Raw genomic sequence first — 72,089 nt, forward strand, 5'->3', positions numbered from 1 at the left:
TTTGTAATTAAGAGATAGAAACATACATCTCATACCATACTCTCATATATCTCAAAACTAAGGTTTTTTAAGTAAAAATATAACCAAGTTACATTTACCTAAAAGGATTAAATAGTAAAATAAAATTGTACTTAGTTCCTATAGGTATTCTATTTGTACAAGCTTTGTGAATACGGGCCATTCTTTACAAACCCAGACCACAGGAGTGCATTAGTACAGAAAGCGTACCTTGCGGCTGCTAAAGCGGTGCTTTCGTATTTAAAACTATTATTTCACTGAATTTACTTTTTAACCGACTTCAAAAAAAGGAGGAGGTTACTCAATTCGACCGTATATATATTTTTTTTTTTTTTATGTATGTTCGGAGATAACTTCTTCGTTTATGAACCGATTTTGATAATTCTTTTTTTGTTGGAAAGGAGATATTCATAGTTTGGTACCACGATAAGGAAACCAGGATCTGATGATGGGATCCCAGAGAAATCGAGGGAAACTTTCAAAAATCGTAAAGGTGACTAGTAAATTTAATCATGTTTTCATTAAGTACTATAAAGCACTACTATTTAATAAAGGTCTGGAGTCGATCTGATGATGGAGAAGAAAGATAGTCGAGGGAACTCTTCAACAATTTATAGCAATTACCTGCTTTTTGAACTTAATTCGTTTCTATTGATGAGAACTTTGCACCTGTATGAGTTATAAGTGCCATTACAGTCTGATGATGGAGACAAAATATAGTCGAGGGAACTCTTTAACGATTTATAGCAATTACCTGCTGTTTGAACTTAATTTGTTTCTATTAATGAGAACTTTGCATATGTATGAGCTATAAGTGCCATTTCAGTCTGATGATGGAGACGAAAGATAGTCGAGGGAACTCTTCAACGACTTATACCAATTACCTGCTGTTTGAACTTAATTCGTTTCTATTGATGAGAACTTTGCACATATATGAGTTACAAGTGCCATTACAGTCTGATGATGAAGACGAAAGATAGTCGAGGGAACTTTTCAACGATTTATAGCAATTACCTGCTGTGTGATCATCTGTGTCGCAGGACCAGGTTTGATGATGGAACCCATAAACACTCGAGGGAATTTCTCAACAATTTACAGCAGTTACCTTTTGCTGTTTGACGACCGCTTTGATATAATGGTGCATGTGCCGTGTCGGCGGCGCCTAAACACCGACGGTCGCGGGTTCTATTCCCGCTCGGAGAGGATATTTATGTTTATACAAATATTTATTTTCGGTCTAGTTGTTAATCTTTATGGTTCTTCCAACCTAGCCTCAGAGAACACGCTAGGCTGTCAGTCCCGCTTGTTATTACGTACACCTGATAGCGAACTTTACTCATAGTATGTCGACGCGTTAGCGCAGCGGTCACGGCACCAGCTGTTGCGCTGGCGTTAGTGGGTTCAATCTCCGCGCACGACAGACATTTGTATTGGCCATATAGATGTTTGTCATTGTCTGGGTGTTTGTGCTTGTGTATTGTGTATGTTTCCGGACCCCCGACACAAGAGAAAAAGCATCCTTGTTAGGTCTACCCATCACTAAAAATTGTAAAATAAAATAATTTTTAACAAAAAAAAAAAACCGACTTCAAACAGGAAACTAAAAAGTGAAAAATAAATTTACTTAGTACAAAGTAATTCGTATTTTAATTTAGTTAATCAGAAATGATTAAATAAATATTTTATAGTTTGAAGTTGGTGCCAAGTAAATACTACAACAACCTGGCTACAATAACAAATACAAACAACACACACACAACAAACAAGTACAAAAAATATTATTAGATATGTCAAAACAATAACAGAATAATAACAGTATTCAACCTAGTAATCAATGAAACAAATTATGAAAGAAAACTGAATACATCTTACGAGTAGATACTAGAGTAGTTATTGTTTTACTTGGCACCGACTTCAAAATTATAAAATATTTATTTAATCATTTCTGATTAACTAAATTAAAATACGAATTACTTTGTACTAAGTAAATTTATTTTTCACTTTTTAGTTTCCTGTTTGAAGTCGGTTTTTTTTTTGTTAAAAATTATTTTTTACTTGTATTTTTAGCCGATATAAAAGAAGGATGAGGTTCACAATTTAAGTGTATTTTTTTTGTGCATGTTACCTCAAATGTTTTTATAGGGGTTACTGTACATTTTTACCGTAATTATCTGTAAATATTTAGTTCTTAAGTTTTTCATAATTGTAATTATGTATAAAAAAACAACTTCGCAAAGTATCCGAAACGTTAGGAATGTAAAAAACTTGATAAGCCGCAAAAAAATTCGATAAAGTTATCAACAATTTGTATAATATTAAAAATTTAGAAAAAAATTATGGCAAATTCATGTTTGTAATATATATAATACTAGCTGACCCCGCAAACGTTGTTTTGCCATAACACAAAATTTCAAATATTTTTCACAATTTGATCGCAGCACCAACTGTCGGGACAAACTGAAATTAAAATAGAATAATATTTAATATTTGTTGTTGCGATGGTAGCGCAGTCTACCGGATCCAATGTAAAACATTCCAAAATTAACAACTACTTATAAATGAAAAATTAGTTAAATGAACATCGAATCCCCTTGAACTTACACAAAAAAATCATCAAAATCCGCCCAGCCGTCTAGGAGGAGTTTAGTGACATACACACGCACACAAGAAATATATAATTATATATAAGATTTAGAAAAAAGTTATGGCACATTCATGTTTGTAAGATTCAGTTCTCGCCCCTTTTAAACGCGATCGCTGAATCACTACGCGATGCGTCAGGAGAGAGAATATTCATCATCACCATCATCATCATCATCATCATCATCATCATCATCATCGTGGTAAAAAGCTCGTGATGCTACGATATTTTTAACGTTGAAAGCAAGTGTGTAACATTATTACTGGATAAAAATTTAAAACAAATAAAACATGAAAAGCCTCACCTACAACTTAGTTTGCTCACTTCAGCCTATTGCAGTCCACTGCTGGAGACATAGACCTCATAGATACATAGATGTATCAAGATACATAGACTGATGATAAACTCATTATACTTCATTGCGTCGCGCAGTCGGGTAAATTAAACTAGCCTTCCGTTGAAAAAGCAACATCAAAATATGTCAACGCATTTGATTTTTAATGAAACATACATATATACATGCATTCATACATACATACTATACTGATAAACTCATTACCTCCGCGTCTGTCGTCGATTATTTGCGTCGCGCAGTCGGGTACATAGCCCTCGCTTTCCGATATGAAAAATAAAGATCCTTACATGATATCTGTCTGTTATTCAATCGTGATGCCGACGTCAGTTTTCTATTTAAACTTCCACATCGAGTGACGAGGTCGAGACGACAGCCTCCGTCTCGAGATGTTGACGTGAATTATAAATGGCCTGATTGTAACTGAGACTTCGTGACGTATTGATCACTTTATCGTCAATATAAGTAATATTAAAAAATTGTGTAATATAACTTGTATGAAAGGTAATGTGTAATATTGCGTTTGCTCACAAAAAAAAAAAAAACGATTTCGAGTTAAAACAATAGTCAATCAAATATGTATTATAATTAATGACTCGAAAATTCCTCTTCACTTCTCGCTCATATTTGAATATGGTCTACAAGATAAGTTCCAGCTTTCGAATAAAAAGTAATCATAACACACGTGACAAAATGCAGTCAAATCAAGAGCTCTCTTTTTTTAATTCGGTTAAAAAACAAGGATTTACTTTGTTCAGTTGATGTCACTTAGTGGGATGTTAAAGTATCTGACAATAAAAATATTTTCATTCATTTAATTTTCAATTGAAAAAAAACCTATTAATTACAATCATCAGTCATCTGTTATGTATATGAACCGGAAACAGCTTGTCATGATCGAAGACCGAAAATAAATTTCCTTTCGAGTGCGAAGTGATCCAGTATTTTTATTATTATAATTTAAAATAATTTTATTTTTTTATATATTATTCAGATAAATACTATAGGCCGTATTATAGTTTAATAAATCTTTACCGAGTGTACAATAAGAGCTGTATTCAATAAACTACGAGTGATGTAAGAACAGCTATCGCAAACTTTGTGTCAATTATGTAGCCCACATGCTTATCCGCCTAAAATGATGGTAAGAAGGCTTCAGACGCTCCCGCAAGGGCTTAGTGGAGAACATGAGAAAGGTAATTTTAGATCCGTTTTGTTTTTATCCCACTCCAAATAAGGGAGGACATTTCAAATCGATTGTATTATTTATAGTTACCTCTTAGCTTCTCTACTGTGTGAACCGATTTTGATGATTCTTTATTGCAACACAGGAACAGAACACTACTTGAGGGCATTAGTTGGATGTGATTTTGTGTAAGGTTGAGGTACTTACTACCAGGTACTACCAGATATATCCGACTGTACTCTACCACAATGAAATTCCTTAATGTGCAAATATTTTTTGGTGTACTTTTTTGGAACTGGGTGCATGTTTTTGTATTTCTCCCCACCGTGCCCGTGCACGTTAAGCTGTCGGCCCCGGTGTCCTGATAGCGATCGTTACTCACGTTAGAGTGATTATCTGCGGGACCAGAATGGCATGAAACATATTAGGGTTTAAATCTTTATAGAGAGAGGGGAATAAATAATTATACAACTCACCAGTAAATAAGAACAACATTTTAAGCTTAATCTCTTCTCCCAAAGAAAATACATTTCATTTTCGTATCGAAAGTGTACAGTATCATAGTATTAGCGACTATAGAACACCCTCTAAGAGTTTTAAATCATTTTCGAGTTCTGCGTAATTGACTTTCTCAAACGTAGTCTGACTTTGATTTTCTTCTCATTTATATTTTATTGATGTTTATAATTAACGTTTGTTGCTTAGTTAACAGCTAATTGATAAAATCGTTGCAATATATTTTATGTGAATATTTATTTATATACAGACTCACTTCCCTTGTGTTTTAGTTGAAATTTTATTGGCTTGACGTTTTGTTATTAATTTAGCGTCACCGCATCCATAGGCCACTACTAGCACATGACTCTCGTTCGTCATGTACTATTTTACTTATCCGCGCGGGTTTTTTTTTCATGATAGCGGCACCTAAGACCAGCAGTCCTAAGACAGTCTAGAAAACTTACAACATGATTCGGTTTGTTTTCTGTTCTTATTTTTTCTTATTCATGTCAATGCTCTTTTTACTTGACGACTTTTTTACTAAATCATACTTATCCAATTACACTGAAGTCTGCTGCTGCTGTAAAGTTAAAATATGCACAAATATTGAACTATTACAAAGTATCAACCTCTGTTTCGTCGAGAAACTGACATCACATAATGACAGACATCGGCTTCTTAACAACAGATCCTCAGGTATAGCTTTCAACATTTGAGTACGTAACCCTGAAAAGATGACAATCCAATTTGATATCCATATCCCGCCTCTCCGATACGCCTCAAAAGCTTACTCACAATATTATATCGGATTTAGTTTCGCCAAAAAGCCGAATCGAGCTCGCGACAAACATTCGAAGGCATTTCAAGTGTTTTATTCGTTTAAATAAATGCTTCGATATAGACTCCATTTTGTCTGAGAAGGTTCTGGAGAACAGGCGTTATTGATACATTATATAACATATTGTTTAGATTAATACATTGTTTGTAATATTGATACATTATTTATATTGTTTAAGCTGTGTTGCTACGGCATTAAAGAATATATTCACCACCTCTCTTCCCGTGGGTGTCGTAAGAGGTCACTAAGGGATAACACAGTTCTAATGCAATAATTGTGTTTTCTCGCAAGCAACCAAAAACCGACTTTAATTACATCGACCAGTAGTAATACAACTTAAATAGACGAAAAAATAGTCTCTACCAGAAAAGAAGAACCTGTTTTTTTTTGAAGTCGGGTAAAATAGATAAAGAACACCATAAACGGTAATAGGATAGAAAAAAACAAAGTAAAAAAAATAATATTATTGGTAGATATAAATGAAGTAAAACTATTCTGTAAGTTATATTACTTGTTTTAAGGTCACTGGAAGGCAATTTCCTGAGCCTCGATACTAAGTTAGCCGGGACTTCAACACGCGACGAGTTTGTAAGTCGGTACTTAGGAATTCAAAAGTAACTTGTTTATGAGTACTTGAATGTTCGGATATGTGCGCTGTGTGTGTAAGGTATCACCACCGAGAGCTATCGCTATATAGACCAACGCAACGTAATTTGTGCGCTATGTAAACAAATAAAGTATACATACAATATACATAGTCGCAGTGGCGTAGCGTGTATTGTATGGAAAAAGAGGACATCAAAAACTAAAGGTCAGCTGAAAATTCTGAATATAAATTATTATTTTGTAATCTGTTGGGTATTATTTGTTAATTAAATCAATTTCTTATTAGTCGATTTAGTTTCCGTAGAAACATTTTTTACAAAATGCCACGTCCTATTGATGCGTGGACTCGATTAACTAACTCGAGTTAAGCTTAGCTCGATTCAGACTTGAATTAGAATTGTGACAGACAATCGGTACTTCAGAGCGTATTTTTTTCTAAAAATTATTGTTTTAAAAAATATCAGTAAATGATAATTGTACAAAATTGGTACCTTGGACTTTTTTGTCATATAGACCGACTTTACCCGACTTGTTAACCGACTTCCAAAAAAAGTTGGAGGATTTCGGTATCTCTTTTTTTTTAATCGAAAGATATTGCATGTCATAAATAATCAATTCAATAGTAATAAATTTAATTGAAATCTGACAAGTATAAGTCGAGTTATATCTAATATATGTTGCGTATTTACTTGACTATTTTTTTCGTCGACCTACGTTGTATTATATTTTCGCATGTCTTTCTAATTTATCAAAATAATATTAATATTAATTAGTAACTGAGACTTACCTTTTTTGTATATGATGGACCAAACACTAAATAAAGTATTAAACAAACACACGTATTTTCTTACTATAAAATAAACTTTGTAGAACGAAGTTTCTAACACTGTAGTAACCGGCGTCTCGTCTAACTTATTTTCAATTACGTTAAATTGATAGTTTGGAGTTAATTTCGCGCTTATTCAGTGTTGGCATAAAAAGTTCCACAGATCTACTATCGCCCCACAAAAATTGCTAAAAGTTGTATCGACTTGGTACCCTAATATTAAGCGTTAAAAATATTTCTTAATTTTATCCCGATTCACCCCTTGATCCCTATTCACCCCATTTTACGGTACCGCATAACTTTTCACTGGGTTTACCGATTTCGATGATTCTTACATCATCGTTATAAATATTTATAGTCCGCAGACTTACAATAACCTGCGGTTGAGGAAGATAACATAGCGGTCGTTCTCTCCCTGTCTGCATTGTCACGTTCCAATGTATATATTGCTATGCTAACTGACCTTTAAAATTTGGTTTTATATGTTAACACTAAATCAGTTAAAGTTTCATATAAAAATTGTATCTTTAAAAAAAACGGGTGAGCTTTAGCGCACACGACTGAAGTATAACTTCTTTAGTTACGCAGCTACAGACCTACAGTAATTTAAGAAATGTAACTCTCTCTTTTTATCTTCACTAACTTCTGTCTCCCTCTCAACTTCCGTTCGCCTCACCCGATCACACCAGCTTACTCCCCAAGTCGACCGTGAGTAAAGAACTTTTTAACCGATTTCCAAAAAAGGAGGAGGTTCTCTATTCGACTGTATTTTTTTTTATGTATGTTACATCAGAACTTTTGACCGGGTGGACCGATTTCGACAATTTTTTTTTTAATCGAAAGGTGGTGTGTGTCATTTGGTCCCATTTAAATTTATTTGAGATCTAACAACTACTTTTCTATCTTTCTAACTATCTACTGGATGTACCGATTTTGATAATTCTTTTTTTGTTGAAAAGGGGATATCCCTAGTTTGGTACTATGATAAGGAAACCAGGATCTGATAATGGGATCCCAGATAAATCGAGGGAAACTCTTGAAAATCCGCAATAACTTTTTACTGGGTGTACCGATTTTAATAATTTTTAATTTAACGAAAGTTGATGTTTGTCATGTAGTCACATATAAATTTTATCGAGATCTGATAACTACTTTTTGAGTAATCTTTGATAACGCGTAGTTACTTGACTAATTTTTCGTCTACCTACGTTGTATTACTTGTCGATGTAATATAATATAATATAATATAATATATGTATTTTATTGTATTATTGTATTTATTTATAATATTACAAATTGTTTTAGTATTTTCTTATTAACAGAATTTGAACATTGTCTGTAACCGTTATAAATAATGAATGTGTATAATTAGACTAAGATAGCACAGGTTGAAACCTTAGTGGTTTTTTGTTGCTATTTTTTTTAATATTTCGTGTATTACTACTTTTATAAACGATAATTAAAAAAAAAATTGAAGTCGGTTTTTTTTCGTTTGCGAGCAAACACAATTATGTTGATTGTCAGTCTGTAGTGAAATTGAAAAATGTAAAAAAGGTTTATTTTCATATATTTTTTGTTTTTTTTTACTATAAATTTTTAATTAAGTATGGTCGAATTGCGACCTCTGGGCGACCACTAGTTACTATAATATGTGTAAATACAGTGTAAGTTGTAATTTGCTTAAGTAACAGCTGTTGAAATTATTAGGAAAGGAAACACTTTTATTGCTTTTATTTTCAGAAAATTAATTTTTTAGGTTTTAATATTTTCTGCAATAAGTAAATAACTTATTAATAAATATTTTCTTACGCAATAATTTTGCTTTAGGTTAAGTAAGTACGCGCGTACTTTAATTCAATTAAGACTGATTTGAAGATTGGTCTTATAAAGTGCTTCTTTAGATAATAGACTTTACTGTTCTTAATGTAAGAAAAGAAATAAACATTTTGTAAAAGAGAAGTTTGTTGGTTTTTAAAAGTATTTTATCTATTAGTATGTAAACTACACAGTTTCTAAGTTGTGATTTTATTCATTGTTGAAAGTAGTATGGAAGTAAGAAAACGCTTAAAGTGATTTTATTGATAACATCCGTTACAATTTTACAGTTTCGTATAATTGAACTTTAATTAAATATTTTCTTACTCAATAACTTTGTTTTATATATCTCTGCCTTATATCTAATTATAACATTTCACTAAGGAAAACCGCAATAACTAGGACAGTTGCACATATGGTTGGAAGAAACTATAGGGCACCACATAGTTTCTGCTACACAAAAGTATGCAGTATGTCGGTTTACTAACAAAATCTACAATAAGTAGTGTAGTTATTGCAGTTATGATTAGGAATGCTATATCAAAACAATTCATAAGTCCTTATGATAAATACATTATTGCGTTTTTAATGTGTATATAAACTTATGTACAAATATAATACATACAATTAAACATTATTTTATATTCTGTCTTTTGGTAAAAGTTTCAAACCAATAGCTTTTATAGTTACGAAGATACACGCAAAACAAAAATTAAATCTTTAACCGCGAATATCTCGAAAGTAGTCAAAACCTAGTTATTGCACTATTCGCTAGGACGGCAGAACTCTTTCGGTTACACATTGCATAATATTGTTTAAAATTATCTCAGAAGTGCATACTTGGATTGAAGTTTATTATATTGCGTCGATTAACGTTTTTGAAAATGAGCGGACATAAAAGATCGCAAGTGTGGACAGTTTTTAATGAATACGAAAGTGACAAGACAAAGGTAAAGTGTACATTGTGTGGTTCAATACTCAAAGCAGTGTTCTTAAAATTGTTAGTTTAATTTATTATTGGAACGAAGTTCCTTACGGCAGGCTTGACATTTGGCTGGGCGACCGAACTGAAAAAAATGTGATACTAAAACCGTAAGAAAAATATATAACGGAAGTGACGTAATATGTCACACGACAGTATAATATGACGTTTGTAAAACTAAAATATTACTAGTAAACTTTTTTTTTAATTATTTATGTAATTTTATATTGTCGACAAAAATAAATAAAGACATGTTAATATCTAGGATTTTATTTTTGTGTTACCCACACATTAGGTTAAAATGTTTAAAGACATGTTTTTTTTATTTCACTTAATAGTTTGAATTATTATTATTATTATTATTATTATTTTCTTTGGTTTATTTTATTTTACATTTTTGTTATTTTCTAAAATACTAAATTTCCTAAATACTTTTATGTACTTAGTTAAAAACTAATCAAAAAAGATTCAAAAAAAATCAAGAGCTAGAAAATAGGTATATTTATATATACCTATTTTCTAGCAAAATTCAACATTTTTTTTCAAATTGTGTTGCTTATATACTATCCGAAGGAACTTCGTTCCTACCTGGTGTCCCATGACACCACATAATTTTTGTTCTAAGATTAACGAAATATTTGTTTTATATTTTAGTTTTGAGAACATAATTATCATTTATTTAGTTTTCTAATTATCATTTTGAGTACCAATTTTATTTAAAAACTAGTTAAATGTAAAATAGTACCTTTTGGGGTAATTTTTTTATATGATTTATATTTTGTTCTTAAGACACTAAGGTTGTCATTTTTTTATGCTTATCATTTTATTTTAATTACAATATAAAACGTTTAATGGAACTGAAAATTTGCATCAATGATTGGTTTCCTTAAAGAACATTCGCTTTGATTTTAAGTTTTGATTTGTTTATTTTTGACGTGACAACATCTAATAAATCGATGAACGACAACTGCATGCACGAAAAAGGATTCATTGTCCCGTTACCCTCATTGTACACTTGCGCCGTATCTCTCTTCCACTCGATTGGCCTGTGCATCCGAGGAGATGTTTTGTTATGACGTTGTCACGTTAAACTATCGTCCTTAACCAACTTTACAGACAACCAATTTTTTTTGAATTCATATTATTTTATAATATTTGATTTTCAATCTAAGAAATTGTAAATACGAAGCTTATTATGTTATTTTTAGAATATGAAAATAGCCTAGATTTTTTAACTATAGAAGAAATCGATATTTCGCATAAAGCGATTAGTTATTTTTATTAGATCTCCTAAAGAAAGATTGATGTTATAACTATAATTATAACTATAATTCGTAATATTAGTATTAATTATTAATAATTATGTTTAGAATTGGAATGGGATGGGTTCATAAATCGAACCCACTTTCAAAAATTCACCAATACATTTAGTAAGCGTTTTCTGCTAATGGGGATGAGCTAAGGAGAACATTTTCAGCTTATATACTTGTACGTGAACAAGTCGTCAGCGCGATTTAAAAGTGCACAGTGACATCTATCGGCGAGGAAGCAGGAGATAAAAACATAAATTGTGAATATTTTTTATGCTTGTATTTTTATTTTATTTTTGATATTCAATTTTGAACGGGAACGACGATTTTACGAAATTCAAATTGTGCAACTCCATTGAAATAAAGAAAGGTTTTCTTTATACCTATATAGTTCTTCTTCACCTTTTATTTATTTATTTTTCTTTGGTGTTTTTTTTAATTTATTTATTTATTTTTCTTCTTAATGAATACTTCTTGCACGTTTGCCTCGCTTATGAAACACTTACTCATGACCATGGGTTGACTGGAAGAAATTTCTTTCAGAGATAAGCCCACCTTTGCCATAAACCTTACTATTATTTTCTATATGTATTTTTGAGTGCAATAAAGTATATAGTTGCTTATGAGATTTTAAATATTTATTCTTGTTGTTTATATTTTTTTATTATAAATCAAATCAACCTCAACTGTCATTTATTGATATTGTTGCACTTTTGATGATTCTCTGTATTCCTTATTTGTTTTATTTTTTGTTATTATTTTTTTTTAATCACTGTTTGATGTAATGTATTATTAAAAAATATTTTATCGCCCTAAGGACTTGAGAAATTTTTAAATTATTAAATTAGCCCAACAGTAAATTCTTTTTAATCTAGAATAATTTTATTTTTTTAATAACATGACGTTATAAAAATTTGTTAATTGTGTTGTAAAATATTATTTAAAGGTGACTAATTGTAACAGTATGTAATACTATTTAATATTAATTACCCGAGCGTCAGTATTGTAAGTGCCGTGCCCATTTGTAATTGCGGGTACACGAATATTTTAATTTTTTCGCAGAAAGTGATTAAACATAATAATAATAATAACTGTGCAACATTAAAAGAAACAAAAAAATAATTACATTTATTTTTATTAAAATCGTTTCATGACAAATCGATGAATAATTCGACTGTCCCTACGTATAATATCGAAATTAAAAAAAGGCACTTTACATTTTTTACGCTGAATGATTTGTTAAGTATCGATATTGAGTATAAGCTCATGAAAAATGTGATTTTATGTGTATTTTATAGCATTTTCTCCTTTTTCTTTGAAAATATACATAAAAAGTAGTTTTTTCATGCAATAAAAAAAATAGAAATTTTTTAGTTTCGATACTGTACGTAGGGACAGTCGAATTATTTACGAATGTCTCAACTTACTAGACATAATTTATGAGTTTAAAAAATTATTTAAAATTTGGTTTAATACCCGGTCGTTCATCAAAATATTTTAAGACGAGCGCAAAATTCCCAAACCGTTAACCAAGAATTTAATTGGAAACGGGGCAATGAAGATAGAACAGTCAAGCTATGTGGCCCCTTATTTGTTTATTTATTTATTTATTTAATAAAAACCACCAACAGGATTTTCACTACAGCCTAATACTGTCCACTGCTGGACATAGGCCTCCACATATTCGAGCCAAAAATGGCGTGAACTCGTGTGTTTTGCCCATAGTCACTACGCTGGGCAGGCGGGTTGGTTACCGCAGGGCTGGCTTTGTCGCACCGAAGACGCTGCTGCCCGTCTTCGGCCTGTGTATTTCAAAGGCAGCAGTTGGATGGTTATCCCGCCACCGGTCGGCTTTGAACCTAAGAGATTCATATTTCCAATTTATTAGATTGAAAATAAAATATTATAAAATGATATGAATAAGAAAGTTGTGGTCAAGAACAGATTTAGTAAACATAATCCATTTAATATAAAAATAATTTAATATGTTAACTATTGTTCTGTATGAACTAGTTCTTTGATAAATATCGATCTTTCTTTAGGAGATTGAATGAAAATAACTACTCGCTTTATGCAAAATATATATATACTTATACCTTCCGTATTACTATATATATACTGCTGTGACTTGAGAATTGAGAAGCCTTCTCCTTTTTTGAAGCTGTTTTTTTTTATGTCACTAGGTCGGCAAACAAGCGTACGGCTCACCTAATGGTAAGAGATTACTGAAGCTTATAGACACCTGCAACACCAGAAGCATCGCAAGCGCTTTGCCGACCCAATCCCCAATCCCCCAGGAGCTCTGGTCACCTTACTCACCAACAGAAACACAATACTGCTTGAAAACAGTATTATTTAGCTGTGATCTTCTGTAAGGTCGAGGTCGTACCCCAGTCGGGCTGCTCCATATTTTGAGCAGGAAATTCCTGCTGTGCAAAAATATCCGTTACAGAGGGTAAAAAGAAGAATTAAGTTACGACCATACTGATACTTTATCACAAAACAAGCGGGTAAACGCAAAAACTTAACAAACAACTCAAAAACCGCGACCACGCGCGTGACATTTAATATTTTAAATTTTTTACTATATTATAAATTTTAAATTTTGACTATAAATTTAATCTGCCATATAAAATATGAATCTACAGTTAATATTAACTTAGTTTGCTTCAAATTAAGGAGTATATAAACCAAACTAGACAGTACACAATTCACAAAACAACACACAAAAACGCGGACAAGACTATTTCCAACACCCAAAGACAACTAAATACCGGGAATATAAAAATCCGTCGGGCACCGCTGTTACGGGGTATTTTGAAGAGATTTTAGAGATTACTCAGACTACAAAAAAGAGTTTAATTAAATAAAAATAAAAAATTTAAATTAATTTATTACAAAGAGTCACGCTAAGGCAAATTAATGAATTATACTAAAGAGACAAAAAAGAAATATTAAATAATGATTTTTCATATTTATGAACAAACTAGATACTTTAATGTAGGTATAAAAAACCCTTTTTATTTATAGAGTTGCACAGTTGTTCATATTTCGTAAAATTGTCTATTAAACATTAATAAAAACAAATTAATTAATATTCTCAAAATGTCACTGTTCCTGTTCAAAATTAATGATCAAAAATAAAAATATAAGAAAAAAAATTTACAATCGATTTCCGATGATTTCGTCGATAATAATAACAAACAAAATGTAGGATTTTCAATTGAAGTGGAGAAATAAGCTACCATATCTGTCTACCGTGTTTTAAATATTAATAGCTTTTTTCAATCTATTAATATTAAACATATTAAAATTTTCATATTTTTTTTTAATTGGAACAAAATTCCTTACGGCAGGCTTGACATTTGGCTGGGCGAGCAAACTGAAAAAAATGTGATACTAAAACCGTCAGAAAAATATGTAACGGAAGTGACGTAATATCAGTCACACGACTGAATAATATGACGTTTGAACTTCGTTCTTATCTGGTCCACGACACGCCACGGTTTTTTACATAGCTTTTGACTGGGTGGACCGATTTTGATTATTCTTTTTTAATCAAAAGGTGGTGCTCGTCATGTCATCGTTACAGCCTATACAGTCCACTGCTGGACATAGGCCTTCACAAGTTTACGCCAAAAACAACGTGAACTCATGTGTTTTGCCCATAGTCACCACGCTGGGCAGGCGGGTTGGTGACCGCAGGGCTGGCTTGGTCGCACCGAAGACGCTGCTGCCCATCTTCGGCCTGTGTATTTCAAAGCCAGCAGTTGGATGGTTATCCCGCCACCGGTCGGCTTTTTAAGTTCCAAGGTGGTAGCGGAACTGTGTTATCCCTTAGTCGCCTCTTACGACACCCACGAGAAGAGAGGGGGTGGCTATATTCTTTAGTACCGTAGCCACACAGTCGTCATGTGGTCTCAATAAATTTAAATTGAAATCTAACAAGCAATTTTTGAGTTATATCTAATAATGCGTATTTACTTGACTATTTTTTCATCGAATTACGTTGTATTATAAGTCATAACTTTTTACTGGGTGCACCGAATTTAATGTTTATTGTATAAATTAATCTACATATATACAGCTTCCTCCTCTCAAAAGCTTCTATTTGTTTCCTGAAGTCTTCAATGCCTTGATAGTCAATGCCTCACATCCGTATAGAAGTATGGGCGTATTAAAGTTACTTCGAGCTATTTCAATGCGAGTCTTAATTTCCTGATCGCTGTTCCAGTTTTCGTTAAGCCACGTACCCAAGTATTTATATTTGCGCTCTCTTTCCAGTTTTTGGCCACCTACTGTTACGTCAAAGTCGACATTATTGTTCTTGGATATGACCATGACTTTTTTCTTTGAAATGTTCATCTAAAGGCCGGCTTTTGCACTACACTCATTCACTCTGCGACTAGTCTTTGAATGTCTACAGATGACGCGATAAGGACTGTATCGTCGGCATAATCATAAATCAATCAATCATAATTATCGTCTAATGCTGTTAATGATCTAACCTATTACGATAACTCCGCAGTGTAGGTCCTCATCTAATAAATAATTACATACATATAAAAAACATTAACAAATAATTATTTACTAAAAATAATATATAAATATCATACAAATAAATGATATTAACGATATGTAGAAAGAAAATGTTTTTTAACACGTCGTTTAAAAATATCAATCGACTCTGCTCGGCGAATGTCTCGCGGGAGAGCATTCCACAGTTTTACAGCCTTAACACAAAAAGATTCGCTATAACATTGACTGTGCGATATAGGATGTTTAAGTCTGTTGTCACCCCGAGAACGAAGGCTTAACGAACTAGGCACGTCCGAGCTAAGAAAAGTAAAACATTTTTTTAGGTATGGGGGAGTAGTGGGATGGAAAAGGATAGAGAAGAGAAAAGATAGAAGGTGTAAGTTGCGGCGTTCTCTTATTTTAAGCCAGTTAAGCTGTGCTCGATAATCTGAGATACGATCGTACTTTCTTAAACCAAATATGAATCTGATGATCATGTTTTGAAGGCGTTCAAGTTTATTAAGGAGAGTTTTAGACAGGTCAGAATAATAGACATCAGCGTAATCAAGAATAGGGAAAAGAAGTGTGTGGGCAAGTGATATCGTTGTATTGATGGGCGAGAAGTTTTTCCACTTTCTCAATGTGCCGATTGCAGCATATATTTTACGACTGATTTCAGCAACTTGAGGTATCCAAGAAAGTGTTCTAGATATATTTATATTTTAGATACTGCTTTTAAAATCTAATTTCGAGCCACCAAAACAGACAGGAGGAAGACAGGAAACATTCACTTTGGATATCTGTATAGAATTACCTGTTATGGAAATTTGCAACTTATTAGGATTTATCGACAGTCCATACGATTTATACCAAGAACATATAACTGCAAGTTTCTGGTTAACACGACCAATCGCTGTAGCCATATCGTCAACAGGAGTTGTCAGATAGATCTGCAAGTCATCAGCATATAAATGAAAAGGAAGAGAAAGGATATAAGTTAAAGAATTAATAAATATGGAGAACAGAAGAGGGAAAGAACACCACCCTGAGGTACTCCAGCTCTGAGACGGCTGCATGAAGAGAGCTTGTCAATGGTTCGAATGCTTTGTACGCGATAAAGACAGGAACGGAACCAATTAACTGCATCTAGTGAGAAAGAAGGACTGTGAAGAATGAAAGCTTGTTTTCGTAAAATAAGAGGTTGCTTGCAGGCGAATAAAATCAATCTAATAGCTAGTTGATAATAAAGATGGTTGTATAATTGTGTGCATGTAGGTACCTGGCAATGCCTGGTACGAGTCCTACCTGGTATGGATATTGGTATATGTACAAATATTTGGTGTCGATCTGGTTGTCTGCTCTTGTGGGCCTTCTTTCGTGTCTCGGAAAGCACGTTAAGTCGACGTTTCCGGCTGCTATTATTGACACCTAACAGCGATCGTTGCTCATAATCGAGAATGCATTCACTAACCCGCAGTGTGGCGCGTGATTCAGTTTTAGCCCTTCTCCTATACAGGTTGTTGTGTTTGCTCGCAAACGAAAAAAAAACCGACTTCAATCACATCGACAAGTAGTACAACGTAAGTAGACGAAAAAATAGTCTTAGTAAATACGCGTCATCAAAGATTACTCAACAAGTTCTCATTATATCTCAACCAAATTTAAACGGGACCACAAGACAAGCATCAGCTTTTGATTAAAACAAGAATTATCAAAATCTCTTCCCATTGAAAAAACATGTACATACATATATGGCATATTCGTATGTTAGTTATGGCAGGTGACCTCAGCCGTAGTAGTTAAGTGCTGTGACCGTTGCACTAATGCGGCGTCAAAAATTTGTAGTTATCCAATCAGTGAAACGATATATGCGATAATAATTATAATATTCAATAATTGTTATAATTATTCTAACGTGAATGGAATCTCTAAAGCAAGTAGTGATAACCTGTCAACCACAGTTTTATTCTCAAGAGGAAAGCTTCGCCACGGAGCTACGATAAGTCAATTAAACTTATAAGGAACTCCGCTGTCACAACAATATTTGTATTTTACTTTAACTATTAGTTTTATGGAAAAAAGATTTTCTAAGGAAGAAATAGGATCCAATTAGTTGAACATGAGAATTAATATAAGGCATTCCTGATTTTTATTTCTAGTTGACTTCGAAATATTAAGATGATTATATTTACTGATTCAACCCATTCTCGCGGAAGAGAGTACCTATTGTAATGAATTTCTCTTCTAGAGATCAAAATTAAAATCAAAATCAGAAATTATTTTATTTAAATAGTCTTCAAAAGCACTTCTGTAATGTCATTTTACAAATTTAAGTTGTATTTGAATTAAATAAATAATTATATCCTGCTCAAATTCTCGAGCAGCCCGACTGCAGAAGTACCTCGACTTTACAGAAGATCACAGCTAACTAGTACTGTTTTCAAGCAGTATTGTGTTCCTGTTGTGAGCAAAAAGCATAAAATAATTACATAAAAATAAAACAAAATAAATAAAAATATTATGTTAGACGAATAGGATCTACTATTAAATTGTATCAAAGGGCTAGACAACGCCTTCAAGCATGTCTTTGACGAATGAAATAAAAATATTCCTTTCTATTTACGTTTCAAACGAAACTAAAAACAAGTAAAAGATTTATTTATCCAGTAATCCAATTCTCGGACCTTTCGCGAACGTGTTCCCTTTGAAATATTTCGATCGAGAATATTGAGATGCTTTGAACAAGTTGGCGACTTGTAGGATGACCAAAACGGACTTATTGAATATGATGCTTTGGTATCTTTATACACACAAATACATTTAAAGTGTTTATTAAAATAAGATAATACATAAAGCGTATTATTCGATGTAGGATTATATCATTACATAGTATGAAACAAAGTCGCTTCCCGCTGTCTGTATGCTTAGATCTTTAAAACTACGCAGTGGGTTTTGATTTCTTTAGTAAATAGAGTGATTTCAGAGGAATGTCTATATGTATAATAAACGCATAATATAAAAGAGAAACACTGATAGTTTTTGCAACCGTGCGAAGCCGGGGCGGGTCGCTAGTAAATGATAAAGATGTGTGGACTTAGTGACGCTGTATTTCATACAAGATATTACTAATTTTGTACTAAAACACAGTTTACCTATATATTATTTTCTGACTGTATGACGCCGCGTTAGCGCAACGGTCACAGCGGTCACAGTCGGTAGCCTAGGCAAAACTAGTTTGTCCTGAAATCGGGTTTGGCCGGTAACATATATATCAAAAGCAAACTATGTAGCTGTATCAATCTGCTATTGCCTGTACCAAAAGCATTAATTTTCTTATCTTAGGAACGGAGGACCGTATCGAATACAAAAGATATTTTATTTTATTTATTCACTAAGAACTAGCACTTTCAACTGTTTTAAAGTCATGTTTCAAATCAGTTTGAGACAAATTATTGTCATTCAGCTTTAGACTTCGGACCTCAAAGGCAGCAATTATAATTTCAAAAGGGAAAATTCAGGCTCTCACAGATCCGACGATTTTTGGTCCCCGGAATTCAATATTGAAACGTTACTGAAATTCGTTAGTATCAGCATCAGGAAGGAATCAATCTCGGAAGTTTCACAAATTTTACGTTCTGTTCTGTTGAGAATGTGTTCTAGTAATTTAATCTTATTGACTAAAAACAACACCCAAAATCCACGACTGTATACAAGTACCTACATGCCAATTAATTTCTGAACGAGCTCAGAAATAATTGGCATGTAGGTACTTGTATACAGTCGCTAAATTATTACCGTTTTCCTTGCAATTTCTTCATTATTTTCACTTTTTAACCGACTTCCAAAAAGGAGGAGGTTCTCAATTCGACTGTATTTTTTTATGTGACTTCAGAACTTTTGACTGGGTGGACCGATTTCGACAAAAACATTTTTAATCGAAAGGTGGTGTGTGTGATTTGATCCCATTTAAATTTATTTGAGATCTAACAACTACTTTTCGAGTTATACCTAAAAATGCGTTTTTACTTGACGCTTTTTTCGTCGACCTACGTTGTCACACATCATTTTTTGCTGGGTGTACCGTAACCAGTAAAAAGTTATGCGGATTTTCGAGGGTTTCCCTCGATTTCTCTGGGAACCTATCATCAGATCCTGGTTCCTTTATCATGGTACCAAACTTAGGATATCTCCTTTCCAACAAAAAAAGAATTATCAAAATCGGTTCATAAACGACGAAGTTATCCCCGAACATACATTAAAACATATATTCATTAGCTAGCTAACTTCACGTTGCTAACTTCTCCGTAAACTAGCTAAGTTCAGTGTCAGTTTTTTGTGATGGTGTGCGCGCGCATCGTAACAACTTACTCTCATCATTTTTCCCTTACACCCCAGAAGAAGTATGACTTAAAAAATTGCAATGGTTTCAAATATACATTTTTGAGATGAACTCAAAAACTGCTCGTTATATCTTGATGAAATTTAAATGGGACAACATGAATTGCACCAGCTTTCAAATACAAAACATTGATTGCCATTTCTTTATATACGCAAATATAGATATTTAACTTGTAATTAATATGTCTTTCACACTTATCGTTGCGGTTACGTCCGAAACGAGATGTTTAATTTTATTTTCTAACTTGGACCCATTCTGCTGTTTTCGTAACAAAAGCTGGCTTCGATTACTATTTTATTTTTAGTTTTTTTTTTTCATTTCAATTTTTATTGCTTGTTTATTTTCTGTCATTTCAATGCTTTAAAGCTGTAAATCCGTACATGTGAAATTGTATTTACACAAAAAAAGAGAATAAAATTCTCTTCAAGTCAAATGATTAAAATCTACTAAACTTTAGGAAGTGTATATTTAAGACGCAAGACTGACAAGTAGACAAGTCTTCAAAACAGTTTGACATCTATAGCGTGATGCAAATAAAAATAAAATAATAAAATGAGGTTTCACTGTCGTGACCTTGACCGCACCGAACATTCTCGTTCGTTGAGAATACATTCTATTTGTCATTGTCGAAAGTATTTTCGCTGTCTTGGCGCTCAAAAAATTCAAACCAAAAACAAAAATTACTGTATTCAAGTAGGCTTCAAAATACTTTTGGATCATCATTTTACAAATTAGTTTTATATTAGTTACACATAAAGCGTTCACGAGCCTTTGAAATAATAAAATATAATTTCCTATAATATTTACAACTAATTTTTATAAATAATAATTATAAAAGCGACAGCCGAAGGTTGCAAAAAAAAACAGTTTAATTAAAAAATTAATTTATTATTACAAAACTATAATTAATTATACGTGACAATTGTTCAGTGTGAAAAACAAGAGCGACTTAAAATTAAAGAAGCATGGTTCAGTCGGGGCATCGGGTTGTGTGGCATTCTTCGTGTTGGGTCGTCTTCACACGGCGCGATGCCCAGCCCCGGCTAACGAATCGAGTCGTGGGAATGTTTCGAAGCAAACTCTGGTCAGCAAATCCTGGCGTAGAGCGTTTCGTAACATACTCATTCATCGATGCTACGCGAAATACATCATATACTTAAAGTCAAACTTTACTGTCGAGTAATCTTATACTTTAGAAGATGGGTCCATAAATATTATTTACTGATAACCTTCAATAATATTATTGTGATGATTCAACACGGGAAACACATCGGGAAATTGAAAACAATTCCCAAATAGTGCAAAAATATTACTTTTTAAATAGAAAAAATGTGTCATTGGGTATCATTCAACAACTATTGTAGGTGCAAGAGCTTGTGATGGATAGGTTTAGGGATAGATGGTCGTTTATTACTTTCCCACTAAAATGCTACTAATTTACTGGCTAAACTTGGAATATACATATTTATCCGCTACAATACATACGCTGTATTATAAATACATCACCAACAATACTTGGCACGCTGACAATTGCGACTAGCGCTAATTCGCTGAGCGAGCAAACAACTTTTCAACAATGTAAAAGATCTTTCAATTGCCATTTAGTGCCGTCCGCGGACAATTTTATTGTTACTAAATAATGTTATTGCCGTATTAATCTGATATGGCATATCTTGGAAACCTCCCACAGCTGGGCAAAGGCTTAGTCTTTATTTTTTATATATATAAAATGAGAAGGGTAAATATGCAGATTAAGAGAGTTATGGATGCTATTTCAAAACTTGGGAAAAGTTGCTATCTTCCATTTTTGGAAACATTCAATCCATCCGCAGTCTAGACATTTGCGGAAAAATGATTATGCAGCCCAATAATTAAATACAAATCGTGCATTCAGGTGGCCTGAATTAATTAGTGTTTTGTGGCGATGATTTGTGAATAACTTCTCCACTTAACAGTAACGGTCTCTGTCAAGCGTTTATGATCACGGGCGGGGTCCGATTTGGTGGGTAACACATAGATGAAAAATATCTCGGTGTTTCTGTCGGTGGTCTCGATCAGTTGCTAGTGATCGACGTGTTTCTGGCCCCCGACACAAGTGAAAATCCTACAGGAGGCCATTGCGTACATAGCGTATATTTAAATGTTTTTGTATTTCAATTTACGTAACGACCATATTATCTGTTACTGTACTTTTGATATGTCTCCCGCAATATTCTTATTTCATTTTTTCCTCGTACTGAAGTATTCTCATAAATAAGATATGCTTAGAAACCAGTCATATTATGTAATAAATTTATTAGAATCGCGATATTTTGTACCAGTACTGGCACGGCGCCAGTTAGTCGTTTCTTAAAGATCTTCTTAGTTCCATATTTTATCCGTGCTTATCTACCAGAAACTAATTGTTATCTTCGAGAAGTTTACTCCATTCGTAAGTTTTAACATTAAGATCAACTATTTTCAATCTTTATAACAAATTACAGAGGTGGCAAACAAGCGCATGTTTCACCTGATGATAAGCGCATACCTACAGACCCCAGCAACATCAAGAGCATCCCAAGTGCATTACTGACCTATTCCCGAACTCTCCAGAAGTTCTGGCAACGTTACTCGTCACAGGAATACAACATTACATGAGATCAGTACCTACTATAAAACCTCTTTTGTTAAAAAATACTATTTATAAAACGCCTACTGTCTTGTATTTTCTGTCTGTTTATAGGTATTTTGGCTTCAAATCACGTCCAAAAGATATATACATGTAAATGTATGTATACAGCAATTCATTCATACAGCTCATTTCATACTGTATACCTTTAAGTCAAAATGTATAAACGTGAACGAAGTTACAAACATAGCAGCTTGTGTTACTTTATGATTAGATATTGTGAAATCACTCCAGCAGTAGAAGCAGCAGATCTTTGAAAGACGGAAAACATTAAGTAAAGAACCACTAAAACCGCTCGTAAATCTCTAACTAACTGCGTCGATCGAGTTCACTCTGTAGCTCCGGTGGCGATAAAACCGAGGGATATTTTATCTGACAGTGTTATATTACTATGAAGGAATACAAAAATGCCGACATAGCTTCGTGTAGACTTTAGTTCTAGGTAAAAAAATATAAATATAACTTCCAAGGAATTATTTTAATGCCCTGCCCTGCCCTGCGGTCACCAACCCGCCTGCCTGCAGTTTATCCTGCAGCGATCCTGAAACTGTTACGTGACAACTTGCAAATAAAACCAAAAGTCCAGAAGGATTTTCAAGGAGGGTTATAAAATATTTGATTTGCGAGCGCAATCTTCTCTCGCCCTCTCAGTATGCGCTTCGAGTGATATTTTTATGATAACAAACTGCAATTCCATCTGTCTTCTAAATTGTCTTGGATATCGAGAAGGGATATTAAGTGTGTTTGGGGTTACATTTCAGTTTTAAGTTATCTAAAGTTATACTCCCTATATCATGCAATACTCATATTATAATTGTAAAAGTAACTTTGTCAAAATATTACTCAATAAATACACTGGTTACTTTTCAACCGACTTCCAAAAAAGGAGAAGGTTCTCAATTCCACTATATATTGAAGTGAAACTTCTTGAGGCGCATGAGGGTGAAATTTTAGAGAACTGCAACGCGTTACGCGTCACTCTTTAAGCGTCCATACCACGTTGAAAATACACCGGTTCTCGTCCGATCAGTGCGATCGCCGAAGTTAAGCAACCTTGGGCGCGGTCAGTACTTGGATGGGTGACCGCCTAGGAACACCGCGTGACGTTGGCCCTTGGTTTTTTTTTCATTAGCTTTTTTTCAATTAGTTTGCCAAAGAAGTTTCACTTCTCACATGTGTACTTTGTACGCACGCATTTTTCTTTAAAGTACCGGTACGTTACCTCAGAACTTTTCACTATGTGTACCAAGTTTGATGATTTTATTTAAGCAAAAGGTATTGCATATCTGCAAATCAAAAGAGTTCAGTAAAAAGAAATAAAATTATTATTATTTGAAATATAAATAATCAGCACAGTAGACGCTGTTCTAAGCGACTCGAGGCCTTGATCCTGCGTCTCGTCTTCGAAATAAATTTAGTCGTTGTAGACAATATTTTGTTAGTCTTAGTATAACTAACTTTGTTTTTATTTCTTTCCTAAGCAAATACTAGTATTTATTCGGTCCTCTTTTAGCAATTTCTTAGAGAAACAGTTGTGATTCGTGAATGAAGAAGCGTTGTGTTTTTAGTTAATGTTTATTTAGTTTAATAAATAGTTTCAAGAAATTTGTAAAAGAAATTGCTGAGCTCGCTTTCACGCGCTTTCATTTGAGCATTTGAGGAAAAATTAGCATACAGCCTTCATCAGTAAATGGGCCAAATGGGCCATAAAATAACTTGTCAATTCTAACTAGTAAGGATTAAGTTCTGATACTTCTCCGACATGGGGAAAGTGACCTACGTCCAACAGTGGGATATTACAGATCAGGCTGAAGCGTCTAACTAGTATTTTCTGAGATTAGCGCGTTTAAACAAACAAACTTTACAGGTTTATAATATTAGTATAGATAATAAGAAACAGTCAAATTTGATCAACAGCCACATTGAGGATTGAGTGTATACCATGGTTCAGTCTAACATAATTCTCGTACATCTACTAACATTGAGAAAAAAAATAAGGTCGGCTTTGCCAGGGCTTCTAAGTGAATATGAGTAAAAACATGTTATGTATACGCGTCCTGAATACAAAACAGAACGTGATTTAACACGTACAAAAATATTGTTGTATACTTTGACTTGGAGACAGTTTTAGAAGTGAAACTTCTTTAGACTGGCCGTGACTTGACACTCGATGAGTCGACAATGCGTCACGATAAATGAACAAACAGATAAATGTACAGGAGCGAGTGAGATAGAAGACATTACTGGTCAAAACGCGTAAGCAACGCGTTTTGTGTGGCGCTTACGATCTTTGTCACTAGACTGTAACCATCGTCGATGGAACGAATCGCAACCTACCCTCCACACACACACTTTTGTTTCATTAAACATCTGCTTAAGTATTGTTTTAGAAGTTTCTATTTTAAAGAAGTGTGGAGCTCAAATGAAAAATTTATGTAGAATAATATGAATGGTCTGCGGAGACATGTTTCAATGCTCCATAGTTCAGTACGCTTGTTTGTCACCTTTGAAGTACCAAAAAAAAAAAAGAAACGAAAGCAAAAATGTTTTCCAACGTTACCTAGCATGGAAAATACATTGAAGTAAACAACGTTGTTAATATTTACCTAAAACTTCCCACAAGTGGTAGTAAACAAGCCAGTATGATACGCTCATCTACTTACATTATGGAGTAGCGGTGAGGCGACGTCAGTTCACGAGGCGAGTGACTCGCTCTGATAAACAGAGAGATGATTTATTACAAATTATGAGCGACCTCCTTCAAAACAAACCATTATTTAGCCTTCTTCATCTCGTGAAAGGATTATTAAGACTTAAGACGCCTTAAGTGAAAACCTTTTACCCTCAACAAAGGATTTTATGTAAATGACAGTATCGAGTATACCTTTAGGCTTTACGAAAGGTTTAATTATTTATACACATACTAGCTGTGCCCGCCGCGACTTCGTCCGCGTGGTATTTAAAAAAAATTGTTCAGTTTGCTTGCTATTTTACTCCTTATTATATCACCTATCTGCCAGTGGAAGTCCCGTTAAAATCGGTCAAGCCGTTTCAGAGATTAGTCGGAACAAACAGACAGATAGACAGAAAGACAAAAATTGTAAAAAATGTTATTTTTGTATATGTACCGTATATACTTACATAATATGAATTTATTTAAAAGCGGTTATTTTAATATTACAAACAGACACTCCAATTTCATTTATTTGTATAGATTTCTGGCAAGTAATTCGATTTCACCAAAAGATGTTTTGGGAACTTTTTACATCCCAACATGCTGAAAATTCAACTTCTTTTTGTGATAATTTTAAACGAAAGTTAAAATCTTTAGAATTTATATTTTCACTTCCACAACATTCCCGACTTCTAAATACTTTGTTAGATAGGATTGTGAAGATGTTTTTAGTACGATGTCATTTACCCTTTTCTTTATTGAGAAGAAATGTGTATTTCTTTTCACCCAACTGGTTTATCTATTGTATAAAATTCTCGTGTCACAAAGTTAGTTACAATACTCCTCCGAAACGGCTGGACCGATTTTTATGAAATTTTGTGTGCATATCGGGTAGGTCTGAGAATCGGCCAACATATATTTTTTATAATCTTAAGTTATAAGGGGGAATTAGGGGGTTAGTGCATGCTGTGTGGTTACGGCATCAAAGAATATAGCAACCCCCTATCCTTCCGTGGGTGTCGTAAGGGATAACACAGTTCCACTACCACCTTGGAACTTAAAGGCGACCGATGGTGGGATCACATGTTTATACTCGCTTATAAACGCGGCATACACAGAAAAAAAAGTTTATCACTAAATCCAAACATTACCAAGAAAATTTGTAATATTTCGCCGCTTTTTAAAGACCCGAAAATATCCCCATTTTATTTATTTATTTGTTTTGAAACACCAACGAAAAGTACACTACATTTACATAAATTAATGATAAAAAACGTTTAAAGACACTTCCCAGTAATAGGCGAATACAACTACATATTTAGAAAACGCGACCTGAACTAAACAAAACGAAAGGAAATTGATTAATATTAGAATTGAACAATGTGTAAATAATAACGCCATGCGGATACACACTGTGTAAGTAATGTACAGTCGCAAACACACGCCGTGACATTTACTTCGAGGTAACCGCGTTAGCTCTGACGTGACGCTCAACAACTCACCGGAGCCCGCCCGCTAATATGAATACACCGCGTTTGCCTTCCTCAAGTTCGTATGTAAATTCCGTTTGTCACAACATTCGCATTAATTCTCTTATTCGTGTTTTAGTTCCGTGTGGATTGTGGACTCACGAGTTGTTTGTTGTTGTTGTGTCAGATTTCAGTTATATTAGTGAATATGTTAAAGTAATGCTAGTTTTATTAAATTTGATATTATATAATGTTACGGGTCGTCTGTAAGTTACGAGATGGAGTTATAGAATTTAATGATCTTTAAGACTAAGCCCATCTCTATCCGATATCACGTGTATTTTTCCAACACGCTGTTCCATAGTAACTAGTAACGATTACTGTCAAGTATAAATGATAACTACTGGAACGGTAGGGAGAGTCACAAGAACAAACACGTAGACTGGAAACAAATATTGATACAAATGTACATACATCCCAATCGGGAATAGCGACACGCGACCGCTTGTGTTTAGACCCTCCTTTAGCTGTGACCCTCCCTGTGCTGTGCCTTGGTATAATTCCTGTTACTAAGGTAAATAAAGAGGACAACCTCATAACCATAGGACCTTGATACTATATACACACTAAGCGCCTTGTTTCAATTAATATTTAAGAGATGCTTAACGAAATAACATAATAACTTACTACGTCCCCGATCCTCTGTTGCAAATTTCGTGATATTTGCTAAAGCCCCTCTTCATTATGAGCCTTACGTATTATATAAACGCTATCTACATATATAATTAATACACCTATAATCGTTATTGATGAATTTTTCCTATTAAATTCATTCCATATATAATTAAATCGGGCTTGTTATAAGTTTTATGTAATTATTTGCTCGTATCATTTAACCTTATTTTTATTGAGTAGGGATCAACACACATTGATCATAGACTATACACACATTCAGCCTGCAACATCCCACTGCAGCTCATGGGCCCTTTTCTCCGTGTATCATTGTCATGGTCTTGTTTTACGTGACCACATTAATCTAAAATAATTTTAAAGATTCATCACTCATCATCATCATTGCAGCCTATCGTAGTCAACTGCTGAACGTTGGTCCTAACTGAGGTAGGGCACAGCAGGAATTTCCTGCTCAAAATATGGAGCAGCCCGACTGGGGTAGTACCTCGACCTTACAGAAGACCACAGCAAAATAATGTGCAGCTAGTAATGATCACAGCTAAATGGTGTGTTTTCAAGCAGTATTGTGTTCCTGTTGGTGAGTAAGGTGACCAGAGCTCCTGGGTAGGTTGGGGATTAAGTCGGCAACGCGCTTGCGATGGTTCTGGTGTTGCAGGCATCTATAGGCTGCGGTAATCTCTTACCATCAGGTGAGCGTATGCTTGTTTGTCGACCTAGTGATATAAAAAAAGGTCTCCACGTGTTCGCGTCAAAAATGGCGTGAACTCATGTATGTTGCCCATAGTCACCACGCTAGGCAGGTGCTTTGGTGACCGCAGCACTGGCTTTATCGCACCGAAGACGCTGCTGCCCGTCTTCGGTCTGTGTATTTGAAAGGTATTTGTTAGGTGGTAATCCCGCCATCGGTCGGCTTTTGAAGTTCCAAGGTGGTAGTAGAACTGTGTTATCCCTTAGTCGCCTCTTACGACACCCACGGGAATAGAGGGGGTGGCTTTATTCTTTACTGCCGTATCCCCACAGCAAAGAGTAACTCCTAACAAATATTTATTTTATTAACGCAGGTCATCACAGGAGGAGAGAAACAAAACTTAAAATATAAAACTTTTCAAATCACCATTCAAATGAAACCTCCACGGCCTAACTTACTATATTAAATATATTATGATAATATATGAAAATACTCTAATAAATACAGAAGCTAATAAAACTTATTTCATTAATATCGGTAGTTCAATAAGAAAACTAATTAGATTTCACGTCAGCGTAGCGCGACGTTTTCATTACAAATAAAGACGCCATCTTGTGATTGGAATTTGATACGACGTTCTAGAATGTTCATAACGTTTTTATCGAATTACTCGATATTTGTTTTCGTACGCGCTTGTACTTACTTGTCCTGTTCATTTGATTTTTTTTCAGCCTATAAACTCCTTGACACATATAAATTCTCTCTGTGACATATCCTCGTGAGGCCCAATCTAAATTTATGTACCTATAGGCTACAGCCCAAAACACTAAAATTAATTAATAGTAGTTGGGGCCCAAGACTTCATCTCTCCTCCACAGACGCCTGTCACTGTTAATGCAACGATTTTCGTTATATTTTTATACGACTAGGTCGGCAAACAAGCGTACGGTCCCACCTGTTTTAGCGCATGACCTTGGGCACAGAACACTGTAACTTTTTTTATTTAAAGAAATAAAATAAAATAGATATTCTGATTATTATGTTTATTGTATGTTAAGGATTAAGAGAATTTGTATTTTTCGAAAATTACAGCCGTACAGGTCAAGTTTGAAATATAATCCCATTGAGAGCCATCATAAGTTCGGGGACCCTGGGCATGGGCTCCGAGTGCTCTTATGACAGAGATGGAACTGCATAAGATCATTGTATACCAGTCGTGGGTAGCCCGGTCGGCTAATAATATAATAGACAGTAATAATATAGATGGACACGCCTGTAATGGGCATACACACTGTCTTAAATATTTTTTGATTTAATACTTTTAATTTAAAACTTCAGTACGCTTCCTTGAGAGGGCGAATGAAACTCAAAATGTGTAACTAACGTAGTCAGTGGGTTCATCCAGTTATGATACGCCGTCATTTTCGCAGTATAAGTTTTATTACCGAATATTTTTAATCGAAGTTAAATGGTAAAGTCAGTTTAAGCCGATGGTAAATACATCTATCTGTTCATGACCCCTGACAACTTAATGCATCGCTCCACCGCGTCTATCGGAACACGTCGATATTGAGCCTCGGACGTCAATTTATTAAAATCCACCAAGTCAATTTGGACCCGAAAAATAGGTAATAAAAAATTGTATTTTAATTTTAATAAACACAAAAGTATCGGATTATCCAGTGCTTGTAACTTGATACGGTTTTTTTTATACATCAAGGTCGGCAAACAAGCGTACGGCTCACCTAGCGGTAAGCGATTCCTGTATCTTATAGACGCCTGCAATACCAGAAGCATCGCAAGTCCGTTACTGACCCTACCTCCAATCCCCCCAGGAGCTCTGACCTAACCTTAGATTATTCTTTGATAAATATATAGTTAAAAAAATATGTTCAAAATTGTATAACAATTATATGTTGACAAGCATTAATTCCGCCGATAAACTGTCACGCAGTTTTGCGGATTATAAAATTGTACAGTATTTGGTTAAATAAAGAATTTATTATTTATTTATTTACTTACTCGCTACAGAAACGCGACATTACCTGAAATCAGTGTTATTTAGCTGTGATCTGTAAGGTCGACGTACTTCCCCAGTTGGGGTGCTCCAGATTTTGAGCAGGATATGTCCAGCTCTACCCTACCTTAGTTATTCAGGTTTTCATTGAATTAAACACTTACTATAAAACCCTTGTTTTTCTTTCAATATACGTTTAGTTGAGAATCGACTTTGTAGTATTATTTCATCTCCCGACGCCGCACATTCAAGATTGTTATTTACAGTACAATTATCTAATATATAAAGTTCTCGTGTCGCGGTGTTTGTAGTTAAACTCCTCCGAAACGGCTTGACCGATTCTCATGAAACATTGAGTGCATATTGGGTAGGTCTGAGAATCGAACAACATCTATTTTTCATACCCCTAAATGTTAAGGGTAGTCCACCCCTAATTTTTTTTTAATTTCTAGATAAATTATTTCTTTTTTATTTTATTATGATTTGGCATTGAAAAATAAATATAACCCTTAATTTTCACCCTTCTACCACCAATCCCTATTTTTAAATAGCGTTTAGCGGCAAGACAACGTTTGCCGAGTCAGCTAGTAACAAATAAAACTTTGAATTTCATCATATCAGTCATATCAGTCAGGCCAAGCATACACATTGGTAATGTCAGTCTGTTTCGGTAGTCGCGTTTACAGAGCCTCTTCATTACCAAAAAAAAAATGATAATTATTGTTTGTCAATTTCAATATAATTAGCTGAGATTCGATTCAGCCTCTAACATGCCACTGCTGGGCATAGGCCTCTTTCTCTGTGTAGGAGAAGGGTCGGAGCTTAATCCACCACGCTGCTACACTGCGGGTTGGCGGGTATATTCCCTACTATGAAAGATCGATATCAATATTTATCTATAACAACCGGGACCGACAGCCGGTGAGCACGTTTACCTGTCGGTCCCGGTTACTATCATGTACAGGTTAGCGGTAAGTTTGAAGAGGTACAATAGCTTTTTTTACACATTCTTCGAAGATGTACAGCGAAGGCAGTGGTAGTATTCTCAACGATTTAAATAATGATTTGCCACTGTCTAAATATCCGGCACCGTACAAAGGTATTATACTATTTTTTGGATTTTAAAAGCTCGATCAGCGTCTACAGAACTACTCCAGAAGATTAGGCCATATCTAAGATTTGACGCCACATATCCATGATATGCCAATAGCCCTATCTCATCAGTTGCTACTTAATATGTGCGCTTCAAAACAGACAAAACTAGCCATTATTGCAAAATTTAAGGATATGTTCTTTCCAGTTACAATACTTATCCAAAGTTATACCTAAAAATACAAAGGAATCCACGTTCTCAATGGGCAAGTTATTGTTGTTAATGTCAATTTTCGACACTATTAGTTGTTTGTTTAGTAATTTCGTTGTCAAAATAAGTTAAAAAAAATAGCAAATATTATTAAAAAAAAATTCTTCACGAACTTTTTGTATAGTTTTGAAATTTTGCTACAGCTAATTTGGACTCTCTACAACGATCCGGTATGGTCTAGTGGCTAGGATACCTGGCTCTCACCCAGGAGGCTCGGGTTCGATTCCCGGTACCGGAATGCTTTTTTTAGTCATATTTTTTTGTATAGAGTTTTGAAATCTTACGGAAGATCCGAGTTGAGTAGAAAGTGAGCTGTACCCTGCGCGCATTATACACTTTTATTTTATTAATTTTTTATTTTTTGCTCGTATTTTTGTTTTTTTTTTACCAGTTTACAAGTTTTAATTTGTTAAAATTTTAAGAGTATACATATTTATAATTAAAAATTTAAGTAAGAATTATTTACAGTTAGTTACGGTACAAATCATGTGTGCGTGGAATGCTGGCAGCATTTCCCCGTTGAATCGCTACGCCGATTCTGTGGGCAAAAATGCACCAGCCCTCTTGTCACCAGTGGAGGCGATAAGACGAAGAGTTGAATCTTTGAATAATATTTATTTTATAATTTTATTGCTACTTCAAGGCCAAGTGTTTCGACTGCAAAGAGAAAAAAGATGTAACTAGTGACGAATATTTGTAGTGTAGTTATTTTAGCCTTTAAAATGTTACAATCAAATTTTTTGTGGTTTTAGGAATATCGTTTCATATAAGATGCAAACGAAAGAGTACAGACGGGACGGGATCTCGAAACGATCGGCGTGTAATAATTGTGTTTGCTCGCAAACGAAAAAAAAAACCGACTTCAATTACATCGACAAGTAATACAACGTAGATCGACGAAAAAATAGTCAAGAAACTACGCGTTATCAAAGATTACTCAAAAAGTAGTTATCAGATCTAGATAAAATTTATATGTGACCACATGATAAATATCAGCTTTCGATCAAATTAAAAATTATCAAAATCGGTACACCCAGTAAAAAGTTATTGCGGACTTTTGAGAGTTTCCCTCGATTTCTCTGGGATCCCATCATCAGATCCTGGTTTCCTTATCATGGTATCAAACTAGGAATATCTCCTTTCCAACAAAAAAAGAATTATCAAAATCGGTACATCCAGTAGAAAGTTATGCGGTATAATACAACGTAGGTCGACGAAAAAAGCGTCAAGTAAAAACGCATTATTAGATATAACTCGAAAAGTAGTTGTTAGATCTCAAATAAATTTAAATGGAACCAATTGGCACACACCACCTTTCGATTAACACAAAATTTGTCGAAATCGGTCTAGCCGCTCAAAAGTTCTGATGTAACATACATAAAAAATAATAATAATAATACAGTCGAATTGAGAACCTCCTCCTTTTTTGGAAGTCGGTTAAAAAATTCGTCAGCGACGATCACGTTCGAGTCACGCAGCGTTATATTTTTATAGTTTTACTAATTTAAGCAACAATTATTTTATCGGTTAAAAATCATAAATCGAATTACTTATAAGAATAATGTTTTTAAAAATAGTAATGGCCTATTGAAAAATAATTAAAAATATATTCCGGTACCGGGAATCGAACCCGAGCCTCCTGGGTGAAAGCCAGGTATCCTAGCCACTAGACCATACCGGATTAACATTTACGGTCCAAATAGGCTAAATGATTAACAAGAATTCAAGAATCGATGTAAAACAACAATATCAAATTATTCATAACATCTTATTTTTTATTTTATTTTTTACTGAATAAATATTGTATGACATTGCTTTTTCATGTTTTGCTACGATTTACAAAATTTCGGTACAAAATAAAATAGTGTTCTTACATTAATATATAATTATCTACTAGCTGACCCCGCAAACGTTGTTTTGCCATATATTTTATTAATCTTCTCAACCGAAAAGTGTGATCGAGAGAGGCGAACGGAGCAAGAGAGAGGCGTGCGAGTACACATTTTCTTTCTGTCTTACTCTCAGAGATACTTACTATAGCCAGTTACGTTTCGTATATCTAAGACACTGCCTATTGCTAAAGAAGTTTTACTTCAGCGTATGTTCTAAACTGGTGGCTCGTTTTTTTCTTCTTATCTTCTTTTAAATAATTTTATTAGGTAAGTCCGCCTTTGTACACAAAAATATACACATTCTGTATATATTAGGTGTTAGTTGATCGTAAGTGCGTTGCCGACCCTACTCCGGAGCTCTGACTACCTTACTGGCCACAGGGACAATACACTAATTGGGAACAGTAATATTGAGCTGCGATCTTCTGTAAAATTTCCTTAGTCAGACTGCTCTAGATTTTGAAAGTAAATTTCATGCTAAATCCTACCTCAATGAGATATCATTGATATGTCTTGTTAGTTAGTCGCTAATAAAAATAATCAGGCACTTAGGCTATTATAATTTAGATATACTTTACACAACAAACTATTTAACAGTTAAAATATTTTAACCTTACCCTTTCCCTTCCTTTGTTAAAGCCTGTTACTAACCGCGCTATTTACTTCAAAGGGATTTTCGTCAAAATATACTCTGTAACAACGTACCTACTCTTAAGGATCAGATTGCGTAAATTACCCGAATTCATCTTGTAAGCTTAGTTTCGACAAAAACAATTCTATTATCTAAGGGAAATATAATTGACAATCAGCTAAAACGGTCTTAAGGATGAGTAAGCCTTGATTTGTAATTATTTTAGTATAAGCAAGTGACATTATTTTGACCATTTTGTAAACGTCTGTATTATAATAACATCGTGGTGAAGCTAATTCCGTACAATAAGTAGATCGTCATTTCAGCCTATCACAGTCCACTGCTGGACATAGGCCTCCACAAGTTCGCGCCAAAAATGGCATGAACTGATGTGTTTTATCCATAGTCACCACGCTGGGTAGGCGGGTTGGTGACCGCAGTACTTGGCTTTGTCGCACCGAAGACGCTGCTGCCCGTCTTCGGCTTGTGTATTTCAAAGCCAGCAGTTGGATGGTTATCCCGCCATCGGTCGGTTTTTGACGTTCCAAGGTGGTAGCGGAACCGTGTTATCCCTTAGTCGCCTCTTCACCCACGGGAAGAGAGGGTGTGGCTATATTCTTTATGGCCGTAGCCACACAGCAACAGTAAATAGATATATATTACAAAAAAATAACTTTATTTTTCGAAAATAAACTGGAGAATCGTTATAATGTGAAATTCGATGAAACGAAAAATGCGTGAAGATAAAAAAAGAATCACATAAATGTACAGGAGAGAGTGAGATAGAATACATTACTGCTCAAAACACGTTTTGTGTGGCACTACGACCGTGTTCACGAGACCGTGATCGTCATCGACAGAACAAATCGTAACGGCCTTCCTACGATTTTTCTGAACCTTAACTTCTGCCGTGTGCGCATTGCGCATCATCATCATCATTTCAGCCGATCACAGTCCACCGCTGGACATAGGCATACCAGGAGTGGAACTTCTTTTGCAAACTAATTTTTAAGTCTCATTTATAATTATAAAAATCTAAAGCTTTAGATTTCTGTTCCAGAGCCATCAACGAATACGTTGCCGTTCATCCGGAAGAATGTTACCCTCATGCGCCTAAAGAAGTTTCACTTCAACAATCAAAAAAAAACCAATCAAGCATATGGCGTACGGATTAATATTCTGTATTGGCCATACAGGTGTTTGCCGAAGTCTGAGCGTCTGTGCCTGTATAATGTGTGTGGTTCCGGACGCCCGACACAGGACTAAATCCTAGTGAGGGCCGTTGAGTGAAAAACCTCTTCACCTAGAACTCATATTATATTATTATTTACTTTATACTCCAGTATTAACTTTGGGAATTCGGAAATTTGGAATTACAGTTTTATTATTCGTAGTCATGTTTATACGTTACTGTTTTTGTAGTCGAAAATGTTACGGACACATATATCGCAAGCCTACCTTTTCAATTATTGAACATCGGCGATGTTTAATAATTGAAAAGGCTGCAGAGTGAACAAACCAGAATATTTCCTCGTTCGAATGGACATCGTCGTACGAAAGAGATACAGTTTTGAATCATTTATTCGATAGCAGCTGTGCTTGCGGCCTTGCACTTTCATTTGCTCTTTGATTGCCCTCCGGGACGACCGCATTCGATTGAGTATCTCGTTTTACTTGGAAACCTTTGCGTTTTCTGCTATATGATATATCATATATATCATTATATTACTAAACGGAATATTACCGTGATTTATGGTACAAGGAAACTAAATGCCTTAATTTAATTAAAAACTCTGCAAAAGTCAAACTGCACGGTAAACGTCTTTTTTGATTTTTTTTTTAATTTAAATATAGAAGACTTTTTTGTTTAAATTTATATTTGAATAGGGTACATAAGAATGTTGGGCTTAGTTTCTAATCGATTTCAAAAATATAGTAGGTACGTTCTCATTTGTACTGTATTTTGTATGTGTGTTATCTCGTAACTTTTCAAAACAAAAAAATGTTACAAAGTATGGTAAGAATAGTAGATTAGTAGCCAAGGGCTGTAAGGCATCAATTGCAGCCCGAGATATTTAGGCGCACGAGCGCAGCGAGGGCGCCTATAGTTCAAGGGTGCAATTGATGCTTACGTCCGAGCTAACTATTGTGCTTTACATTTGATGATGATGATGATGATGATGATGATGATGATGATGATGGTGATGATGATGACGATGACGATGATGATGATGATACTTTGTTTGATGTTAATTATTTAAAAGACACGCAATAACTATTTTAATACAAATTATTTTATTTTACGTCAGTTATAAAATAGATAACAGATCTCCTCAATTGTTCTGTGAACCTCTCCAAATTTTTACAATTTTCAGAGTTGGTATTGTATATATTAAGTTGAGAGTGATTTATAAATTTACCTGTAAATAAAGTTCCTGCAAACAGGTGCGATTATGAGGTAAGTAGAAAACCGACATTACAAGATTAAAACATTTTATTTGTTGAAATTTATAGTGAAATGAGAACTATTTTCAAATTTTAAGGATTCGATATTTAACATTGATGACTATTATACTCACACGAAGACTAGGCTGAATAGCAAAGCGACCTCTTTGATCATTGGGCTGAATGCATGATGTCTATTGCCAGTAAGATGGTTAGATGTACGCGAACTTTTTGAAAGAAAGAAGTGTTTTTTTTAATTACCTACCGCCCTAGGGCTTTTCTAGCTACATTATTACTCTAGAGCGCTAATTAGTCACCTACAAGCCCCATTTGGAAGTAATAAGAACCTACTTACCGAACATGAGAGACGTAAAACAATATTGTTTGAGGGAGTGCAGCTATATAATAATTTACCAAAATATCATCTTCGAGATTCGGATAGCATGAATATTTTTGAATCAAAATGAAAAGAACACGTATATACAATGTAATTGTAAATATTTCGATTAGACGCTCCAGAGGAAAAAATTGTTACATCCTATCGTATATTGATTGTATCTCATTATAAGTGAACGTTGTTTTTATGAGAAAAAAATTCATTAAACCTAAAAGCACTCGATGTACCGATTTTCATGACTCTTATTTTATTCAAAAGGGTGGTGCTTGTCATGTGGTCCCATTTAAATTTCAACGAGAACTGATAAGTACTTTTTGAGCTATCTCTAGTAATGAGTTCTTATTTGATTATTATATCAATTATTATCGTAATTACGATTCCAGTGTCTTTCTGTTTAGTAAAAAACTGATTCATGTTACTACGTGAGCAGAAAATTTGGTTCAAGGCCAAATAAATGTCTTACGATGATGTAAAATAAATTCCCTCCTATAAATTAAATTCTAGATATTTCTCGAATCTCTTGAAACAGATGCGAACAAAGTGTCACGTGTTTGTCTTCGTTCGCGAGCTGCAATTTTGTTCATTAATTTTATCCGCCTTAAGCCCTGCTGAGATTGTTTTCTTACAAATAGCTGGGCGGCTGTTTCAATGAAATTTTGATTAAATTAAAAATTTAGGTATTGTAATTATATTTTAAATATTGAATGTGTTCCTCAGAATTTTGAAAAAACTTATTTTGAAAAACTTTTGACTGGATGGAACGACTTCGATGATTTTTTTTTAATCGAAAGGTGGCGCGTATCATTTAAATTTAATTGTGATCTAACAAGTTCCATCCATCCAACTGCTGGCTTTGAAATACACAGGCCGAAGACGGGCAGCAGCGTCTTCGGTGCGACAAAGCCAGCCCTGCGGTCACCAACCCGCCTGCCCAGCGTGGTGACTATGGGCAACACACATGAGTTCACGCATTTTTGGCGCGAACTTGTTGAGGCCTATGTCCAGCAGTGGATTGTATAGGCAGTAATGATGATGATAATGATGAATAGTAATGTTAGTAGTCTGAGGACTCGAATAAGAATGGATGTAGCGCGACCGTCAGACAGACACCGCGCCAAAGATGGAAGCATCGTTCTTTTATCGTAAAATAAAACGACATATGAACACTTCAATGATGTGTTACAAACGAATAGTACAGTGTAGACCAGTGCTTTTAGACTTTGAAAATGGTAAAAAATGAAAAAAATTATATTAGGCCGTTGGGAAAAGGAAGCGAATACAACGAAAATGAAAGGAAAAATAAATTACTAGTGATCTGAAGTCGAGCAGTGGTAGGGAAGTAGGGAGGTTTAGGGGTAAAAAACGGTTTATCTCGATTTCCGGCTAAACTATAAGTCCTATGGAAAAAAGTTTAATGGCAAAGTTGTAGGTACTAAAAAGATCTACAACTTTTGTATTCACACTTTCTTCACATAACCTCAACATTTATCTGAATAATTCAAAAAACCAAGTTTTTGGTTTTTTTTAATCTAGCAATGCTCTCCTATACATTCATGTGTTTCTTTCATTATTGTGACGTATTTTTCGTTAAATCGAGTTTCAAATCACAACGATCCTAAAAAGTTTCACTTCAAAATCATGAAAACAATTTTTTTTTATTTTATTTATTTTTTTTATTTATTTTATTTATTAAATTTGACTTGTACACGGTATGTCCCTCGACTATTCTTTGACAAAGTGAACCATTGCATTTGTAAGTATTTTTTTACAACAACCACAACTGTAAACTGTCGAAAAAGTTATCGACTGAAGCTAGCGTTATATTATACACGTATTTTGTAAGGAGTAAAAGTTGGGCAGTAAAAGAGGCTCGTCAAACCCTTTCAATGTACTCACGTCTCGGTGAAACGTGAAGCTTTGAGACGCTTTTGTATAAAAATTTAATATTCTTGATATATCTGAAAAGTTGCCAGACCTTCGTTCGTCGATGACCTTGACGATCGTGTCAAGAGTACTAAGGGAAAATCCTCAATATACAAGGTACATAACAATATTTGTTTAAACAAATCACGTTCAATAAATTAGACAGAGTGGCATTTTATTAATATTAGAAGCTCGAAGACAGACACAAGACAAGCACTAACGCTCAGACTGCAATAGACGTTGCTCGGAATCTGGAGCAGTACTTCAACAATTTGTTACGCTTTCACGCAAAGTCTACTAAACTGATCATCATGAAACTTTGTACACATACTCTTGGATGTATTAGAAGTAACATAGGATACTTTATTTAAAAAAATCAATGCGAGCGAAGCCACGGGTAAAAGCTAGTTAACACTCCGCTCCAGTCTTGAATACATTGTTTAACTATTATAAAAGTTCTACGCCCAGCATAAAAGCTCGCGCTAACTAGATCGAAACATATTTTTATTTAGGTCACAGCACTGGCTTGTGGCTGTTGCGCCGGCGATTGCGAGTTCGATCCCCGCACATGACAAACGTTTGTATTGGCCATACTGATCTTTGCCGTGGTCTGGGTGTTTGTGCAGTCCTTGTGGGTCTCCCCACCGTGCCTCGGAGAGCACGTTAAGCCGTCGGTACCTGGCCAAAGTGGTGACTGTAGGCAACACACATGAGTTCCTGCCGAGTTGGTGCGAACTTGCGGAGGCCCATGTCCAGCAGTGGACTGCGATAGGCTGAAGTGATGGGTGATGAATATTGTTTAAATTTTTTTTTGGTCCTGTGTTACTCTGTTTAATTTTTTATGCTTATTTTAAATCAAAGCAATCTTCCCGTTTTCATTTTTATTTTTCCTTATATTTTCTACACAATGGCAAACGTAACAATGTTATACAAATAAAATAACAATGACAAGTGTGTTCGGTATTCTCAAAACAAGATTAAGCAGCCAAGTGGCCTTTCATCTGCGTCGGAGACAAAGAAAATGATATTTTGAGAATACATTGTATTGTTTTGTTAGTTCAATATAAGTCACGGTACATCTTTGATTTTTATAAGATTGTTACTTCAATTTAAAGGATAAGAGTAATTTGCTAAATATAATTGTGTTTCAAAACATATATCTAAATATTAAAAATAAATCTTAGATATTAAAAATAGCACGGTGTCGTCTCCTGTCAAAGATTTTCATTGTAATATGAAACTTTGAATAGTTACGGGTTTCTGTAAAGAGCTCACTATAGACGGCGCCACGGTTCGCTTAAACCGAAAATTTAAAATTATCATATCGAAAATTTCGCTCGAGCGGGTGCATCGTTCCATAGCTTAATTGGCTAGAGCGCCGACACGGCAAGTCGGAGACGCGGGTTCGAACCCCGCTGGAGCGGTCAATTTTTGATATGATATTCAAAAATGTTTAGAATTCCTAATGTGGGTAACACAAAAATAAAAATCTTAGATAATTGTGTTTGCTCGCAAACGAAAAAAAAAACCAACTTCAATTACATGGACGAGTAATACGAGTACAACGTGGATCGACGAAAAAATAGTCAAGTAACTACGCGTTATCAAAGATTACGCAAAAAGTAGTTATCAGATCTCGATATAATTTATATGTGACCACATGATAAACATCAGCTTTCGATTAAATCAAAAATTATCAAAATCGGTATACCCATTAAAAAGTTATTGCGGATTTTCGAGAGTTTCCCTCGATTTCTCTGGGATCCCATCATCAGATCCTGGTTTTCTTATCATGGTACCAAACAAGGGATATTCTCTTTCCAACAAAAAAAGAATTATCAAAATCGGTACATCTAGTAGAAAGTTATGCGGTATAATACAACGTAGGTCGACGAAAAAAGCGTCAAGTAAAAACGCATTATTAGATATAGCTCGAAAAGTAGTTGTTACATCTCAAATAAATTTAAATGGGACCAATTTTCACACACCACCTTTCGATTAAAAGAAAATTTGTCGAAATCGCTCCACCCAGTCAAAAGTTCTGATGTAACATACATTAAACAAAAAAAAAAAAAAAAAATACAGTCGAATTGAGAACCTCCTCATTTTTTGGAAGTCGGTTAAAAAAATACAGTCGAATTGAGAACCTCCTCCTTTTTTGGAAGTCGGTTAAAAATAGATACAAAATGTATTATCTCTAAGAACTGTCTTTCACGGAGACTGAATAAATTTTCCAATAATTAGAATTTTAGTTAATATGTCTACTTATCCTTCCATCATGCGTGAAACTATATCTAATAAATTAGATATGTTTTCAAAATTGTATTACCTAAGTCTAACTTAAAAAAAACTTGATATTTCATCTAGAAAATCAGTCATTACTCTGTAAAATGTTGCACTGAACCGCAAAGAATTCATTCGCTAAAAATATTGTTTTTATAATATAAAATGTAAATTTTCTGTTGAAGCTTCAATTAAATTTAAATAACTCAGATTTTGTTCGTTAGTTTTAAAAATGAGTTATTTCAATTCATTAAGTTTAACATTCAAAAGGCAACAGCAAAATCAAAAAGCATATTCTTAAAACAATTATTTTATTTAATACCATTTATTTCAGTAAATTAATTTTATTTAATCTAAACGTTTTGTAATTAAATAACGTACTGTTTTAGTGGTGACCAGAGCTCCTGGGGAGGACCAGGAGTAGAGTCGGCAACGCGCTTGCGATGGTTCTAGTGTCGCAGGCGACTATAAGCTACGATAACCCTTGCCCATCCGGCGGGGCTGTATTCTCGTTTGCATCCCCCTATAAGACACATCTTTCTTGATTTGTCTTATAATATACATAACTCTAAAATACATAAAGATATATAATATGAATTATCCAGTGTTATCTTGGCCAAGCACTTGTAAGGACTGAGGTCAGAGCGGGTACGAAATATTCGTAAAAGGATTCAACTCGACTAAACTCTTCAAAGCGACGCATTCATTACTCGACACTTATATTTGAATGAAAAATTCCGCTCAAAGCACGCGGCGTCAAGTCGAGATCTCGAATCTAATTAAAACCATAAAAGCCTTCGTTAGTGCGGCGAACATGTGCGAACGACTTATTTTGGACACGTAGCGAATATTGGTCAAGGTGAATTTCTATTTATGAATTTTTAAAGTAACATTTAAAATGTGATATGCCTTTCAGGTTCATAGGTTACATGCAAATAGTACATATTAATACAAATTATAGAACTACTAGCGGCCCGTCCCGGCTTCGCACGGGCATTAAACATTACATTTAGATTTGTTAATTTTAACACATTCATAATAATAATAATAATATGACACATTTTCATCCCTTTTTGCGTCGAGCTCCTAAAAAAGAGTAAATAAAAAAAAAATAAGAATAATTAAATTCAGATATTATTTAATGATTTTTTTGTATTTATGTGTTTTTTTTTTGTATATTTTTGGGGTTTTTTTCTTTTTTTTGATATATTTTTTTAATTTTTTGTTTTTTTTTTTTCAATTATTGAGGTCATAACCCTAAAAGAAAATACATTTATTTTGTTAGAGCTTCTCTGTAAACAATATTTGATGTTGTTTTATTTTGTGGCAGCAAAATAAATTGATTTTCAGGGGCTCCGACTCGCGATAGACCAACATACAGTTGACCATGAGTAAAACATTTCTTTCGCAGATCGATCCCTACTAATTCGAAGGTTTGGCCTTGGGACTTGTTAATTGTTAATGCGAAAGATGTTTTTACCGGAAATTGAAGCCGTTTAAATGGGATTGGCAGATCAGTTGGGATCATCGGTATCCTCGGTATATGAGCTAGTTGACCACCTGCTGGGCCAGTGATAATAGTTGCTACTATTAAATTGTCCTCTAACTCCTTAATAAGCAGCCTCGTCCCATTACACATGCTCGGAGGGTTTAAATTTCTTAAAAGCATGATTGGGATTCCGATTTTTAACGTCAATTCATGGGGTGGCAGTCCAGAAGGGTTCAACGAATTTAAAAATTCCTGTGGATAATGGACTGCATCTTCAATATTCGTTACAGTGTCGATCGATTTGTATGTTTTTGTTTGGCCGGGGACTTTTTGAACAATCAGATTGTTTATTTCATTGACAGTATCATTCTTAGGTGATACTATAGCCCGAGAACACAGCCAATGGAAGTCTCTTTCGTGCAAATTCTCGATATCAGGGTATACAGAATCTATTAAATTTTCCAAATTATGGAGTATTTGGCCTAGAGACTCATCCAGAAGAATGTCACAATGACCGCTTAAATTTGGAGTTGGAAAAATTCCTTCCCCAAGTTTTAGCAGTTGCTGTGGGAAATCGCTATCAGTGATTCCATGAAGATGAGCTCTCATATTTGTCCTTAATTTTAATGTTTCAATCGTAGTCCATAAGGGAGACGATTTCAAGCATGCCTTGATGATATCTGCTCGCGTGCCTCTGTTAATAACGGGGAGAGTCTGTCGAAAATCTCCAGCAAATACAAAAGTAATCCCGCCCATGACTGCAGAGGAGTTCCTTAGATCCTGTAAGGTTCTGTTCACGGCCTCTATATGTGCTCTATGGCTCATCGTGCATTCGTCCCACATAATCAATGAGGCGTCTTGTAGTAATTTACCAATAGGTCCATTTTTGCGGATGGAACATGTAGATTGTTGTTCAAGATTGACGGATAGTGGAAGTTTAAAAGTAGAATGAGCAGTTTTGCCATCCTTCAAGAGAGTTGCAGCAATTCCTGAGGAAGCAACTGCTATTGCTATCTTCCCTGATTGTCTTATCTTAGCAAGTATCAAATTTGCAAGAAACGTCTTTCCCGTTCCACCAGGTGCATCCAAAAAGAAAACTTTTCTTTTGTCATGAATGACGCTATCGACTATAGTTTCAAAAGCATGTCTTTGATCTGGGACTAACTTTGGCAGGTTTTCATTGACAAAAGCGGTCAAATTATTTGTATCATAGCGATGAGTCATAGTCTCTGCTGCATTGCTTTCTGTACGAACTGATGATGGTAATCCGAAATCACTTAGGCTTTTGTCATTTAATTGCAACAGTTTATTTTCTATTTGTATCAAACCTTCGTTATAAATGTCCTCATTGTATGGTAAGGTGATGTCTTGATTTTGCTGTCTGATTCTGTGTCTAATATCTTCACATAAATCGTCTTTGAAAATGTTCCATAATTTTAATGGTTCCGATGGCTGACAAAATAAAAGTATGACCACAAACAATTCTCTCAATTGTAATGGACATTGAGAAAGCGAAGCTTCTCTGAGAGTATTTTCCCAATGGTCATCGTTTTCTAGCAAACCTCTAGCACGGCAAGCAGCTTGATACGTTTCTTTCAGAACTCCGTCAACGGTTTTCAAGTACTGGAATGAAGTTGGACCGCGTACGTGGTGCAGCAACATCCTAAGATAGAAACACTCGGATTGAGAAGGATGGACACCGTAGACTCTACCTAAAGCGGAATCTTTTTTTATGCCTGGATAGCCAACTACATTCTCACCACGCTTCCTTCTGGTGAACTTATTATTGGCCCATGTGTAGTATTGCGGGACTTCGTGGTAAAGAAGTGTTTTTGCGAATTCATCTTCATTACAGAGCTCAAAAAAAGCCAGCAATGTTGTTTTACGTGGATTTTGGGCCACTTGTACAGCCGTTTCTGTGGTAAAATACACCCTTTGGCCATTTTCTAAGTGGACAGCTAACTGCAAAACTGTAGGATGCCGCTCATGGATCGGGAATTCGAATATTCGCCAAGCAGCTTCGGAAGTACTTATGTAACGGCCATTTACGTAGTTTTCCACTTCATCATTTGGGTTTCTGACGCCAAATGTAGCTTGGTCCGATCCTTTATTTATGTATTTACAAATGTATTTGATGGCTTGAACTGAGTGACAGTACTCTACATTTATGTGAGCATTAAACGTCCTGCACAAAAGTGGAGAATATGGGACAATCCAACTATTATCTATAGTGAAATTTCTGCCTCTGATATTTAGCGAAGCGCTCAGTCCTCCATTTGCGGCATCACGACGACGATAAACTGGATATCCGTCCTCTCCAGTCTGAGTTTCGTTGACTAAACGTCGTGGGTATTTTTTTGTGCAAATACCGTTTTTCATACATGGTGCTGATAAGTTATGTTCTCCGCATGGTCCGTGCACCATATTTTTTGTTACGATATCGTACAATATCGGATCGTTTTGTTGGTTGGGCAGTTCCGCAACTATGACGCTATCAATTTCGTCTGGTTGGATTTTTGTTTCTAGCCAAAACAGCAAATGACAGTGTGGTAAACCTCGCTTCTGCCATTCTACACTTGCCATGTAACATTTCACTTTGCCGAATATTTCATTTTTAACGAATAAATTTAAGAATTTCTTCATTTTCAAATGAAACACCCTTGAAATGATGTCATGACGATCGAAAGATCGCTGATCAGGTAGTAGTTCCGCTTTAATTTCAGGCCATTCGGGGTTGCACGTAAATGTGACAAATAAGTCTGGTCTCCCGTAATTTCGGACATAAGTCATCGCGTCTTGGGTTTTTTCATGCAGGTAACGCGGAGAACCTGTAAATGAAGATGGCAAGATTACGCGTTGACCGATATTTGATGGGTCAACATTTCCGTCTTGATTTAAAGCATCTCTGAGATGAATGTATTCTTCAGCCCTTAGTCTCTGTTGGTTACGACATATGTAATTCAATCGTTCCGATATCATTTTTGCCATCATATCGACAATATATTGACTAAATAAGTCCCTGTAATAATGTAATGCATTAAAACAGTTAGCTCTAACCATCAACCTAAATGCATAAAATTGCATGCACGTCACAGTTTTGTTACGCGCTGTACCTTCCTGCGGAATGGTTAAATAATAACCGTCTTCTCCTTTCACGAACATTAAGGGATACTGTAGTGGATCATACGATCGGTGTAACTCAGAGACCCTTTTAAGTTGGCCGTCTCTTCCGTGGAGCACTATATCTCTGGGGCCTTTTTCTTCGTCAACCAAGAGAACGGCTACCTCGTTTACAGCTGGAGCATTGTATCTACCCGGGTGTGCTGTCTGTGGTGGGCGGTCGGAATGAATAATTAATTTTAAATTATCCGAAGAATTGCGTTCTATGTTTTGTTTAAAGCTTCGTATATATACATTGTGGCTATTCAGTGCGGTCTGTAGTTCGTTAATTAAATCTATTTTCAGCGTTGGAGCTATGTTTGACCTCAATGATAGCTGATCTGCGTCTGAAATGAAATATACCTGCAAGTATTGTGGATTTTGGCCTGGTGGTGGTAAAAGGCTACCAATAAGATGATATACCTGTCCCTCTATTTTAAAAGTTGGCATAAAATTACCCTCTCTTATTTCTTTGGCGCCAAACGAAGTCATTTGAAATAGGCTATTGTACTTACGGATGTTGGTTATGAAATGTCTAGATAGCGAATGATTATTTGTCAAAAGATTTTTTATTGGCTGTGGTGGTTCCTGAATACTGGGGAGACTAACTTTTCCAGAAGCACAGCACATGCCATTAGTTTCATCGACCCATTTTTTGGCTGAACACTTAGGGCAGATCTTATTCATGTCGCCGATTTGGACGGAAGACTGTTGAGCATAATCAATCTGTGGATCGTATCTAAAAGCCGATCTTTTACTGTGGGCTAAAACTTGATTGCGACTTCTCGCTCTTGACGTCTGTTGTCGTTCTCTCTGATCTTGAAGGCGTTGGAAACGCTCAGAGCTTGATTCCCTAGTGCGAGATTGAATATTTCTGATATTTTGCTCTTCAAGCCGCTGCAAACGCTGAGTACTTGACTCTCGCGCATGCACATGAGAGGTTCTTAGATTTTGTTCAGTAAGGCGCTGCGAACGCTCAAGACTGGACTCTCGCGCGCGTACCTGAGAGGTTCTCAAATTTTGTTGAGCTAGACGCTGTAAACGCTCAAGACTCGATTCTCGCGCGCGTGCTTGAGAGGTTCTCAAATTTTGATCAGCTAGTCGCTCTGAACGCTCAAGACTGGACTCTCGCGCGCGGACTCGAGAAGTCCTCACATTTTGTTCAGCGAGCCGTTGAGAACGCTGCAAACTGGATTCTCGCGCGCGTATTTGAGTGGTTCTCATATTTTGTTCAGCGAGCCGTTGCGAACGCTCGGTACTCGACTCTCTAGCACGCGATTGTGCCACATATTGTCTATGAATTGAAAGACGATTTTCAGTTTCTGATGAAGATTCTTCATTTCGACGTATTTTTGATGCCCTGGCCTGGGAACTATTTCTAGAAAGTTGAGATCTTGATCTTTTAGGCATTTCAAAATGACAAAAGAAAAAATGCCTTTGAACTAAATTAGCATAACTGTAAGCTATATATGCTACTATATGACAACGTACACAACTACCTACTATTTATTAAAATTAAATTGAAAATCATGAAAAATATTCAAGTAATTTATTAGGTTAATAACTAAGTGAACAATATTTTATATAAATGGGTTTAGTTCTGAAAAGAACTTTTTAAATCGGTTTAGTTACTTACTAAACGAATTATTATCAAGCGTAAATTCCGCACACGTCCATCACGTAGGGAGCCGACCGCGCGAGTAAGCCGCGCGGCAAGTTTATTTCGTGATCTTAACCCCCCTCCCGTACCCCTGCCCGAGTGACGCCTACAACGCATAGCTAGCCGAATACAGTTTATTTTTTAATTTTTTTTTAACTCGTGATATCTTTTGAATGGATTGTCAGAATCGAATAATTCAAAAAGTAATATAAAGATATTGAAGCAGTCTTAAATAATACATCATTTATTTTGATAAGGGTTAATACCAAGGTACAAATAAAGAGCTTTTTGTAGCGGTGGTATTTTAATTTCATTTTTTCAATAAAAAAACGCTTATTGTGACATGACTGTAATAGTTAGAGATATGCTGCCGCTGATTTTTTGTAGATAATGGTGTGTTCTAAAAAAATGTAGTATATCATTTTGTTCTATCATCAATAGTTTTCGCAGCGCACGCGATGTAAGGTAGTTTTTTGATATTTTTTTCACACCTTGGATTACGTTATCGTAATTTTAGTAAGGATGCCTATTTTTTTTGAAAATGAAATATAGCCTATGTCACTCAGAAATGATGTAGCTTTCCAACAGTGAAAGAATTTTTCAAATCTGCCGAGTAGTTTCGGAGCCTATTCAATTCATACAAACAAACAAACAAACAAAAAATCAAACCTTTCCTCTTTATAATATTTGTATAGAAAACTAAATTTTTGAGTAGGCTTCAAAAAGACTTGCTTAATTTCGCTTCATCATTTTGCAAAGTAAATGTTTTTTAATAGATTAATTATTATTGTTAATGGGTAGTTTACTATCGATTCGGAATTGGCAAGAAATTCAGCAGGTACTCAACAAAAAGACGTCATTATAATTTACAACTAAAATGGCTTAAGTCATGAAGCCTGCATGAAAGACGGTGCCGCTGACTGCTCCGCTGCTCCGGGGGTTGTGGGTTCGATTCCCAGCCCAATTCTGGGTGTAATAAATATATTTATTTCATCATTCATCATTTCAGCCTATCACAGTCCACTGCTGGACACAGGCCTCCACAAGTTCGTGCCAAAAATGGCGTAAACTCATGTGTTTTGCCCATAGTCACCACGCTGGGCAGGCGGGTTGGTGACCGCAGGGCTGGCTTTGTCGCACCGAAGACGCTGCTGCCCGTCTTTGGCCTGTGTATTTCAAAACCAGCATTTTGATGGTTATCCCGCCATCGGTCGGCTTTTCAAGTTCCAAGGTGGTAGTGGAACTGTGTTATCCCTTAGTCGCCTCTTACGACACCCACGGGAAGAGAGGGGGTGGCTATATTCTTTACTACCGTAGCCACACAGTAGATATAGAATATATTTATTTACTTATGTATTATTTATAACTATGTTGATCGGAAGAAAAATATGTACTTATACCAGTCGGCTGCTACCTCTCGAACACAAGCATTAAGTTGCTTACTGTAGGATCATACGACCTTGTGGAGATTATTAACAAGCATACATAACATTCATTATTTTTTTCAGCTTACATAACACAAAACAATATCTTTAATTATAAAAAAAAGAAATAATCACAAAAGAGAATATTAATAAAAAAAACTATGTTATTTGTGAAAATGAACATTAACTGTCTTTTTTAACCGACTTCAAAAAAGGAAGAGGTTGCTCAATTCGATCGTATATTTATTTATTTATTTATTTTTTTTTGTATATGACGGCAGCCACCTTATTTAACAGTTTTGAGAGACGGCGGCTAGATGGCGCTAGTGGAACGTGCACCGGACGCATCATTATCGACAGTCCAATATTGTAACGGTTCTCCCCGCCAAGCAATCGCCTTTATAAGGAGCCGCGCTTTTGAGTCGACACGAATTTCAAACGGATGCGTCTTGGTGCACGGACCACTGTCTCTCGACAGTCAGTACTGCACAGTTATTGGACGTTGGAACGTTGTATAATTAGTACTGTCCTTATTGCGGTGGGTGCGTGGAACCCTGTCTCTGACAGTCAGTACAGCCCTATGTGACCGCCCTCACTGTCATATTTTGTAATTGTTTAATTTATTATATTTCATTTCTGTATTTCTAGATTTAAGATAACCGATTGTTCGACTGCAATAAATTTGTATAATACCTTATCTGAGTTTTCCTTCTGATGTCTGGGCCGAATCCGACATCAGAAGTGGGATTGGATTTTCCGCCCACGTCTGACACCTCGTCACAAAATATGCAAGAAAATATTCCGCTACCCTCAAATAGTTTAGAAGCATTTCTTTCAAAATTAACTGATGCTTTACTACCCCGTTCCAATGCACATCCTGTCACGGTATTGGTGCCGTTTGATCCTGATGACCCGAATTCTGACATAGAGGGATGGTGTCGCCTGTCAGACGCCATAATTAGTAGTAAAAATTTGAAAGGCGTAGATTTAATCATGACGCTGACCCATTGTCTACGAGGCCGTGCAGCCACGTTATTGACCAAAATACCTTCCAGTCAATATAAATGGGAAGATATACAGGAGACTTTAAAAGCTCAGTTCTCTCGTCCTATGCTGATTCAGGATCACTTTGACAGTATCCTTAAATTTCAAATTAACACTAATGAGACCCCCGCTCAAGCATGTTTACGACTTTGGCAATTAATTGAAAACATCCCGGATGCAAGTTTATCTGAAAAGGTTGTGACGGGCTTTGCCATTTCCGTATTATCTCAGTGCGATGTTCAAATACGTCGTGAACTGAACTCGACTGTTGTAAATGATAAATCCCACCTATTTCGAGTACTACGGGGTATTTCCTTGAAAAGAAAGTCCGAATTGTCAGAGTTAAATGACCACGATGTCAAACGCCCTCGCGCCACGTTCAGCTTTCGAGGCAGCTGCAACATATGTGGCAGGATTGGGCATCGTGGAGCTGATTGCCGTGACAGAAACAAACCACAAGATAAACGTGTCAACCAGAAGCCACACCCTACCTGCTACGTCTGCGGGGAGCCAGGCCACGTCGTCTCCACCTGCCCAAAAAGGATTGACAATACGAAGAAGGAACAAGTCGCTACTGGAAGCAAAGAAGTCAACGCGTGCTCGAAGATTGTTCGAGGTATTATGGACTGTAGTGGTATGAAATTTCCTTTTATTTTCGATTCCGGTTCTGAGTGTAGTTTAATTAAGAAAAGCTTTTCACACCTTGTTATCGGCGAAAGATTGCATGACCTTATCAACATGACTGGTATTGGAAAGAGTATCATTAGTAGCACAGAGCAAATCGTTTGTGACATAAATATTCAGAGCGTCGAGATTCGCGTCACTCTTCATGTAGTCCCGGATGATTGCCTACGAGACGCTATTTTATTAGGTAGAGATATACTTGAGCGTGATATTTTAGTTGAAATTTCCGAGACCGGCTTAATATTTAAGCGATGTAGGGAGTCTAATGTGTGTACCAAAACCAAACCCATATTTGACATTGATTCAATTAATACCGACCTGACGGGGTCTGATAGAGTAAAACTTTTTGACATATTAACGCAATATGCTGATAATTTTATTGAAAATTTTCCCACAACTAGAATTAAAACCGGGCAGTTGAAAATTGATTTGATAGATCCCCATAAAGTAGTACATAGGAGACCATATAGGTTATCCCCTCAGGAGTCTAAGGTAGTTGATGAAACGATTGAGCAATTGTTGGCGGCGAATATTATTAGAGAAAGTTCATCCCCATTTGCGAGCCCTATCATTCTTGTAGATAAAAAGAACGGTGGAACACGCATGTATGTGTGTTGACTACAGAGAATTGAATAATAATACTCAACCAATTCATTACCCTTTGCCTCTGATTAGTGAACAAATCGACAAGCTTAATGGCGCTCATTATTTCAGTAGTATTGATATGGCATCTGGTTTTCACCAACTACTTGTACATGAAAAGTCCATAGAAAAAACTGCATTTGTAACCCCAAAAGGGCAGTTTGAATATTTGGCTATGCCCTTTGGATTACGCAATGCCCGTTCCATTTTTCAAAAGGCTATTAATACTGCCTTAAAGCCCATGAATGATGAAAAGATTTTAGTTTTTATGGATGATGTACTTTCAATTTCAAAGGATATTGATGAGGGGCTTAACCGCTTAGACAAATTACTTAAAACGCTGTCCAATGCAGGGTTCTCATTTAATTTAAAGAAGTGTTCATTTCTAAAAGTTCAAACCGAATACCTTGGGTATATAGTTTCAGCTGGGGAAATTAGACCGAACCCAAAAAAAATTCAAGCTTTAGTTAATGTCCCCACTCCAAAAACTGTTACTCAAGTTAGGCAGCTCATAGGGCTGGCAACGTATTTTAGGCAGTTTATTCCTAACTTTTCCCAAATAATTCGGACCTTGTATCCCCTAACCAAAGGAAAAAGTAATGTTAAGTGGACCCCAGAGCATGACCAAATACACAAAAAAATTATCCACATTTTAACGTCCGAACCGGTTTTAAAAGTTTTTGACCCTGCTCTGCCCATTGAACTCCATACCGATGCAAGTAGTGAGGGATATGGGGCAATTCTTATCCAAAAATATAATGATGCTCCTCATGTAGTAGCCTATTATAGTAGGAAGACCATAGATGCAGAGACACGTTATCACTCTTATGAGTTAGAGACCCTTGCAGTAGTAAAAGCAATCGAACATTTTCGTCATTACTTACATGGACGAAAATTCACTGTATTCACTGATTGTAACTCCCTTAAAGCTTCTCACTCAAAGCGTGATTTAACTCCAAGGGTTCACCGTTGGTGGGCTATATTGCAGGCTTACGATTTTGATATCGTGTACAAAGAAGGTCGCAAGATGGCCCATGCAGATTACTTGTCTCGAAATCTAGCAAACACTAATTATTCTGAACCCCGTAAGGTAAATTTTCTTGAGTTAGATAAAGGTTGGTTAATTGTAGAACAAGAACGCGATTTGGAACTTTCTGAAATAATATCAAAAGTCCGTAATAATCAACTACCTGAAGAGATATTGCATACGTATGATATAAGACAAGGAATACTGTATAGAAAGATAGAACGTAGAGGAGTTTCTAGTTGGCTTCCTATTGTGCCCCGTTCTTTGGTTTGGTCCCTCATTAGTCATGTCCATAATGAAATAAAACATTTAGGTTTTGACAAGACTTTAGACAAACTTTACGAATTTTATTGGTTTCCTGATATGGCTAAATTTGTAAAAAAGTTTATTAATAGCTGTGTGGTATGTAAAACTTCTAAAGGCCCTTCAGGTGCACAGCAAATGCAGTTGCATCCAATCCCCAAACATCCAGTCCCTTGGCATACAATTCATTTAGATCTAACAGGAAAACTTTCAGGAAAAAGTGATAGAAAAGAATATTGCTCAGTTTTAATAGACGACTTTACAAAGTTTGTATTACTTGAATATACTCCGGCCTTAAGTTCTTCATACGCTGTAAGAGCAATTAAAAATGCTGTAAACTTATTTGGTGCTCCGAAGCGCATTATCGCAGATAGAGGACGTTGTTATGACTGCAACGAGTTTAAAAACTTTTGTAACGATAATAGAATAGAGCTCCATTTAATAGCAACTGGTTCTAGTAGAGCCAACGGGCAGGTTGAGAGGGTCATGCAAACTTTAAAGAACATTTTTACTATTGTCGAATGTAATACTAATAAAGCTTGGAAGGATGAACTAGGAGAGATTCAGCTTGCTCTTAATAGTACACGTTCCAGGACCACAGGTTTTACGCCTATAGAACTGATGTTTGGCATTCAAGGTTCCTCACTTAATCTAGCTAAGATAGCTCCTAGTTCTTCTGAACCCACTGTAATTAATGTTGAAACGGCTCGTTCATCTGCATCAGAAAATATTCAAAAAGTGGCTAATGCTGACACTATACGATTTAATAAAAGAAAAGCTCGGATTCAACCTTTTGCAGTAGGTCAGTTTGTTTTTGTAAAATGCGAAGAAAGACATCAAACTAAGTTGGACAATAAATTTAAGGGACCTTATAAAATAATCACTGTATTAGATAATGACCGTTATGAACTTAGACATATAAACGGTTCTAACAGAATTTATAAAGTTGCCCATGAAAATTTAAGGGAAGTACCTAAAGGGCAAGAAGGTTATTTACAAATTTACGAAAATTATAGTGATGATGATGATGAACGAACCGTGACGGCAGATAATGAGTTCAACATACCTGTTGTGTCTGTAAGCAATAGTAATGTTACCTCAGATTCTGAAGAAACCCTTACTGTAAGCTCTCGAACATTGACTGCGGATGATTCAGAGGAAACACTTTCTGTAAGCTCTCGCACCTTAAGTGCAAATGATTCTGAGGAAACTTTATCTCTTAGCTCTAGAACATTAAGTGTAGATAATTCCGAAGCTGTAATAGAATCTTTAGAGTGATCAATTAAAATAGTCTCTTCTGCTATTGTGGGAGATGATCTGTGATGCGCTGAAGGAATCTCACCTGCTTCAGTGGGTGACGATTTAGACCAGCCTATTTAATTTGCTATGGTAATGATCTGTGATGCGCTGAAGGAATCTCACCTGCTTTAGTGGGTGACGATTTAGACCAGCCTGTTAACTTGCTATGGCGATGATCAGTGATGCGCTGCAGGAATCTCACCTGCTCTAGTGGGTGACGATTTAGACCAGCATGTTTGAACTGTAGGGGTTTTCCTATTGTAAACCTAGACCAGTCATACTTGCCATATTGATATGTAATGATGATGACGATGGAAATTAATGAGTTCTTATCTTTTTAGATTAATGAATACACTCGAGGACGACTGATTTATCAGAATGGCCGTGACGGCAGCCACCTTATTTAACAGTTTTGAGAGACGGCGGCTAGATGGCGCTAGTGGAACGTGCACCGGACGCATCATTATCGACAGTCCAATATTGTAACGGTTCTCCCCGCCAAGCAATCGCCTTTATAAGGAGCCGCGCTTTTGAGTCGACACGCATTTCAAACGGATGCGTCTTGGTGCACGGACCACTGTCTCTCGACAGTCAGTACTGCACAGTTATTGGACGTTGGAACGTTGTATAATTAGTACTGTCCTTATTGCGGTGGGTGCGTGGAACCCTGTCTCTGACAGTCAGTACAGCCCTATGTGACCGCCCTCACTGTCATATTTTGTAATTGTTTAATTTATTATATTTCATTTCTGTATTTCTAGATTTAAGATAACCGATTGTTCGACTGCAATAAATTTGTATAATACCTTATCTGAGTTTTCCTTCTGATGTCTGGGCCGAATCCGACATATATATATTTTTTATGTATGGTCGGGGATAACTCCGTCGTTTATGAACCAATTTTGATAATTTTTTTTTTTTATTGGAAAGGAGATATCTCAGGTGTGGTACCATGATAAGGAAACTGAAGGATCTGATGATGGGATCTCAGAGAAATCGAGGGAAACCCTTGAAATATCCGCATAACTCTTTACTTAGTGTACCGATTTTGATGATTTTTAATTTAATCGAAAGCCGATATTCATCACGTGGTCACATTTAAATTTCATCGAGATCTGATTACAAATTTTGGAGTAATCTTTGATAATGCGTATTTACTTGACTATTTTTTCGTCTACCTACATTGTATTACTTGTTGATGTAATTGAAGTCGGTTTTTTTTCGTTTGCGAGTAAACACAATATTCATTGATTACAGTTAAAGTATTTAATTATAGTCAGAGCGGTTATGTGTACACAAATAAAAAAGAATGGTCGGAATCGATATACTCAGTAAAAGTTTATTTTTCTCTTATTTATGAACAAATAGTTTTATACAATGTAAAAAATACATAAAAGATAAATAATTTGAAATGTATAGTTCCCTGAATGTAACACCAAATGTGCATATATAAGAAAACAGTGACATTGAGAACCTCTTCCTTTTTTCGAAATTGATAGTAAATGAAACGTGAATTCCAGGGGAAAGGAGGGTGACTTGGAGTTTTGAACACCTCATAACTTCGATGATGCTGCGTCAGTGACAGAGGGAGACTGATTGAGCTAACATTTGTAACCTAAATGAGAATTATATAGATATTGAACGTGGCCTGGAAGAGATCGCTATAAGCAATAAGGCCGCCTTTGCATAGATTATTTGTTTTTGTATCTAATCGTTCTAAAATGTATCTTCTTTTTGTGTGTCACTAAAGTTTAATAAATAAATAAAATAAAATTGATTATACTTTTGGTATCTAAATACGTAAAAAAGAATTAATGTCTGTCATGAGACTAATTTGTACAATGAATCATCGAATCAATAGGTATGAGCGACTTTGTTTAATTTTTTTTCCATACAACTAGGTCGACAAACAAGCGTACGACTCACCTGATGGTAAGCGATTACCGTAGCGTATAGACGCCTGCAACACCAGAAGCATTGTAAGCGCGTTACCTATCTTATTCCCAATTGACGCGCGGTCAGCGGTCATAGCACTGGCTGTTGCGCTGGCGGCCACGGGTTCGATTCTCGCTCAGGACAGACATTTGTATCGACCATATAGATGTTAGTCGTGGTCTGGGCGTTGTGTTTGAGTGTTGTGTGTGTTTCCGGACACCCAGCACAGGAGAAAATCCTACTGGGAATCCGTTGAGTGTGAAGCGTATATTAATTAATTATTAATTGCCATCATGAGCTCTGGTTATATAGGTGATGTTTTAATTGTTAGGTTAATCGAAACAACGCAGATCAAAACCGCAGGGCAGAGCTAGTATAGTGTAAATGTTTACTAAATTACGTATTGAACAAAATATTTCGATTTGATTATTATATAAGAGACAAAGGAACCATTATCTTCCAACAATAATAATAATTCTAAGAGAAAATAATATAATAAAACCGTTATTTGAACGTTATCTCTGAAGTATATTTAATTAATCAAAACATTCCTAATGTTTACAAATCGTAAAATCTCTTTTATGGGGTTACAGTTTGTTTACCGTCTCCCCTCTACCGAAGTACGTTATATATATTACCACTTACACACAACCGTAGCGGGGACGATTCGCTTGATGTGAATTAAAACAATCAAAGGGTATTTTCAACCAACTTCAAAAAGGAGGACTATTATTTTTGTGTGGTATACTTCAGAACTTTTTACTGGATGGACCGATTTCGAAGTTTTTCCACAGCGGGAAATATCCTGCTGAAAATCTGGAGCTGCCCGACTGGGGAAGTGCCTCGACCTTACATAAGATCACAGCTAAATAATCTAGCTATCAAGCAGTGTTTTGTTCCTGTGGTGAGTAAGGTGTTCAGAGCTTCTGAGGGGATTGGGGGTAAGGTTGGCAACGCGCTTGAGTTGTTTCTGGTGTAACAGTCGTCTATACGAGGGTAATTGCTTACCATCAGGTGAGGTTTGCCAACCTCGTTCTAAAAAATAAATATGAATATTTCGTAGGAGTCGCATGAAAATGGTCGTTCCTCAATATTGAGGAAAAAATTTCGTCCGGAAAATAAACAAGACGAACTAAATAATCATTTTAAGTAATTACGTTAGTGTTGAAAGCCTCTTCTTATATTGTTATTTCTGAATACAATTCGGAGACTCAAAGAAATAATTTATGTACAAGACCAATTGATTATATGACAAATCTGGAAATATTTTGAGCAAAAACTGGAAAAGGGTGACTGGGGAAATAAGGGTGATTTTAAACCCACTTGAATAAATAATGTTGTGTGGTTACGGCAGTACAGCCACCCCTCTCTTTCCGTGGGTGTCGTAAGAGGCGCATAAGGGATGACACAGTTCCACTACAACCTTGGAACTTAAAAAGCCGACCGATGGTGGGATAACCATCCAACTGCTGGCTTTGAAATACACAGGCCGATGACGGGCAGCAGCGTCTTCGCTGCGACAAACACAGCCCTGCGGTCACCAACCCGCCTGCCCAATATGGTGACTATGGGCAAAACACATGAGACATTTGTGGAGGTCTATGTCCAGCAGTGGACTGCGATAGGCTGAAGTGAACAAAAAATATTCAATCAAGGACATCTTCACTTTCCCTAATAACTATTAAAACACAATACCATATATCTAGTCGGTAAACAATATGTATTAAGGCCGTAATATATTCTGCACGTTCTGTTGTTATTAAATATTTCTTGGCCTTATTACTGTGAAAATATTCGTCCCCAATGTCTTCAGGGACGATAACAAATCTTTGCGAGTGGCAGTCCGTTATTAATATACAGCTAAAGTTGGCGAAATCAATATGAAGGAAATATTGCAATATTCTTTATGAAGTATCTACATCTATATATTTCGAGGGCGTGTGCACTTGGGTCGGAGAATCAGTTTAGCGATACAAAGGTGAAATGCCACCAGCGTTCTTGGCACCATTCAACATAGATATTATTTACATCCCATATGTCTGAAAAATAATTTTTAACAAAAAAAAAAACCGACTTCAAAAAGGAAACTAAAAAGTGAAAAATAAATTTACTTAGTACAAAGTAATTCGTATTTTGATGTAGTTAATCAGAAATGATTAAATAAATATTTTATAATTTTGAAGTCGGTGCCAAGTAAAACCATAACTACTCTAGTATCTACTCATAAGTTGTATTCAGTTTTCTTTTATAATTTGTTTCATTGACTATTAAGTTGAATACTGTTATTATTCTGTTATTGTTTTGACATATCTAATAATATTTTTTGTACTTGTTTGTTGTGTGTGTGCTGTTTGTATTTGTTATTGTAGCCAGGTTGTTGTAGTATTTACTTGGCACCAACTTCAAAATTATAAAATATTTATTTAATCATTTCTGATTAACTACATCAAAATACGAATTACTTTGTACTAAGTAAATTTATTTTTCACTTTTTAGTTTCCTTTTTGAAGTCGGTTTTTTTTTTGTTAAAAATTATTTTATTTTACAATTTTTAGTGATGGGTAGACCTAACAAGGATGCTTTTTCTCTTATGTCGGGAGTTCGGAAACATACACAATACACAAGCACAAACACCCAGATCATGACAAACATCTATATGGCCAATACAAATGTCTGTCGTGCACGGGGATTGAACCCACTAACGCCAGCGCAACAGCCGGCGCTGTGACCGCTGCGCTAACGCGTCGACATACTATGAGTAAAGTTCGCTATCAAGTGTACGTAATAACAACCGGGACTGACAGCCTAGCGTGTTCTCCGAGGCTAGGTTGGGAGAACCACAAGGATTAACAACTAGACCAAAAATAAATATTTATATAAACATAAATATCCACTCCGAGCTGGAATAGAACCCGCGACCGTCGGTGTTTAGGTGCCGCCGACACGGCACATGCACCATTATATCAAAGCGGTCGTCAAACAGCAAAAGGTAACTGCTGTAAATTGTTGAGAAATTCCCTCGAGTGTTTATGGGCTCTATCATCAAACCTGGTCCTGCGAGACAGATGATCACACCGCAGGTAATTGCTATAAATCGTTGAAAAGTTCCCTCGACTATCTTTCGTCTCCATCATCAGACTTTAATGGCACTTGTAACTCATATAGGTGCAAAGTTCTCATCAATAGAAACGAATTAAGTTCAAACAGCAGGTAATTGCTATAAGTCGTCGAAGAGTTCCCTCGACTATCTTTCGTCTCCATCATCAAATTCAAATTCAAATTCAAATTCAAAATTTTTTATTCAGCATAAAATTATTACAATTTCTTACTGAACGTCATGAGTCTACTACCAGTTCGGAAAGAAGAAGCCTCTGACCTGAGAAGAACTGGCGGAAGAAACTCAGCGGGACTAATATCATATTTTTTTTTTTTTACAGTAATGTTTTTTTTTTTTTTCCCAAAGCAAATCGAATTGAACAATAATTTTATAAGTTGAAATAGCCTGGAAGCGATCACATCATTCCCAAGGCGTACTGTCTTCTAGAAAATCATTAATCGAATAATATCCTTTACTACACAATCGTTTTTTCACAATTTTTTTAAATTTAGCAATAGAAGCTTTTTGAACGTTTTCTGGGAGCCTGTTGTATAAGCGTATACATTGTCCATAAAAGGAATTACTGACTCGGCGTAAGCGAGTTACAGGCACTGCAAGTTTATGTTTGTTCCTAGTATTAATGCTATGCATGTCGCAATTCCTGGGAAATTCGTGTATATTTTTATGAACATACATAACATTTTCGTACACATATTGAGAAGCAACAGTCAATATTTTTATTTCTTTAAACTTATCTCTTAATGATACTCTAGGGCCTAAACTATAAATTGCACGAATAGCTCTTTTCTGCAGGACAAAAATAGTATTGACAGTAGCTGCATTTCCCCATAATAAGATTCCATATGACATAATGCTATGGAAATAACTAAAATATACTACGCGAGCTGTATCTACGTCAGTAATAAGTCTAATTTTTTTAACCGCGAACGCTGCAGAGCTGAGCCTATTCGCTATCCCCTCAATATGAAGATCCCACCGCAATTTCGAATCTATAGTGATGCCTAGGAATTTAGTGGACTCCACCGGTTTTAACATCTCTCCTCCCAATTCTACACCATTATCAACAAGTTTAACATTAGGTGTCGTGAATTTTATTAATTTTGTTTTTTTTTTATTTAATAATAAATTATTTGAATCAAACCAGTAGACAACCTTTGAGAGAGCATCGTTTACATCGTCGTATATAAGTAAATTACGTTTCACCTTAAAAATAAGTGAAGTGTCATCAGCGAACAATACTATCTCATGCTTGTCCTGTACAAAAAATGGCAAATCATTTATGTAAATAAGGAAGAGAAATGGGCCAAGGATAGAGCCCTGTGGAACCCCCATATCCAGAGGAGCCCCAGGAGATCTCTTACCATTTATATCAACCCTCTGTATTCTATTATTCAAATAGGAATTCAGGAGGTCGAGTGCCTTATCTCTAATCCCATAATGATGCAGTTTCCTGATCAACGTCTCATGGTGCACACAATCAAAGGCCTTGGATAAGTCACAGGCCTTGGATCAGACTGAAATGGCACTTATAACTCATATATATGCAAAGTTCTCATCATTAGAAACGAATTAAGTTCAAACAGCAGGTAATTGCTATAAGTCGTTGAAGAGTTCCCTCGACTATCTTTCGTCTCCATCATCAGACTGAAATGATACTTATAACTCATATATATGCAAAGTTCTCATCATTAGAAACGAATTAAGTTCAAACAGCAGGTAATTGCTATAAGTCGTTGAAGAGTTCCCTCGACTATCTTTCTTCTCCATCATCAGATCGACTCCAGACCTTTATTAAATAGTAGTGCTTTATAGTACTTAATGAAAACATGATTAAATTTACTAGTCACCCTTACGATTTTTGAAAGTTTCCCTCGATTTCTCTGGGATCCCATCATCAGATCCTGGTTTCCTTATCATGGTACCAAACTATGAATATCTCCTTTCCAACAAAAAAAGAATTATCAAAATCGGTTCATAAACGAAGAAGTTATCTCCGAACATACATAAAAAAAAAAAAAAATATATACGGTCGAATTGAGTAACCTCCTCCTTTTTTTGAAGTCGGTTAAAAATAGTTAGTTCTTAAGTTTTGCATTGTAAATATGTATCGCTATCGCTTCAGTCTATCGCAATCCACTGCTGGACGTAGGCCTCTCCAAGTTAACGCCAAATTCAACGGAATCTTCATCCAGCCCCCACCGGTGATCTCATCGTCAATCAATCAAATCATCATAAAAATCATCAAAATCAAATCATCTTCCAGCGGGCCGGAGGGCGTCCCACACTATGTTTGCCAACGGGCTATGCTTGGGATCTCTCTCAAAGATAGAATCAGAAACGAGACTATCCGCGAGAGAACAAAAGTAAACCGACATAGTCTGTAGAATTAGCAAGTTGAAATGGCAGTGGGCTGGTCACTTATGTCTCAGGACCGATGGCCGTTGGAGCAGGCGTGTCGTATTGTGGAGACTGCGTCTTAGCAAACGTAGTGTGGGACGTTCTCCGGCGTTTTATTTTATTGATTTATTTAATTCCTGCCCCGAATCTAGGAGTACTAATTGTATTTATTTCTTAATTTATTATTTATATGACGACGGTTAAACATTGATGAAAAAAAGGCATATCTTTATTAATTGAATTGAATTATTTCGAAGTGCAAGCTCTGACGTTACGCGAGAAGAGATAAATGTGTCACAAACCAACGCTTGGGCCGATCGTACCTCTCTATCGCATGTTCCGCGTTCTCGACTTACCGCTCAGGCTCAGATGTAACGTGACACTTTTTTGTGCGTGCAGTTGCTGTTCATCGATTTATAAGACGTAATCCCGTTAAAAAATAACTAAATACTAGTTACTAACTGTACGATTACACTACAGTTATCTTTTTTAAGGGATAAAACCTAGTCACGTACCGTAGCTGACACTCACACTGTTTTAAGTCAAACTTTAAAAACGCACAGGTCGCTTAGATATTAATAGTTACATATACAGTCTACGACACTCTAGTTTACGATGTATACATTAACAACACTAAGTATCTCTAGTGTCTGGTCGTGACGTTTGTTGCAACAAATCAATGTCACAGTGATCATGAATGCGCTTCAGTGCTAGCGTATGCTCTCTGCGCGTGTCTAAATGTGAGATAGTCGCAGTTTATGACGTCGTCAAGTCATATTAATACACTAGATTGTTTTAGGGTAGTTTATGAGCTCCACAGAAAATTTGCTTACTTTTTAACCGATTTCAAAACACTCAATTTGAGTCTATTTATTTTTGTTGACTCATCAATTTTTACTGAATGTAAAGATTTTGATGGTTGAAAGCTGATGCTTGTCATTTGGATCAATTTAAATCTGATCGAGTCAGAGAACCAACACTAGCAAGTGGATTGAAATAAAACTTATGGCAGTTTAAATCATTTCTACGACACAGGGTACTTTTTATCCTGGAATTTCTACCTCCTTGGGAAAATTAGGTGTCAGTCGCAATTTGTAAAATTTAGAACGTTTCGATGGCGGAGGGATACGATTCAGCCTATCCCACTGCTGGGCCTATGAATCTTTCACCATGTAGAAAAAGGATCAGAGCTTAATCCACCACGCTGCCCCAATGCAGGTTGGTGGATATATATCCTACTTTGAGTAACGATCGCTATCAGGTGTATATGATAACAACCAGGAACGACGGTTTAACGTGTTCTCCGAGGCACGGTGGGGAGACAAACAAGGACAGACATCCAAACCGAAAAGAAATAATTGTACAAACACAAATTTATATAGGTATCAAATCCAATCACCATTACACCAGAGCGGCGAAGGAAACGAAACTCAAATACTATTAAGCTGAATTTTGATTTTTAAACAAAATTTAAATTTATGTAGAAATTCAAGTCCGACTAATGTGCTCGTTCTCATAGTGATTATAATCGAGCGCGGTCAGCGATCACAGAACTGAGCAGTTGAAACAAAGCTCTCGTTAAGGAACAAATCTAACTCTAGTAATATTTCAATGTAGCGCTGTAATGTATGTTTGTATGTATTGTATGCAAATCGCAGCTCTCACTGGGAGCCCGCGGAGCGACGCGACAGACCTTTTAACATAATGAATAGATTTTGTGTAATGGTTCCACAACGATGACTAGATTTTTTGGAATGTTAATTTTATTAAACACAATTAATGATTTGTTTATATATTTTTGTTTATTTAAGCTTCCTTAATAAATTGCGACATCTACATTCCGAATCGGTGGTAGCTTTACTTTACCAAAATCATAATTGATTTTTAAAGTTTTAATTTGTAAAATGACGATTCGAAAGTGCTCTTGGATCCTATTTGAATAAAGCTGTTTTTGATTTTGATTTTGCAAACTGCTTATCATTTTTAAGCGGTTTAAAAAAACCATCAGTTTCTCAATTTGATTGTATTTTGTAACCGACTTCAAAAAAAGGAGGAGGTTGCTCAATTTGACCGTATATATATTTTTTTATGTATGTTCGGGGATAACTCCTTCGTTTATGAACCGATTTTGATCATTCTTTTTTTGTTGGAAAGGAGATATCCCTAGTTTGGTACCATGATAAGGAAACTAGGATCTGATGATGGGATCCCAGAGAAATCGAGGAAAACTCTCGAAAATCCGCATAACTTTTTACTGGGTGTACCGATTTTACATTTAAATTTCATCGAGATCTGATTACAAGTTTTGGAGTAATCTTTGATAATGCGTATTTACTTGACTATTTTTTCGCCTACCTACGTTGTATTACTTGTCGATATAATTGAAGTCGGTTTTTCTTCGTTTGCCTGCAAACACAATTATTATGTATATGTGTTATCTCACTACTTTTTACCGCGATCAATTATAATTTTTATTTAAATTCCAAAGCTGATGTTAGTTCCAATCCCGTTAAAAAAATGACTATGCTTACTCGCTTAAACCGTAATTTAAAATTATCATATCGAAAATTTCGCTCGAGCGGGTGTATCGTTCCATAGCTTAATTGGCTAGAGCGCCGACACGGTACGTCGGAGACGCGGGTTCGAACCCCGCTGGAGCGGTCAATTTTTGATATGATATTCAAAAATGTTTAGAATTCCTAATTTGGGTAACACAAAAATAAAATCTTAGATATTAAAAATAGCACGGTGTCGTCTCCTGTCAAAGATTTTCATTGTAATATGAAACTTTGAATAGTTACGGGTTTCTGTAAAGAGCTCACTATAGACGGCGCCACGGTTCGCTTAAACCGTAATTTAAAATTATCATATCGAAAATTTCGCTCGAGCGGGTGTATCGTTCCATAGCTTAATTGGCTAGAGCGCCGACACGGTACGTCGGAGACGCGGGTTCGAACCCCGCTGGAGCGGTCAATTTTTGATATGATATTCAAAAATGTTTAGAATTCCTAATTTGGGTAACACAAAAATAAAATCTTAGATATTAAAAATAGCACGGTGTCGTCTCCTGTCAAAGATTTTCATTGTAATATGAAACTTTGAATAGTTACGGGTTTCTGTAAAGAGCTCACTATAGACGGCGCCACGGTTCGCTTAAACCGTAATTTAAAATTATCATATCGAAAATTTCGCTCGAGCGGGTGTATCGTTCCATAGCTTAATTGGCTAGAGCGCCGACACGGTACGTCGGAGACGCGGGTTCGAACCCCGCTGGAGCGGTCAATTTTTGATATGATATTCAAAAATGTTCAAAAATGTTTAAAATGACTATGAATTACAAAATTCATCTTTAATGAATAAGTCGCAGTAAAAGTCCCGTAGTTAGTTGAACTTTGTAGTTTCGTATCGTGCACCTGTTGGAGATTATACACGACGTAATAAGGCTTTATAATATTGTAAAGCTGGCGAGTTTGTTTGTTTGATTGAACGCGCTAATCTCAGGAACTACTCACCGGTTCGAATTGATAAACTATTGTGTTGGATAGTCCATTCATCGGTGAAGGCTATATAATATTTTTCTATACGTTTTTTACTTAAATTAACGCATGTGAAAGCATAGAGCTTAGCGAGTATATATAAGGATAGCTCATTTACGCAAAATGGGAGTAAAGTTGCGAATAGCTCGTTTTTTGTTACATATAAATGGAAGGTAAATTTCACCTCAGGGTCTCACTCTGCTAAGTAATTGCTCTCGGAGGTGTGACATAATTTACAACTAGAACATACAGACAGGTATGTGCCCGTAATATTTCAAGAACGCCAGATTAGAAGTCAACCTTCGAGAGTCGTATTATTATGAACTGTTTCTACATGTGAACAATACATGGAATAAGTTTTAATAGATATTTTACAGCATACGATGAACAATTATTTTTGTATCAAATTTTAAAATTATGTGATGTTCATGATTCATTTACTTTGTTGTTTAAGATGAAATTTGATGGAAAACTATAACGAGGAGACCGGCTTGAAAGCTAACGAGAACTTAAATTCCACGTTATATTCGAAACATTAAAAACGCAGTGACGAGTGATTTTTTTTTTTATTATTATTCGTCTGCACATATACAAACTTTTTATATCAAAACAATACGTAATCAAAAGTTATTTTATGTTTTAATATTTTTTATAAAAATATTTCTTGATAGATGTCAAGAATTAGTATTTTAAATTATAATTTATGTTTCACTATTTATTCATTCGATTATATTTTGCTACGAGTACGTTGTTTTTGATTTCATTTTTCTTTAATAAAAAGTCGGTGGAGATATCGAAGGTTTTATCTTTACTTCATTCGTTCAATCGTTGAATGTCAATCGAGCCCAAAATAATAAAAAGCATATACAAAATAAGTGCATTAAGAAATGGGAAAATTAACAATGTTTACGTGAGCTATTTCTCAACAAAAGCCTAATATAATTTTTTAACAAAAAAAAAGCCTGTGAGTGAGACTCATTGCGCTCACTCGCTGAGCTGACATCAGATGACATCAAATATTTTTTCGACGAAAAATGACGGTGTCATCGAGGTTTGGCGTACGAACAAAACAAAAATATTTACGACAGTAAACAAACTAAATTAACGTTATTCAAGTGAGCTGTACGGAGTGGAGTGGTATGTTTTGTTATTGTAAAGTTATTAGCGAATATTGAATGTGTTTTTCTTTAAAAACTTTTTTTTTAATGTAAATTTAATATCTATAGGCCCAATGGAAATTCCCATGCTTTTTAGTATACATATTCATTAAAATAATGCTTATCCTGCAGGCGACTTATTACTTAAAATTACTCAACAGTATTGTGCCGCTGCCCAGTAAAGAGTGCGCTCGGACACCGACGGTATTTTTCTGTTACAATAATTATCTTAAATTTTTTGATGTAAAACGACCGCTGCTCGCTTTTCTCTTATTTTATTTTTATTTTATAAGGTAATGAGTTTGAGAGGGAGAATATAAGTTAGTGAAGATAGAAAGAGAGAGAGTTACGTTTAGTATATTACTATAGGGCAAACGTGTAAGGCAACTAATAAGGTTTTACTTCATTCGTGTGGTCTAACGACTACGACAGCGTGACACGACGTCATTCTAAATCCAAAATGGTGACCGAAGATGGCGGAGCAGTTACTTTTAATGCACTCCTACGATATGAGTGGCTTACATTGATATCTGTCGACTTAGCGTGGTTGACATCATTTAAATTGTGTCATGACGTTATATAATAATAATAATAATAATAATACACTTTATTGTACACCAAAAACAGAAATAATACATATCAAAGAAAGAAAGAAAATATTGACAATATGTTCATTAGGTACAAAGGGCGGCCTTATCGCTAAAAAGCGATCTCTTCCAGGCAACCTTAGGGCAAAGGAAATGGTCTAGCGTCAGCATAGGTGTACAAGTTACAAAAAAAAAAATTATTATAAATATTCAAATAATTAAACATATACATACATACATACATACATAAATAGATACATAAATACATACATGCATACATACATATAAATACATATATGTATACATTATAATTATGAATTACTTGTTTATTGTTGAGTTTGAAGAAAATGCTTCCAAACAGTCTTTTTAAAAAGTGCAGGTGTTTGTACACGTCTAATATTCAAGGGCAAGGTATTCCATAAGCGAGAGGCTTGAACTGTAAAAGATTTGTCATAAAAGGAAGAGGAGTGAGAAGGAATTTCAAGAAGAAAGTTACTGTCAGAACGAAGACAGCGTTCGTGAGAATCACCAAGGAATTTGAAACGTTCTTTCAGATAGGAAGGGGTAAAGGGATTAAATAAAATGGAGTAAAGTAGGGTAAGGATATGAGTATTCCTGCGAAGGCGAATTGGGAGCCACTTGAGTTTTTTGCGAAATTCCGAAATATGGTCATATTTGCGTAGTCCAAAGATAAATCTTATACATACATTCTGAATGCGCTCAAGCTTATTAAGCTGCTCCTCTGTAATGTCAAGATAGCAAGTATCAGCATAATCAAGAATTGGTAATAGGAGACTATGTGCAAGAGCAATTTTAGTAGGAATGGGCAGAAGATTACGCAATCTGCGGAGAGACCCAACCGAAACGAACAGTCTGCGACTAATTTCACATATTTGAGGACCCCAATAGAGATGTTGGTCAAAGATAACACCTAAATTTCTCACGCTTTCGCTATATGGAATGGTGAATCCATTAAATGTAACAGGAGATAGCTCAGATTTATCAATGCGGCTGAGCAGTCTGGAGCTTCCTATAATAATAGCTTTCGTTTTATTTGGATTTATATTTAGGCCATAGGCTTTACTCCATTTACCAATGGCTAAAAGGTCATTGTTTATACGCGATACACACTGAGATAGGTTATGAACAGTGGAGTGAGAGTATATCTGGAGATCATCTGCATAGAGGTGGTAGAAAGAAGATATTACATTACAGATAGAGTTTATAAATATTGAAAACAAAAGAGGGGAGAGCACGCCACCTTGCGGGACACCGGTATTGACCATTGACCAATTGGAGTATGAGTCATTCAATTTAACTCGCTGCCGGCGACCCTGCAAGTAACTAAGAAACCAATCAGCAACTTCAGGAGATATGTTAAGAGAACGTAAAATATCACATAGTATATCAAAGTCCACGGTATTAAAGGCGTTACTAAAATCGAGTAACGTTAATACCGTGACCTGTTGGTTTTCCATATTTGATCGTATATCATCAGTTATTTTTACAAGCGCAGTAGTCGTACTGTGACCAGGACGAAAACCGGATTGCATGGGATTCAACAGACGGTGTTTTAAAAGGAAACTGCTGAACTGTTGATGCACAAGCCGTTCGAGTGCTTTGGACAGAAAAGGGAGGATGGAAATAGGACGATATTCGGATAAGGACGACGGATTAGTTTTTTTTTGGGAGAGGTACAATTTCAGCATCTTTCCACATCGATGGGAAAGTGCAGGTCGAGATGGAAGTATTAAAAATGGATGTAATTACCGGTGTTAGTATATCAAGGAGAGGAATGATCATTTTCCGACTAATGCTATCAGAACCAACGGAATTTGAAGTTATTGCTAATATATTCTTCTTAACATCACATTCAGAAAGCTGATCAAGAAAGAAAATGGGAGAATCAGGAACTGACAAAGCTGAAAGTTGATTTCTTGTATGGGCTTTAGTTGCACTATCTATGGCAACAGACGAAGAGAAGTGGAGATTTAACTCGTCAAGATTAAGATTTTGAGAACTATTATCCAGACGCGCTTTGCCAATTCCAAGAGATTTAAGAAAATTCCAGACTTTGCTAGAATCTTCTTCTTCGATGACAGATTTGTGGATATGGCGACGATGTGCATCTCTACACACCCTATTACAGTGATTCCGAGCCTTTACGTATACCTCTCTATTAGCCTCACTGTTATTCAGTCTGTACCGCGACTTAGCACGAACTTTTTTTTCCTGCAATTTTTTAATTTCGGGTGTAATCCATGGGGCAGGTAGATGTTTTATTCTTACTGGTCGAATGGGTGCGTGAATATCGTAAAGTTGTGTAAGCAGAGAGCTGAAAACAGCTACCTGGCTGTCAATTGTACCTGCATCGTAAACCGCAGTCCAATCAATCTCAGCTGCATCCCTCCGCAGTTGTTCCACATCCATTCCACCAAAACTACGCTGCAGAAGAATTCTTGATTTAAGCTTAGGAGGTTTGATTTTGTAGGATAGATATAATAAATCGTGGTAAGAAAAAGCATCAGCAGCACATTGACCATGTTTTTTAACATGGTCAATGGAAGAAACAATTATTAGATCTAAAAGAGAAGGAATACAATTTGGTAAAGTATGAGTGGCAAGCAAAGGTAAGATATGAAGATTTGAACCATTAATTAGAGTTTTTAGCCGGGAAGACCGGTGATCGTTTTTGAGCAGACAGGTGTTAAAATCACCCATGATTACCGTATGACTATATAAAGGACTAAACTGTTGAAGTAACAATTCAAGCGAAGTGAAATAGTCTACAGTAAGACATGGGCTATAAAAAACACCGAGTAGGAGTTTTGTGTGTGACAGATTCACTTCAACAAAAAGATGCTCAGCTCCACCGGCCTGAGGTTGTGAAGTATCTATGATGTTAAAAGGAATATGAGAGCGAAGATATATGGCAACCCCGACCTGGCACCTGTCCGACCAATGCGGTCATTACGGATCAAGTGAAATCCCGGTATGGAAAAGGAAATAGAAGGCAAACAAGGTTTGAGCCAAGACTCGGAAACTAGGATAGCGTGTATATATTTATTACCAAAAGATGACAATAAATCTGGATAATGAGCAGGAATACTCTGTGCGTTTATGTGGACTAAATTAAAATTCTTGGGAGTGTTTTCAAAACAAGAGTTTAACGTGTCGCTCAAAGAGGGTATGCTATAATAACTGTCATTGTTACTTGAGTCTTCGGAAGCAGATGATAGCGATAAAAATGCGTCACTATCATCAAAGAAAGACATAAAAAAAATAGATAAATAAATTAAAGAGAAAATATATATATAATAAATGTAGGTATATAAAAATAATAAAAAAAAAATAAAAAAAATAATAATAATAACAGGAATAGATATTAAATATATATATATATATATATATATATATATATATTTATATTATTAAGGTATAATAGACGTTATATGTTGATGGTGAAAGTTTTTTATTTTTAATTTTTTTATATGATACTGCTAATGACGACAACGAGATCGTCGAAGCTGCGATTAATGACTTATTCAAAGAAATACAAATTGCGTAATGAAACCGTTTTGTTACATATTAATGAAAGCGGAATCTTTCCACGGAATATCTCACGAATTTATCACTTACGAAACTTTCGGGGAGCGGCTTTGACGCAGCGATTGAGATTGTATCGACAGGACGGCGGCGGTCGTTTTCATATCCAAATACCCAATCACAGTGAGATTTTCATTAAGTCGATCTTAATTATAACAGAAATGGATTCGTTTATCGGTCCTTTAGTAAGGGAGACGGCTTTTAACTAGTTAATTTCCGTTTGTTAAAACAGTAGATTAGAATTGATGAAGCACTTAGCCGGCCTTGGCTGTGGATTTCTATTGTTCCTAACAAGTCTGAAAGTGGTAAAATCGGCAAGTTTTCATGTCAGGTTTTTAGATTCAGAATACGATTAGAATTTTCGAAATTTTAATTGTTTGTCAGCAAGCGAATCTTTATCTAAATAGCAACTGGGCTTAAGTCGAAATTACTAAGTCAAATTTACCACAAGACTGGTCCTACTTTATCAGCAATTTTGATATCCAACGTTATGTTATTTTTTTTTCATTCACACACTTTTCTTTAAAAATATTTATCTTGGAAATCAGTTCGCACTTCAAAACAGTAAACGTTACCCACATCGCTAACGTTGTCGTTTTCAACTCGATTCGGAGATTGATCACTATAAAGAATGAAGCCATTAAGCGGAATGAGTTCGGATCTAATAGCAAGTATATTTGTCAACCGGCTTCAACAAAAGGAGTAGGTTCTCAATCCGGCTACATTTTTATGTGTGTTGCCTTAGAACTTACTGGGTTTACCGATTTTTACGATTTTTTTTTCCAACGCTGATACTTAAGGTATGGTCATATTTAATTTACATTGCTTGCAATAAATATATTTAAATTTAATTTTATAATGCAGCTTAGACATGAATTAAGTTTTATATAAATAAATATATGATTGGACACTCTCGCAATGAAATTTGTTTAAAAAAAAATTATAGCTTCGAGTCAGATTTAAGAATTTATTTTAATTATTTATTTATTCAATAATTTTTGTAATATTATTATTGTGTCAACTATGTTGTGTGTTCTGTCAATCTTGGCAGCAATTGGCGCTTCTAGCAAATGGTACACTTAAGAAATTATTTACATACTAGCTGTGCCAGTGACTTCGTCCGCGTGGAATCGTGACCGTGAACAGCATTTTTTGGATATATCTTTTAGTTTATTTTGGACATCAGAATAGCTCTAATATTTTGTCTTTTGTCGCAAACTTATAAAACATTCACATAAGCCTTACACATTTCCATACAAGCATTCATCCTCTATTGTTACTTTACACCTTTGAGGGTAAAACTTTTTCAAAAATTGAATGTCATATTTACCTATTTATATCTAATCAATAGTTTAAAAAATAAGTTTTAAGCTTCTAACTCTAAAATGACGATACTTCTACACAACTTTTCATGCCAACCTATGAACCCCTTACACCCCCTTGTTCGCATTAAAAAGAAATCTATATCGTTTCTCAGGCTCTAGACTATCTGTGTACCAAATTTCATTTAAATCGTCAATTCGTTTTGACGTGAAAGCGCGACAGACAAACAGAGTTACTTTCGCATTGATGATATTAGTAAGAATTGTTTTGTTTAAACAAAGAGACAGCCTCATCAGCGTGATCACGTTAATAAAGGTTTTAGTTGAAGGCTAACGCTTTTAACGGGGCTTTGTCACGCCATTTCTCATTGTGTCCGCGTCTCGTGCAGCGCTGGCTCGGAGCTCTCGGAGAGGACCGCCTCATTGTTCTCGCTTTTATCTCAGCGCTCAGCTCGCCTCCAGATCTGAATTTACACGGTTTAAGACATAATCATTTATGACGAACGTAAATCCTTTGTGAAATTATATCTCTGTGACATTTAAATTGGAGTACTCTAATGTTATAAGT

General features: G+C 35.5%; 1 protein-coding gene, 2 non-coding genes and 1 pseudogene across 3 annotated transcripts; 2 read left to right on the top strand and 2 right to left on the bottom strand.

Moving 5' to 3' along the window:
* The first annotated feature begins 23,639 nt into the window (after window positions 1–23,639).
* Window positions 23,640–23,769, top strand: LOC123656782 (annotated as a pseudogene).
* Window positions 23,770–31,727: 7,958 nt separating this feature from the next.
* Window positions 31,728–31,799, top strand: Trnae-cuc. The gene has a single exon. It is a non-coding gene; the product is annotated as a tRNA-Glu (tRNA).
* A 1,371-nt stretch (window positions 31,800–33,170) lies between these two features.
* On the bottom strand, window positions 33,171–33,242 carry Trnae-uuc. The gene has a single exon. It is a non-coding gene; the product is annotated as a tRNA-Glu (tRNA).
* Window positions 33,243–42,405: 9,163 nt separating this feature from the next.
* LOC123656211 lies at window positions 42,406–47,190 on the bottom strand. The gene is made up of 3 exons (XM_045591915.1): window positions 46,783–47,190; window positions 46,390–46,506; window positions 42,406–45,948 (listed from the first exon to the last, which is right to left on the bottom strand). The coding sequence occupies exons 1-3, from the start codon at window positions 47,188–47,190 to the stop codon at window positions 42,406–42,408; spliced, it is 4,068 nt and encodes a 1,355-aa protein (XP_045447871.1).
* Between the last annotated feature and the right edge of the window lie 24,899 nt (window positions 47,191–72,089).

Source organism: Melitaea cinxia, chromosome 9, assembly GCF_905220565.1.
Source record: "Melitaea cinxia chromosome 9, ilMelCinx1.1, whole genome shotgun sequence".
NCBI classification, from domain to species: Eukaryota; Metazoa; Arthropoda; class Insecta; order Lepidoptera; family Nymphalidae; genus Melitaea; species Melitaea cinxia.

Bases quoted from the DNA above. Each gene is read 5' to 3' on its own strand.
- LOC123656211 (XM_045591915.1), bottom strand. From the start codon at position 47,190: ATGCCTAAAAGATCAAGATCTCAACTTTCTAGAAATAGTTCCCAGGCC. The intron at 46,507-46,782 runs GTACGCGCGCGA...TACGATCCACAG, and splicing joins AAAATTTGAGAACCTCTCAG to ATTGATTATGCTCAACAGTC. The intron at 45,949-46,389 runs GTTAGTCTCCCC...CGCCCACCACAG, and splicing joins TGTGCTGTGCTTCTGGAAAA to ACAGCACACCCGGGTAGATA.